Source organism: Cornus florida, unplaced genomic scaffold, assembly GCF_030987335.1.
Source record: "Cornus florida cultivar Cherokee Brave unplaced genomic scaffold, ASM3098733v1 CherokeeBrave_3.0.0_Hap2_Chr02, whole genome shotgun sequence".
Classification (NCBI taxonomy): domain Eukaryota; kingdom Viridiplantae; phylum Streptophyta; class Magnoliopsida; order Cornales; family Cornaceae; genus Cornus; species Cornus florida.
Genome location: NW_026775572.1, coordinates 54,287,029 through 54,359,117, shown reverse-complemented (window position 1 = coordinate 54,359,117; position 72,089 = coordinate 54,287,029). Strand labels below are relative to the sequence as shown.

The following is a 72,089-nucleotide window of genomic DNA, read 5'->3' as shown; positions in this document are numbered from 1 at the left end:
AGGTTTGATCGATCGAACTTCCTCCAGTGCGAAAAAGTTAAAATTCCAGCTCACAAAAAGTTGTCCTTTATCCAATCATTGGGGAATATTTTGTGCACAACCCCAGCTCATTTTTTGTGTCGTTTGACCTACCTATATAAGGATAAGGATTACTTTTTACATGAGAACACAATATACTTCATATCATATAATCTCATACCTTGTAAGAGCTCTTGGAGAGCAAGCTTAGAGGAGGAAGAGGCTAGAGACACCATTGGAGACTCTTCATTAACCAAGAAGCAAATCTCTACCATGGAGTTAGCCCTTGAGGGTTGGAGAAGCACTACCATGAGTGGCTAGACATCCTCTTGGGGCTAGAGTTAGCCCCAAGCATGCTTTCTACATCTTGATTTTCTGTATTATTGAGGGATTAGTGTTGTAATACATGTTTTGGCACTTATATATATATAGATCTTGTTTATTCAATGATTTATGTGGTTTAATGCTTCCAATTGATCATTTCATTCTATCCATATGTCTATGTATGCTAGAATAGATGTTTATGTGTTTGTCTCTATTTCTTGTGTTATTGATGCATGTCTATGTGTATTAATGCTATAGATCTAGAGATTGTCAAAACATTGTGCTTAAAGGAATGCTCTTGTAATTTTCTAGATGGTTCATGCTCATTTCCTGATGGATTGTGCCTCTCCCTTAGCTTAATTAGTTTAATTTCATGTCATTAGCTTAATTGTAGTGTAGTGGTAGCATAGTTGCTAGATGGGAGGACAATCCATGCTTGTTGTTTGATGTTCCACACTTTTGAATACAAGTAGCATATGTCTCTAACCTTGTGGTGTATTTAGCTTGTGAGCTTAATGAAAGGATTAGTGACTTGCTAGATATATTGTGCTTTTCACATGTTGATCAGACAATGTATGCTTAATTGGTCACCCTTACTAATTGAATCAACCAAACACACACACACACACACACACACATCAATATTGCAATACACATTTCCCTCATTAGTCACTAGTTAAGGGTGTAGAAAAGCATTGTTTGGTGGTGATCTCTAAACCCCAAGAACTCTCTCTCTCTTACTTGCTCTTTGTTACATTCAATTATTTAGTTTAATTTGCTCTCTAGTTTAATCAACCAACCAACCATTTGTTTGATCACTCGACCTACTAATCCTAATAGTGATTCCACAACCAAATTCGACTCCAATCCCTTGGGACGATCCCTACTCACCCTAACTATAATTTTAGTGAAGGTAGTAGTGGCTTCTATAAATGTAAAACTTGGCCCTCGCCTTAATGCACACTCTTAAGCTTGATGGTGTAGGACAGTGACAAATGCATCCATCATCCATCAATCCAAAACCTCTAATTAATTAACAACTCGGAAATCCATCTAGTGAACCCCTAATAAAAATCCCAACTGTAAAAAAAAAAATAATAACTATAATCAAAATCCAAGCTAATAAAGAAGCAGTCCTACGTAGTCAGTGGAATGGAAATCTGTATCTGCTCTACATGACCAAGCTCTAACCCTGGAACTGACGAGCACCTGAAAAATAAGAGAGTGGGTCAGGCCCACATGCAAGTCCTATTCTACTACGATCCAAACAGGAATCCGATACGCAATACATCCTAGATAGACTCAACAATATCTAGAGTAGTCCATATATGTATAAGTACACACTATAGGATGCTCACTAGCCCAATAAGTCTGTCTCAACCTGAGTAGAGATACTATACAAATCGCACATAATGTGGTCATGTGTACCTAGACCTGTCAGGGAACAGCAACTATTGTCCAACTATCCATCATAGGCGATATACGCATCCTAACCATGGTCCTGAGACTCAAACTCATACCATGGTACCATATCATAAATATATAAAGTCCGTGTCCTCCTATTACAAAATATCATCCATTTGTATAGTGGTCTGATATATATATAACAAATCTTCCAGAAACTACTAGGTCATTCAATTATTTTATTGACATGACTAAAATATGAGATGGACTTAACTTTTTTAGTTAATCCATACCTCAATCCAGTTTAGGTAGGACTTAGTATTTGAACTAGTCCATCCCTAGTATGCCACCATCCCATACCGGTGCATACAATCCTCCAAATAGCATAGTTAATAAAGCAACACTAAATATTCAACAACCAACCTCCAAAATATGCATTAATATAAATTAATACATATATATCAACATTAGGCATTCTTTGTAGAGCCTAAAAAAAATAATATAAACTGATAAAACAAATATAAGCCTTCATATCTTCCAAATTGTTCATAACTGATGCAGTTGAATAGCAAGGTGAGTATTAATTTGATCCAACACAAGCATGGTTAAATTCAAGTAATCCATGTTACTTAATATCCTATTTAAATATGATTAGTCAAAATTAAATCACATATAAACAATCCTCCAAGTTCCAAAGTGTACGCTGATTAACATTCAAAGTACAACATGTAGGATCTTTCCCTAACTGTACACTGTCCATTCCTTAATCCATTTATGAATTATTGTTTACCTATATTCTTACAGGTCTAAAACAATAATATACATCATTTAACATAATTTAAATAAAGTATAAAAACTCTGTACAGCCCAAACACAGTCCAAAAATTAAAAAAATAAAAAACGACATTCTAGGTGAGAGTAGGCTCTCTCAAGTTGAGAGCCTGCTCTTTTGAAGTGAGAGCCAGCTCCCTAACTTAGGGAGCCTGCTCTTTGCAGCATGGAGCCAGCTCCATGCTCCTTGGAGCCGGCTCCTTTGATGAGGGAGCTGGCTCCCTCCTTTTGGGAGCATGCTCTCTCCCTTTCTGAAGCTTTTTGCATTTTTCTACTTCATCTTCCTCGCCTCCGGCGATACCCAGGCCTCTGTAACTCTTTTAATACTTGTTCTAAGGTTCAATTAATGTTCCAGACAAATCCTAACGACATAAATTGAATACAACGTTTGAAAACAATGGCAACAGGTTTTCAGTTAAAAATTCTTAAGCAACACAACACAGATAATTCAATGAAATTAAATGTTGTTTAAGCATGCATAATTGATGTGTTATAACATTTGTTTAATCCATTTTAACATTTTTTCAATCCCTAGAGTCTACCTAGGCATGCATAGAACACTGATTTAAGGGAAATAGTAGAACAGAGACTTGCCTTGAGTTTCAGTTTTGAAACTTTAATCCACCATCTCTAAATGTTCCGTCAACTTCCTAGACTGCAGTTCTACACCTCCGGTGCTTTGGTTCAACCCAGAAGCAACCATGTTCCTTCCTCCTTGAACTGCTTTGTTAATCACCTAAGTTCACTCTCTGTTTCTCTCCGTATCTCTCTGTGTTTTTCACTACGGGAAAAGAGGTTCTGTATTCTAAAACCCTAAGTCGACATATCATATAGTATTTATAGGCTTCAAAACAATAACCCTAATCCCAGTTTAATTTAGAGATGGGAAAAACCATACATATTATATCTAAGTCGGCTAACTGTGACACACTAAACCCTAACTAAACCCTAAGATAATAATAATAATCAAAGACAATAAAACAATTAAATTAGATTACCAAGTAAACATATACGTAAGACAAAAAATAATTTAAAACAAATACTCAATTAAATAATTTAAATAAATACAACAATTAAAATAAATGCAACATTTAAATAAAACAACAATTAAATAAAACATTAACTGCAATTAATTAACAATAAATAAAACAAATAAGCAAATAGCCAAATAAACATATATAAATGCACAAATTACAATAAAACCATAAAATAGACTACCGAAGACTATCCTTTTAAAATTAAGGGTATTATATTCTTCCCCCCCCCCCCCCCCCCAACAAAACGAATTCCGTCCTCAGAATTCGCTCTTATCTTCTTCCAATATGTTAGGAAACTGCGAGCGAATGACATCTTCCCGTTCCCAAGTGGACTTAGCCTCATTGTGATGACTCCACTGAACACGTACCAAAGGGATAACCTTATTACGAAGGATTTGATCCCAACGGTCGACAATACGACACGGTGGCTCCAAATAAGTTGCATCCGGCTGCAACTCAATCTCCCCAACATCGATATACTGATATCGATCCTCATCTCGTAGAAATTTCTGCAACATGGAAACATGAAACACGTTGTGTACGTGATCCAAATTATCCGGAAGTGCCAACCAATAAGCGACAGCTCCAACTCGATCCGTAATCATGAATGGATCGACAAATCGTGGAGACAACTTCCCTTTCTTCCCAAAGCGCATTACTCCTTTCATAGGAGACACCTTGAGAAGAACCTGATCCCCAACCTGAAACTCCAATGCACGAGTATGACGATCTGCATAACTCTTTTGCCGACTCTGGGCAGTGCGCATGCGATCCCTAATAAGAATGACATTCTCAGAAGTATCCTTGATGAATTCAAGACCCAAGAATCTACTCTCGCCAACCTCCAACCAATAAACAGGTGATCAATAAGGTCGGCCATACAATGCCTCAAATGGTGCCATACCAATAGTCTTCTGGAAACTGTTGTTATATGTAAACTCCACAAGTGGCAAATAATCCTCCCAGTGGCCCTTGAAGTCAAGCACACACGGCCGAAGCATATCTTTCGTAATTTGATTAACTCGCTCAGTCTGTCCATCAGTCTGAGGATGATAAGCAGTACTAAGGTGTAATTCTATACCCAAAGCCTACTGAAAACTCTTCCAAAATCCTAACACAAAACTCGAATCCCTGTCCGATATAATAGACAATGGAATTCCATGCAACTTTACAATCTCGGAAATGTAAAGTCTCGCCAACTACTCTAAAGTGAAATCAGTGCGAATAGGCAAGAAATGAGCTGATTTTGTCAATCTGTCCACGATGACCCAAATAGAATTGTGATCCTTGAAGGAATTAGGCATTCCATCCATAAAATCTATAGAATTGCTCTCCCATTTCCACTCCGATATCTGCAGTGGCTGTAGAGCTCCTAGCGGCCTCTGATGATCAATCTTAACCATCTGATTGGTACTACACTATGAAACAAAAAGAGTAATGTCCCTCTTCATACCTACCCACCAAAACTGCCGCTTCATATCCTGATACATCTTGTCGCCTCCCGGATGAACAGAAAACTCAGAGTGGTGAGTCTCAGTCATCACATCTTTTCTCAAATCATCAGCAGAAGGTACCACCAACCGGCCCTTGTACCTCAAACCTCTATCAGCCCCAACATAGTAGAATGGAACCTCTCCAGAAGCTATCTCTGCAACTTTGTCAATGTACTGCTGATCTGTAAGTTGTGCCTTCAAAACCTTGCGAATGATAGAAGGCGTAACTACCATACAAGCTATGAAAGCATCAGACAACTCATCCACTATCCTAAAAACATCCCACTCAATAGTGAATACCACAGAAAGACTACCAACAGGTCCGCGACTGAGTGTATCTGCCACCACATTTGCTTTCCCTGGATGGTATTGTATAGAAAAGTGATAGTCTTTTACAAACTCCAACCATCTGCGCTATCTCATATTCAACTCCCGCTGGGTGAACAAATACTGCAGATTCTTATGATCGCTGAATAATCTGAAGGACTCACCCAACAGATAATGCCTCCAAATACGTAAGGCAAAAACCACAGCTGCCAACTCCAAATCATGTGTTGGATAATTAAGCTCGTGAGGCTTAAGCTTTCGAGATCCATATGAAATCGGTCGCTCCTCCTGCATTAACACGCATCCAAGACCCTACGACGAAGCATCTGTGTACACAAGATACTCTATCCAGCTCTGTGGGGTAGAAAAAATCTGTGCAGAGATCAACTTAGTCTTTAGCTCATCAAAAGCGTTTCAACAATGTTCATCCCACATAAACCGTATACCCTTCTTAGTCAAATGAGTGAGTGGTCCTGCTATCTTGAAGAACCCCTGGATGAACCTACGATAGTACCCCACCAACCCGAGAAAACTCCGAATCTCGGTAGGTGAAGTAGGCTGTCCCCACTCAACCATTGCTGAAACCTTGGCTGGATCCACCGCTATTCCTCTTTCTGACACCACGTGACCCAGAAATTTCACCTCCTGCTGCCAAAAGTCACATTTCTCGAATTTGGCATACAACTGGTGCTCACGAAGCGTCTGCAAGACTATCCAAAGGTGTCTAGCATGTCCGTCCTCTGACCTTGAGTAAATCAAGTTGTCATCTATGAAGACAATGACAAATTGATCCAAGTAAGCCCTGAAGACTCTATTTATTAAATCTATGAAAATTGCTGGTGCATTAGTCAACCCAAACGGCATCACTCGAAACTCATAAGATCCGTATCTTGTGAGAAACGTTGTCCTCGGAACATCCTGCTCCCGAACCCGAAATTAATGATATCCAGACCGCAGATCAATCTTAGAGAAATAGGTAGCTCCCCTCAACTGATCAAAAAGATCATCAATCTTAGGTAACGGATACTTGTTATGAATAGTAACCTTGTTCAACTCCTTGTAATCTATACATAGTCAAAGCAAACCATCCTTCTGCTTCAGAAACAAAACCGGTGCTCCCTAGGGTGAAGTACTCCTACGAATAAAACCCTGGTTGAGTAGCTGCTGAATCTGATCCCTCAGCTCTCACATCTCCACTGGTGCCATCCTATACGGTACCCTAGCAATAAGCATAGTGCCTAAAGCTAAGTCAATCACAAAGTCGATCTTGTAACTAGGCGGCAACCCTGGAATCTCCTGAAAAACATCCAATAACTCCTGTACAATTGGTATGTTATCCAACGATACAGTAGTCCCCTCCTCCGTTTCCTCCTCCATATGAAACAAATAAGTGCTACTGCCCCCATTAGAACGTGGCATAGCGACGACGTACATATCCTGGCCAGGTATGGTGAACACAATAGACCTATCAAAATAATTAACTTGGGTATGGTAGTGAGATAACCAATCCATCCCAAGTATCACATCATAACTATGCATGTCCAGGACTAATAGATTGGTTAAAAATCTTAGTCCACCAATATCTAATGTCATAGGCCTATCACTCTCATGTAAAATGGCTATATTGCCCAACGGTGTCGAAATACTCTGAGGTCTATCACAAACCCGAGTCGCCATCCCAGACAAAGCAACAAAAGATCTAGCTAGAAATGAGTGTGTAGCACCTGTATCAAATAAAACACGTCCATGTACACCATGAATAGGAAACTTACCCTCAAAAGCCTGAGCTGCCTGCATATCCTGTGGCATGGGGTTGTACACCTTGCCATAATATAGCTGCTACGATGCCTGTCCCTGAGGCTGCGGCGGTGCCGGTAAAGCCGAATATGTCTGTCCCTGAATCCGTGGAACCTGTGGAGCTGGTAAAGGCACTAGCGCCCTCTGCCCCTGCTACACATGTTATCTTTATCCCTGTCCCTGTCTTGCTTTAGGACACTACCTGGAAGTATGACCATACTCTCCACAAGTGTAGCAACTACCCTGAAAAGTACCAAATGGCCTCCTCTGTAGGTTATCCTGTGGCTGACCCTGTCCTGACTGCGGTCCCTCATTCTGCTGTCGCTGAATAGGTGCCACATCCATGTGAGCATTTGAACCACCCTTGTGCTTCTTCCAAGGCTGTTGTCCCTGGAATTTGCCCTTGTCATTCTGTCGGTGTCCATTCCCATTCCCTTTCTCAGGTGACTGGTTAGCAGAATTTCTATCACCCCGCTTTTCACCCTTAGCCTGTCTGAAGTCCACTGTCAACTGATACTGTTGTAGAGCAGTGTGTACCACCTAAGCATATGTAGTATAGGCTGGACTGCCTGTAATAGCTCTTTTGATAGACCACATCAGTCCCTTAATGAAACTGTTGCGCTTCTTGTCCTCGGTATCCACCTCCTCTGGTGCAAAAAGAGATAAGCGCATGAACTGCTGCTCATACTCCGCCACTGTCATGTTCTCCTGCTGCAGATTAAGAAACTTGGTCTTCATGGCTGCCCTGACTGTATAAGGGAAGTACTTCTCATTAAAACATGCACTGAATTGATCATAAGTCAATGTCATCCTCTCCTCTGTGGTGATAACTGACTCCCACCACTGTAATGCATCTCCGACCAGCTTGAAGGTAGCAAGCATTTGCTTTTGAACCTCCGTGCAATGAACCAAGTGAAGATGTCGCTCGATGTCCTGTTTCCACTGGTGAGCTGCTTTCGCATCGGTGGAGCCTGTGAACTCAGGTGGGCTCCCCTTTGTGAAAAAACGCTTGGCCTTCTCCCAAGTATCAGTCTGAACAACCGGTGCTGGTAACCGTGCCGGCTGTACCTGAGGCTGATTCCGAAGTGTATTTGTCAATGAGGTCGTTGATGTGAGGAGGATACTCTAGATCTCTAACCTGATCCTGTGCCTGCTCAACGTCCTCCTGCTCTCCATAGAACTAACCATCATCCTCCTAAAGCTGCCTGCAGGCCGCTTCCCTTCGTCCCTGATTGTTTCGTCTGGTTCTTACATTAACCATTATGTCAACACAGAAAGACAGACATCAGTACGATTAAACTGAACCGTAAAGGAATACAACGAATACTAAACTTAAGCTCTAATCAAGAGAAAACGCTACACAGAAGTCTTATACGACAGAATCCTAGAGTCACTTGAACCTGGAGTGCTCTGATACCAACTGTGATACCCCTCGGATCCGAGACATGGGTTGATCAGGCCCAGGCCCCAAACCCGAGAGAAATATCAAACAATTAATATTTAACAAACACATAATACAAATCGAAATATTAAGAACTAAATAATAAATGGCTGAAAAGAACTCTAATTGAAAATCCTCAAAAGATAATTGTTCAAATCCATCAATCCAAAACCTCCAATTAATTAACAACTCGGAAATCCATCTAGTGGACCCTTAATAAAAATCCCAACTGTAAAAAAAAAAAATTACTATAATCAAAATCCAAGGTAATAAGGAAGCAGTCCTACGTAGTCGGTGGAATGAAAATCTGTATCTGCTCTGCACGACCAAGCTCTAAACCTGGAACTGACGAGCACCTTAAAAATAAGAGAGTGGGTCAGGCCCACATGCAAGTCATATTCTACTACGATCTAAACAGGAATTCGATACGCAGATACATCCTAGATAGACTCAATAATATCTAGAATAGTCCATATATGTATAAGTACACACTATAGGACGCTTACTAGTCCAATAGGTCTGTCTCAGCCTGAGTAGAGATACCATGCAAATCGCACATAATGTGGTCATGTGTACCTAGACCTACCAGGGAATAGCAACTACTGTCCAGTTATCCATCCTAGGCGATATACGCACCCCAACCTTGGTCCTGAGACTCAAGCTCATACCATGGTACCATATCATAAATATATAAAGTCTGCGTCCTCCTATTATATAATATCATCCATCTGTATAATGGTCTGATATATGTATAACAAATCCTCCAGAAACTACTAGGTCATTCAATTATTTTATAGGCATGACTAAAATATGAGATGGACTTAACCTTTTTAGTTAATCCATACTTCAATCCAGTTTAGGTAGGACTTAGTATTTGAACTAGTCCATCCCTAGTATGCCACCGTCTCATGCCGGTGTATACAATCTTCTAAATAGCATAGTTAATAAAACAACACTAAATATTCAACAACCAACCTCCAAAATATGCATCAATATAAATTAATACATGTAGATCAACATTAGGCATTCTTTATAGAGCCTAAAAAAAATAATATAAACTGATAAAACAAATATAAGCCTTCACATCCTCCAAATTGTTCATAACTGATGCAGTTGAATAACAAGGTGAGTATTAATTTGATCCAACACAAGCATGGTTAAATTCAAGTAATCCGTGTTACTTATAATCCTATTTAAATATGATTAATAAAAATTAAATCACATATAAACAATCCTCCAAGTTCCAAAGTGTACGCTGATTAACATTCAAAGTGCAACATGTAGGATCTTTCCCTAACTGTACACTGTCCATTCCTTAATCCATTTATGAATTATTGTTTACTTATATTCTTACAGGTCTAAAACAATAATATACATCATTTAACACAATTTAAACAAAGTATAAAAACTCTGTACAACCCAAATACAGTCCAAAAATAAAAATAAATAAATAAATAAATAAAACGACATTTTAGGTGAGAGTAGGCTCTCTCAAGTTGAGAGCCTGCTCTTTTGAAGTGAGAGCCGGCTCCCTAACTTAGGGAGCCTGCCCTTTGCAACATGGAGCCGGCTCCATGCTCCTTATAGCCGGCTCCTTTGATAAGGGAGCTAGCTCCCTCCTTTTGGGAGCCTGCTCACTCCCTTTCTGAAGCTTTCTGCGTTTTTCTACTTCGTCTTCCTCGCCTCCGGCGATACCCAGGCCTCTGTAACTCTTTTAATACTTGTTCTAAGGTTCAATTAATGTTCCAGATAAATCCTAAATCATTGGTATACAACCACGACATAAATTGAACACAACGTTTAAAAACAACAGCAACAGGTTTTCTGTTAGAAATTCCTAAGCAACACAACACAAATAATTCAATGAAATTAAATGCTGTTTAAGCATGCATAATTGATGTGTTATAACATTCGTTTAATCCGTTTTAACATTTATTCAATCCCTGGAGTCTACCTAGGCATGCACAGAACACAGATTAAAGGGAAAGAGTAAAACAGAGACTTGCCTTTAGTTTCAGTTTTGAAACTCTAATCCACCGTCTCTAAATGTTCCGTCAACGTCCTAAACTGCAGTTCTACACCTCTGGTGCTTTGGTTCAACCCAAAAGTAACCAAGTTCCTTTTTCCTTGAACTGCTTTGTTAATCACCCAAGTTCACCCTCTATTTCTCTTCATATCTCTCTATGTTTTTCACTATCAGAAAAGAGGTTTTGTATTCTAAAACACTAAGTCGACATATCATATAGTATTTATAGGCTTCAAAACAATAACCCTAATCCTAGTTTAATTTAAAGACGAGAAAAACCATACATATTATATCTAAGTCGGTTAACCGTGACACACTAAACCCTAACTAAACCCTAAGATAATAATAATAATCAGAGATAATAAAACAATTAAATCAGACTACCATGTAAACATATACGTAAGACAGAAAATAATTTAAAACAAATACTCAATTAAATAATTCAAATAAATACCACAATTAAAATAAATGCAACATTTAAATAAAACAACAATTAAATAAAACATTAACCGCAATTAATTAACAACAAATAAAACAAATAAGTAAATAGCCAAATAAACATATATAAATGCACAAATTACAATAAAACCATAAAATAGACTACCGAGACTATCTTTTTAAAATTAGGGGTATTATAGAGGAGTACTCCAAACTTTTTCTTCAAGGAAGGTGAGCCTGTTCTTAGCTGCAGAAGAAGGGAAGGTTGCTAAAAAAACACCAAGAAATTCATAAGTATGACGAAAGAGTAAGACTCGACATGGGAAGCACCAAAGCACTTGGCATGAAGGGAGGGAAAACATTCTATACCTAACTTCCCGAATTTGCGAGAGATTATGAGTTTGCTCGAATGAGACATAGCCCAATTCCCTTTAACAATTATCATTCTCTATTTTCATTTCTTCTCGGAGGTAGGAAAGTCCATAGATATCCTTTGCTGGAGAGAGGAAGTAAAATAAAAACGTCCAGGTTCGGTCCCATGCCTGGAGATGGTGTAGGTAATCAATAGGTCAGTGAGAGTTAAGTCAAGACTCTTTAGCCTTCGGCGAACCAAAAGTGCCAAGACTATTCAAAGAAAGTTAGGGTTTACTTGAAGAGGGGCAAGACCTAACTTATTGAAGAACAGGTGATAGAAAGGGTAAAGAGGAAATCAAAGAGCATTAAGGTGCCCAACTGATAAGAGCAATTCATTCTCTCCAACGCCCTCGCCGGAACTGAAATCTGCCTTCTCGGGGTATTCAACAATTTTTACCCCTTCAGGGATTTCAAATTCCTCCATTACAGACTCAACATTAAATTTGAGACGCCGTATAAACAAAATCATCTTTCTCTCCCTCTGGTGAAAGCACTATCTGACCCGGAAGTAGAAACTTCGGCTTGAGGTAGAGAAACATCCATTTGATTAACCGAATCGTTCGCAGATTCAATGGGGGAAGAAACCCTAAGAGGAAAAACCCTAATAAGAATAGGGGAACACGAAAGTGTGGACTCGAAATCTACAATCTCTATATGGTCGTGAGTGGGTGAGGTGCTTATGATACAAGATCAAATAAATAGCTAAAGAACTAACCTGTTTACACGACGAAGTGAAGAACCTAATGGACGCAGTGAGAGCAAAAGTAAGTCTTGAAGAAGCTCTTGGGACAGAATGGCAATGGGCACTCCTTGAACCGCCTTTTGCAAAATTGGCAACTGTGTAACTTCAATTTCCTTTTAATTAGGAGCCATAGTCCAATTAAAGAGGGAATTGGGGACAAAGTGTGGAGGGAAAAATCCTCCTCCAATAAGAGTCGTCCACGTCATCACATTACAAATTTATATTTTTAGTTCTTTGATATATTACGAGAGCCTAATTCAGGTCGAGCCCAAATTGCAGAAGCCCAATCCGAATCGAGCCCAAATCAAGTCTCCCTTTAGACTAAGGTTGCTAGCACTAATCTTCTAGCCCATTACTCAAAGCTCAGCTGGCCCAAGATGTATTCGATCCAAACTATTTGAGAGTGAATGAGTCCTATTAATCAAAGAATTCATCATAGAAGGAAAACTCCGTGCAAGGAAAGTTTGACATGGAAAGAATTATGAAAAGGAAAGAGCTCTATTAATAAATAATGATGTTTATGGAATGAATTGGAAGACAAGCAAGGCGAGTCCTACTATAATTCCACCACCTTTTATATATAAATAGAGACCTCCAATAAAGATCATCGAGCAATATACGTTTTTCTCTGAATAATTATTGCTATCTGTTATTTTCTTTGAGTGAGTTGTATTTTTCTTTTAACTATTTGTAGTTGATTGAAATTTTGCACCTACACCTCCATATCTTATGTTTTGCATCTAAAAGAATAAAGCAATTATGTTCCTAATTAAGGATATGTTTGGCATGTGTTTTATTTTTGATATTTTTTGTTTTTGTGTATCAATGAACAGTGAATAAAATTTGTTTGGTAAAAAATATTTTGTTTTGTACAGTGTTAAGGTCAAAAATCGACCAATTTAATATTTTTACATGTTTTCTCATTGTAGCAATAGTATTGTAACAATAAATAGTAGCCAAAAGAAAACTTTTAAAAATTTCTAAAATGAACTTTTTAAACTAGTCATTATTTTTTTAAAACTTGCATGCAACATTTTTTTGCCAATTATATTTTTTATATTTTTTCTTCTAAAAATTTTGCAATAAATAGAAGTAACCAAACATATTTCTCATTAGTACTCAAAACATCATACAACGAAACAAAACACAATACGATAAAATATTTATTTTGTTTCTGGTTAAAATAAAAATGCAAAAAAAAAAAAAAAAAAAAAAAAAAAAAATCCATTAATTTTTGACTTTCTAATATAAAATATGAGTAAGCAAAACAAGGGCACCATCTTTAACGATATTATTCACTATATAAAGTGGATATTAAGTGTGTCTAGTATACCAGAATATTAAAATCGTCCATATTGCATAATTGGGACGTGCCTGGTGCACCTTATACTGACCAAATTGTATGCATTCTCCACCATTTGATAGTGGAATTTAATTTCTTGCGAAAGTAGGTGTAGATTGACAATGAAAGGTTGATATAATATTCGGCATTCATTTTAGTTGATGGGGGAGACAATATACATGGCAAATTTTGCCCTTTCTTTTGTACCACTAAAAACGTGGACCATTTTTTATTTCTATCACGTGCTTGGAGAAATCGAAAAATGGTATTTAACTTAATTAAAAAAACAAATTTCATCATTAAAAAAACTTCTATTTGATTACGGAATCTTTCATTTGATCTTGTAGAATCTTTGTAGTTGTCTTGACAATTTTTTTTTATCTTTCCTCATCTCTCTCCTTTGAAATTGGCACCTAACGTTAGCCTGAATCTTTTTTGAAACACAGTAAAGCGCGAGTGGAAGTTTAAATGGGGGGACAAAAATCAGAATCAATGGCACGCAAATCTAAAAGAAGAAAAGACAAAAACATCTCTATTCAAAACTGAGGATAAGGAAAAATATTGCAAGTTGCAAAATTGTGTAAATATTTGGAAGCCCGTAAATTTTGTCTTTTTATAAAAGAAATTAAACGAAGAGTAAAAATGAGAAGAAATATAAATTTTAAGAGATAATTTTATAAAATAAAAATTTTAAGAGGTATTGTATAATTTTTTTCATATATACATATAAAAATATATAAATTGAGTATATATATAATAGTAAGTAGGGCCAGGTCAGGGAGTACATCCACCCTGGGCATATACTGGCTCCGCCCATAGATGTGACAATATGTTTAATTTAGTTTTGAGTTTTAGGTTTGTTTGATAGAATTGAGAATTTAATAATTAATTTTTTTAAGAGATTAACTTTACACAATCTCCTATGATGTTCATGGTTTTTCTTAAAACGCGTTCAGATGCTTAAGGAGTGTCCATACATATAAATGACAGAAAAGTCTCCTTTTAGGAGGCGATGTGGGATGTCAAAATCACCACTTGGGATCCAATATCCTCGTTGGACTGACCCACATAGGCTTGTGCATGCTTCCTATTTTCGACTGGGTATTGGCTCTAATGCCATTTGTCACCACCTGCCCCATACCTTGTAGATATTACCCGCTTTGTACACTTACCTCTCGGTATTTACAGTTTTCCTCAAAATGTACATACATGATTAAGAAATGTCTACACAAATAAATACCAAGGAACTTCTCCCGCAGACGATATGGGACATCACACATATGCATAGGATGGCCCAGTATACAAGAAAGAGTGGAGATTCATATGGAGTGGGATGCACTCGACTATGAGGATCACAACCAATGGAGAGTGATTTCCACCCTCTCTATATGCGTTGATACATCTAAAGCACATGAGGGAATCCTAATTCAAAATTATTAGGATTGTGTCTCAAATTAATTCTAATTGTAATTAGGTTTCTATTTTAGAGTTATATTGTATTAGGTAATTTCTTGGTTGGCAAGTACGGGGGTTCTAAGGAATTGTAATTCTTGTCAAACAAGAAATAGAGTTTTGGACACTATAAATAGATATCTAGGTTATAATTGAAAGGTATGAGTTGAGATGTAGTTTTATGTCGGAGTTGATGTGTAAAGGGAGTTTAAGGGTTTGGTAGAGAGCACTAATGACGAGGGAAAGTCTCGTGGAGTAGTACCCATTGTAAAGCTCGAGTATCTGTCAATTTACCTTGAAGTAGGAGTTTGTGTGTATGGTCCGGTACTCATTATTCTCTTCTGTTGTAATATCTCTAGATGATTATAGTGGAATATCCGCATCCATGGATGTAGCCCAGATTTTGGGTGAATCATGTAAATCTTATATTTCTGTATGATTGCTTTATTTTATTCTATCTTTTGTTGGATCTCAATGTTTTGTTCACTTTTGTTATGCCCACAAGTGGTATCAGAACCGATGATTCGGCTTAGGATATATGCTCAGAAGGTTCATAAAACACAAAAATTCTCAACAGGTTTTGAAACGAGTTTCAATTGAAGATGGAGTCAATCAATCGGCGTTTTTGGTCATGATAATCAAAAAATCATGATAGGTTACATAACATGAAGCTCAAGTAGTCAATACGAAGCCTCGAAGGTTTAACGGATGGAATAGTGTATAGTGGAGACAATCAACGTTTTGCAAGAGGTTAGTCAAGACAGAAGCTGCAAAGAAATATTTGGATCAATGTCGTGGAGCAGTGATTAGCGTGATGAAATTTAAGCCAAGGTTGACTTGATCATCAACACATCAAAACCAATAGCTATGGTTTTGGATCATCGGGCCTTCGTCTTGGATAACCAAGTCTTGTTGCCTAGTCTCGGAAGAACAGTCTTCTGTAGCAAGAGGGGAAAGGTACTGGCTAGCGAGTGAGACCTGGCTTTGACTAGCCAAAGAAATCAAGGACTTGGATGGCTTAAAAGTTTGAGTAAAAAAAAAAAAAAAAAAATTAAAAGTTACTGAAATCTGATTTTTCGCACAATCAGGAAAGTGCAACCAGTGCTACTTAACGTGCAACCGATTGGACTTTGGCAGAATTGAAAAAGTGGATTACGGGCAAGTGCAACTGGTTTTACTTTAAGTGCAACCGGTTCCACTTTGGCATACTTGAAAAAAAATACTTAGAAAATCTGTTATGGCAAAGTGCAACTTGTTCAACTTTTCCAAACTTCAAATTTTTTAATAAAAATTTATTTTTCCAAAGTCTTACCGCACAAAACATTAAATATATAGTGCCCTCACTCGCACACATGTTCTAAATGATGTTCTCATTGAATCAAAATATGCTTACACTTGTTATTCCACTCCTGACATCAAGACTCAAAGTAAAGCAAAAATTGTAACTCAGACACATTTTGACACTAAAAGTTGCCTTGTATAAAATTTATATCACATATCTCGTTACCCATTAATACAATTTTATTGAATTTTTTAAAATCATTTAACTCATTCTTCACAATAAGATTCCATATGGGTGTGCGTGACAAACTTAACATCCAATAATCAAAGTATACTGACATTTAGACCTAAGAGTTAAGGAGAGTTCTTTGACCAAATATATTTGATTGGTCATTAATGCAACATATAAAAAAGTAAAGGATCTCAATTTTTTATATTTGACATACATTGATTAATTAAAAGTAACAGTTAAAAAATTCATCAAAGTGACAAAATTGTCATTATTTATTATTACTAGAATATATATTTATATGGAATTGGTGGGATGTGTAGATATTATAAAGTAATTTATTTTATTTTATTTATATTCTAAATAATATATATTTAAAATGGTGTACATGAGTTTGATATACTTTGGATATGTAAATTTCTATTTTGTTAACTGGAACTCGATTTTACGTATTTTATCATGTTTGAACATATACCCAAAAGTTCAATAATATCTTTTAACCACACTATTTTTTTTCCGAAAGAACAACAAACTTCATTCAAGAGCAGAAACATTACTGTCATAATTTAGAGAAGTCATGGGGATAGACATCCCAATCAACTTCCCCACTCTGATTTTGAAGTGCAAATCTACTTAGACAATGAACAATCTTATTACAGGACCTTGAACACCAACTCAAAACCCACTTTTGATGAAGATTAAGAAGGTGTTTAACCACACCATAGTTACCTATGATTGCGTAACCAAATTTAATTTTATCCGCACAAGTTGTAATATTATAATAACTAGGTTATTACTAGTTTGTCAACTTTGATTTTTCTTTCTTTTTTTCTATTTCATAGTACATTGTGATGGCGATTGGAAGTGAGGTTAGCGTTTGGAGAACAAAAGGGAAGTTAACAAGGATGGTAAGATGTTGAGAACGAGGAGATAGAACACCTATAAAATATTTCTGGGAGATGAGAGGTTATATTCTAGATTTTTTAATTTGTACAGTAAAATTAATAATTTGTTTACTATTTAGCCTTTTCTACATATTCTAGATTTTTAATTTGAAATTTTCATCCAATAATGTTTAGAAATGTCATTTTTGCAAATGCCTAGATATTTTTCTCAAATCTTCCCTCCTCTTTTGGAGTTCTCTAAATAAAAAAATAAAAAACCATTGAATCAAATTTTTATCAAAAGAGAGACACGTGGAGTATGTACATACTATAGTGGCAGTCCGGGTTTGATTTGGTGCAACAATTACTTGAGATCAGATTGGCTCATGACCTTGAGATAAGAGTTGATTCCAAAGAAATGCAAAAAGAGTAGAGCCGTAGAGGGGCTAAAACGTTACAGAAAATGGTACATTTTAACCTATAGGGACTAAAATGTTTGGGCAACATAATTGCCTACTGAATTACTTCAACTATTTGTGAAATGCCTTAGTAATTCAGCAATTGGGTTCCTCCATTGTCCTTGAGAGCCCCGATTGTGAGCCTTCACACCTCTAACTTCTAATCTAACATTCTTGCCTTGGAATATATATATATATATATATATATATATATATACTTGAACTATATTTGCCACAAATATGCAAATGGTGCTGCAAACTGGCAAGTGTACTCAGAAAGAAAATTACACCATTTTGAGGCTGCTTGAACAACTGCAGCAGCTATACAATGAATGAGAATGTTTAGGAAAACTATCAATGTGGGAATTGCATCTCAAATTGATTTCTATTGTAATACATAATGTTGATTATGAATCTGATTTCGTTTTTAATGGGACAAATATGAAACAATTCTCACCTCAATGCCATGGATCCAAAGCTGTTATCTCATACTACATTTTCTGCAACGGCCGAGCAATAATAGAGGAATTAGAAGCATGCTATGCTACCCTCATGAGACAATCTGAGAGGATGCAAGTTATGAATGTTATGATTAAACAGTGGTTCAAGCCTCAGCTTACAAATTCCAACACATTATATTACATACTGCACATCCGAGACATAGTATTCCAACTGATAGTATTATTAGACTAATTCAGTAACATGATACATAAACAACATATATTGACAATAGAAGACTTATGGGATGACACGAGAAACCATGACATTACGATATTATCAAGTAAAATGAGAGAGAGGACAGACCACCACATCTAATCCAGAATTATACCTTTTCCACTTGTTCATCTTCCTCGCTCTCACTCCAACAGCACTGTAGGGTGGACCTCAGGACCTGGGACACCCACAGCCACCATCGTAAAGCTAAGGTAATGAATGACCTCCCTCTGCCAAGCATTTTGTAGCTCCTTTCTCTGCAGCTGTATCCTTTCACATTCAAAGTGATCTAAGGACAAAGTTTCTTACCCACAACATTAGTGTGCAATGCCATAGAAAACTCACTTGGTTGGAAGAAAGTCAACACCCTGTTCATCAAGTTCGACAAATTTACAACTTTGAAATCATAATCAACTGCTTCAATGTAACCACAAGGATCAAACTCAAAATCACATGTATAAGAATCTGGAGGAATCATCCTAATACCAGAACCTGAGTCATTGCAGCTGTGGAGCTTGCATGAGTCTTGTAAAGCACAGATGCCTTCTAACTGTTCAAACCGGTTATGCACATCTCCAGGGTGTAAACCACATCAGAAGGATTTGCAAACTCAGCAGAAGCACAGCAAACATGCCATTTCTGTTGCTGGTCAACAGTACCCGCCACATAAGCGTTACTTCCAGAACCAAGCTCACCAAAATAGCTATCAAGAACAGCTACCTCCTCAGAGAAACGACGGTGTGGAAAAAAGGCTGAGCCCTAGAAAATATAAAGCATCCACAAGTGTACCAAACAGTTTTCACAGAGAGGGAAAGAGAAGCAGGTAGATTTAGGATGGGTGGGATTCACAGAAACAAATTTGTTCCACTTGTTTTGACTAGGTTTGAGAAGGGTACACAGGCTAGACTCTGAAAGGACATAAGAATCAACATGATCATTCAAGAACGAAGCAACAATAGTGCATTTCAGCAGACTGTAGGATTTCATCCAATTGGGAACTGTATAAAGATCGGAGGCCCCTGCCTTCAGGATCAACAAAGATGCCAGGCTCGAAAAATGATATCTAATACCCTTCAAATCCAATTGCAGATATGGGCAAGGCCATCATGCCTTAAAGGAAAGAAATGCTAACAAGAGGGTGAGAAAAGAAGAAAAATAAATAAATACTAGAGCAGAAAATTTGAATGTAAACCACCTTTGGTGGCTATGTTGCAACTTGGAGAATCTCAGGATGATTTCCGCAAACACAGAATACGGGATTAGACGTTAGCTTGGGTAGCCTTTTAAGGCTTCAAATTTCGTCGATCAAGTAACATGCTGAAATGAATCATATTAGAACTTTGGAGTAAGCTGATCTGAACTTCTTGATTCCACCATGGGGTTGACCATTTTCAATTCTATAACCTAGGGGAGCTTTGTAAAACAATGATTTACTACTACTAGACTTCTTCTTCTTCCCACCTTTAGACTCCTTGCGATCTTCAGTCCTTCCTTTTCCAACAATCAAAACCTAAAATCAGAACCTGTCTCAAAGAGTGACTAAACTAAGAACTGGTTCTATAAGCAAAACAGCAACCACCCAAACAACTATGCATTTCAACAATGAATAGTGCCCTCTGCATATCATAAACATTACGTGTTCCCTGCATGCAAATATGATTATGACATGCAAAGAAACATCTAGCAGAAAAAGAAGAGACTTAAAGATGGACAACAATGTAATCATCATTCGAGTCACAAAGGAGAAACAAGAATATCACAACAACATTTATGAAGCTCTATATGTTCTAATGCATTACAACATGTTTAAGAGCATTTTAGCATAATGTGAACAGCCTCAGTTCAATTCAGATTCATTTAAGGATACAAAAATCACATAAATGTCCTATGGAAAAAGTGGATTCAATTGCTAAACATGAGTTTATTTTGTTACTGTTACCATTTAAATATCACCTTATCCAAATCAATAGATTTTATTTTCAGAAGCAACGAAAGTTTTATGCTTGGCACAAAAAATTCTGAAATTAATGAAATTAATCACAAATCATAAGCAAAGTTTTAAACGAATTAAAAATAAATTTAGAGATATAATTCTCCAGTACTAATAATAATAAGATTTCCACAGGAAAAAATAGCCAGTCACATTAATGAAGCCATGGCTAGAAGGGGAACAAATAAAGGCTGAAGGAAACAGAGTAAGAACAAAAGCAAAATAGTAAAATGGTTCTGCTCAGATTCATGAGAGATAGGGAGAGAGAGAGAGAGAGAGAGAGAGAGAGAGAGAGAGAGAGAGAGAGAGAGAGATTGAGAGAAATGTGTATCTTGTCTCACTCACTATTCAGCCCTCTAAATAGGGCTTATATAAAGAACAAGGGTTAGACACCCTAATTACACAATTACACAATAACCCTAAATACTATGGGTAATTACATAATGACCCAACATTATAAAGGATATACATTCTAACACTCCCCCTCAAGCTGGAGAATATATATCAAATAATCCCAGCTTGGAATAAATAGTCCTTAACCGATTATGACCCAGTACTTTGGTAAACATATCAGCTAATTGATCTTCAGACTTCACAAATGGAGTAGAGATGCTACCACTTAATATTTTTTCCCGAGTAAAATGACAATCAACCTCAATATGTTTGGTTCTCTCATGAAACACAGGATTCGATGCAATGTGAACTACTGCTTGGTTATCACAGAACAATGGAGTAGGAGTTTCAACTATCAACCCAAGTTCTTTTAGGAGATTTTGTATCCATGTCACCTCACTAGTGGTATGTGCCATTGCCCTGTACTAGGAGTTTCAACTGTCAACCCAAGTTCTTTTAGGAGATTTTGTATCCATGTCACCTCACTAGTGATATGTGCCATTGCCCTGTACTCAGCTTCAGCACTAGACCGAGCTACCACCGTTTGCTTTTTACTTTTCCACGTAACAAGATTTCCTCCTACAAATGTGCAGTAGCCTGTAGTAGATCTCCTATCTGAAAGAGAACCAGCCCAGTCAGCATCTGTAAAACCTTCCACCCTGAGATGACCATTTGATTTGTATAGTAACCCAAAACTTGGAGCTCGCTTGAGATATCGGATAATCCGAAGAACAGCAATCCAATGTGGCATTCTAGGAGCTCCTATAAACTGACTTACAACGCTAACTGCATATGAAATATCAGGTCGAGTGATAGTGAGGTAAATTAATTTCCCAACAAGGCGGCGAAATCTGCCTGGGTCATTAAATAGATCACCCTCATCAGACACAAGTTTTGTATTTGAATCCATAGGAGCATCAACTGGACGACCACCTAACATACCCGTTTCTTCTAGCAAATCCAACACATATTTCCGTTGAGATAAGCTTATACCTTCCTTGGATCTAGCAACTTCAATACCCAAGAAGTACCTAAGTTTACCCAAGTCTTTAGTGTGGAATCGATTTTGCAGAAACAACTTCAACTTAGCAATGCCTGCAGAATCATCATCTGTGATCATAATATCATCTATATACACCACAAGAAAAATAAAGCCAGCTTTAGTGCACAGGTGAAATACCGAATGATCGATCTGGCATTTGTTAAGACCAAATTCTAATGCCGCCTCAGAGAATTTCCCAAACCAAGCCCGTGGAGATTGTTTCAATCCATATAGGGCCTTTTTAAGACGACAAACAGTGTGACGATACTCTCCCTGAGCAACAAACCTAGGTGGTTGCTCCATATAAACTTCTTCAACCAGGTCACCATGTAAGAAGGCATTTTTGACATCCAATTGGAACAACGGTCAGTTACAATTGACAGCAATGGAAATAAGAATCCGAATAGAAGAAATCTTAGCAATAGGAGAAAAAGTCTCATCATAGTCAACACCATAAGTCTGAGTGTATCCCTTTGCCACTAGGCAAGCCTTCAACCGCTCAATAGACCCATCTTGAAGGTATTTAACTGTGTAAACCCACTTACAACCAACCGGTTTGGAGCCGGGAGGTAAGGGAACAAGATCCCATGTCCCATTACGATGAAGGGCATCCATTTCATCTACCATGGCTTGTCGCCAACCCAAATCAGAGAGAGCAGCCTGCAAAGTCTTTGGAACAAAAGTAGCAGATACTTTGGATAAAAAACAAGATAAAGAGGATGAAATATGACGATAGGAGACAAAGTTAGAAATGGCATATGCAGTAACACACAACCGAATACCTTTACGAAGGGCAATAGGCAAATCATCAGGTAAAGTCGTCAGATCCGAAGACTCTGAAGGTGATGGAGGGAGCGAAGTAGGCGAGCGAGGTCGTCGAGTATAAACCTGCAATGGGATAGCAGAGCGAGGAGGTGCGGAAACAAGAAACTGAGAGGGAACCGATGGCAGAGGTGGCTCAGAAGTAATATCAAGAGGAGTAGTAAAATCAGAAAAATATGGGATAGACTCAAAAAATGTTACATCAGCACTAGTGAAATAGCGTTGGAAATGAGGACTGTAACAACGATAGCCCTTCTGAGTGCGTGAATACCCAAGAAAAACACATTTAGTTGCACGAGGGTCAAGTTTATCAAGACCAGGTCCAAGGTTATGGACATAACCCACACAACCAAAGACCCGTGGAGTCAGATTAAACGAGACGGAGTCAGGAAATAGAACAGAATGAGGAGATTTACCCTATAGCACTGACGAGGGCATCCTATTAATAAGATGACATGCCGTAAGAAGAACATCACTCCAAAAACGTTTGGGAACATGCATATAAAATAAAATGGCACAACAGACTTCCAGAAGATAACGATTTTTACGTTCAGCTACTCCGTTTTGCTGCAAAGTATAAGTACAAGAAGATTGATGAATGATGCCCTTAGTATGAAAATAAGTCTCAAACGGGTCTGAGAAATATTCTTTGGCATTGTCAGAATGTAAAACTTTAATGGAACACCCAAATTAAGTTTTGATTTCTTTGTGAAATATTTGAAAAATAGAAAACAACTCAGAATGATTTTTCATTAAAAACAACCAAGTCATCCAAGAATGATCATCCACAAAAGTCACAAAACTAACGAAATCCATTAATAGAAATATGTTTTATTGGTCCCCATACATCTGAATGAACTAATTGGAAAGGACTAGCCACACGATTATTAGCTCTTGGTTTAAAAGATACACGACAATGCTTACTAAGCTGACATGTTTCACAAGACATAGACTTGACATGACTAAAACCGGGAACTTGATGCTGCAGAACTGATAGTGAGGGATGGTTGAGACGACAGTGCCACTAGAAAGAAGACAAAGATGATTGAAAAGCTGTGGGAGATGGTACAAGATCGAAGTAATACAGGCCACCTACTTCATGTCCCGTACCAATCCTCTTCTTCGTCTTGAGATCCTGGAAAAGACAACATGTGGGATAAAATGTTACAGAACAGTTAAGAGATTTAGTAATTTTACTAATGGACAACAAATTAAAAGGGAATTGAGGAACATATAACACAGAGGAAAGGGACATAGAAGGGGTAAGATGAACAGTTCCCAAACCCAAGACTTTAGTTGATGATCCATTAGCAAGAGTAACACTTTGAGAGGAAGGAACAGACTGAAACTCAGATAAGAGATGAGAACTACCAGTCATGTGATCGGATGAGCCAGAGTCAAGAATCCAGGGACTCTGACTAGAGGACAAAAGACATGTAGGGGCACTACCTGATTGAGCCAAGGACCCCATGGAAGATGAGGTGGAAGTCCGTACTCATCTCGGGGAATCGTGACCATAGCAGGCTCAACAGCCACATGTGGAGCAGTGGATGTGGTAGAGAGAGAAGAATCCCCATCACTAGAAGTCACTTGATGTGCATAGGAAGAAGATGACGGTTTCCCGTGACGATCCCAACAGTAATTGATAGTGTGATTAGTAAGACCGCAGTAAGTGCAAACTTTTGAGTCTCTACCTTTGCCTCGACCATGGCCACGGCCACGGCTGAAACGACCACCACTACCACGTCCACGAGAAGACTGAAAGCCACCCTGGTTTACAACTAAGGCAAAACGTTCACTGCTAGAAAGGGCAGTGACACCACTGGAAGCATTTCCTGAAGCACCACTAGATAAAGTGGCAAGCTGGAGTCTGGATAACATATCAGGTAGAGAGGGAAGTGTAGGGCTACCCAAAATCTGTGCACGAACAGGTTCATACTCTTGTGACAATCCTGTGAGAACCCGAACAACATTAAAATCCTCACGTTGCTGCTGCATGCTTTTCACATCAGAGGTGATGGGCTGATACATATTCATTTCTTCACACAGTCCCATTGCCCGTGAGAGGTATTCTTCTAAACTGTGAGTCTCTTGATGAAGGTCAAAAAATTGTCTACACACCTCATAAATTCTGGTTATATTACCAGCACCAGAATATAACTATTGGAGTCGGGTCCATATCTCCTTGGCAATGTCCAGATATAACAAGTTGGAGCTAATATGAGGTTCAATACAAGTCAGCATTAAGGAGATGATATGAGCATCCCTTTGTTCCCATGAACTAAAATTAGCATCACTGCTTTTAGGTTTATCTTGAACCAAATGATTGCCAAAGCCTTTGGCTTTCAGGAAAATGGCCACTGACTTAGCCCATAAAATGTAATTTTTTCCATTAAGCTTGACTGAAGTCATGGGAGGATTAAAGGATGCAGGAGATAGGAGATCTGAACTGGAAGCCATGGAGAAGATAAAAAAACGAACCTGGGAAAAATACAGAATCGGAACCGGGTCGGATCTGGATAACTGGATTGGATCAAAAACAGGTCTCTGCTATCCCAGTTTTAGTAAACCAGGATTGGAATAGTGTAGCCGCGTAACCAAACAGGGGTGTTCTTATTCACAATCCCACCAACAGACTCCGGCAAGCACACAGCGGCGACACCACACAACTTCCGCAACTTCCGACAAAGAAAAAAAGGCAGAGATGAAGCTTCACCTCTGCAAATGACGACGGTGGGTGTCGGCGATCTTGCTGACGATCGACGCGGCAACAACACAAACGGCCAAGGGGCTTCAGATCTGACGGCGACGAAGGAGGCTGCAGATCTGACGACGACGACTACGGGCTTCAGATCTGACGGCAACTAAGGACGATGACAGCTTTGAGTGATGTTCTCAACCTACCGGCGACATGAACTTCCGGCAAAACCACCGACGACATACGATTCCAGTCGCTCTCATACAAGGGCAACACACTTGTCGTTTCCCACACCCATGAATTTATACCGCTTTGATACCATGTTCAGATTCATGAGAGATAGGGAGAGAGAGAGAGAGATTGAGAGAGATGTGTATCTTGTCTCACTCACTATTCAGCCCTCTAAATAGGGCTTATATAAAGAACAAGGGTTAGACACCCTAATTACACAATTACACAATAACCCTAACTACTATGGGTAATTACATAATGACCCAACATTATAAAGGATATACATTCTAATAGGTTCCAACCGTAGTACTGTTTGTATATGTTTCAATTAATGAAATGGAGGCATTGTATGAGCTGTACAAGAAGTTAAGCAGTTCGATATAGATGATGGCCTAATACACAATGTATAGTGATATAATGAATTCAATCAATTTCTTGTGTTGTGTTATTAATTTTGTTGCCAGATTTTCTTATTTTTGTTGTCTGATTTTCTGATGTCAAAAGAAAACATTTTGGTACATGCACGAGCTTAGGACCATGATCTAGACACACAAAAAGGCGCATCTTCATGCACATTGGCTTCTAAGTTTAATTATAAACAGCCATAAAATTATCATTTTGTTAAGGAGGGGCTCTACCTTATATGTTTTAAATTTTAACAACAAAAAAAAGCATCTACTTTTAAATTTTTTTATTTTTTTTAGAACTTGATGGTTCTTTTGATTCTGAATATTTAATGAAATAAAATGAGACATATTTCAAAATTTCATAGTTTCTATAAGCAGTGACACTAACAGATTCAAACCGGATTGTGGAAGTTTGCAACTGTTCTGAAACTGAGGATTCTAATATGCAAAGAAGTTTCAGACCTGTACATTAAGATTTTGTTTAACATTGTGAGTATAACCACTGTGAAGCAATGATCTCCAATGGAAAATTTTATGTTTTCAAGAGAGGATCAGGCTGGAGCGTAGGGATTGGCTGCCACCCCCAAACACCATCATATGAACGATGCTTTGAAGGATAGCAAAATAGTCAGTCTCTACAAAAGAAGGCAAACTTCCTGCTGCCAAAGTGAAATTCATTGAGGTTATGAGCTCCTAGTCCCTAAACATGAAAGAGACTAACTAGCGACAACATTTTAACAGGAACTTAGAGGTTAAGGTCAATAGGTAAAATGTAGAAGTGGCCCCGAGGATTATCTAAAAATCAGTCAGATTAAATTTGTTGACAAACAATACAAATAAGTTAAAAACTAAAATCAAATTGGATTCTGCAGTATGTAGCGCTTCTAAATTCAAACTGTGCATTTACACAAATAGTTGAAATCCTGGCTTCAGTCACTAAAAAATCACAAAACTTGAAGTTAAGACGGTTCTATAATCTACCAATAGTAAGGAGAATTACTGCCAATTAACAGTGAAGTCCACATGTCTGTCAATGATAGATGAGGATGCACTAACCCTTTTGAGTGTGAGACTAGTCACTCTTGTTTAAGAGAACCCGACATGGAACCAGGTGGTCATTGTGAACGATAGACCTTGATGTTTGGCCAACCAATTTGTTTGTTAACACCATTCACTTGTGGGTTCATATATTTGTGAAGTTGTGAACCAAATGTTCATGAACTCGAAAGATCCATCTTGATGCATAAAATATGATGAAAGGTATCTGCCGACACCCCCATAAAGTGATAAACTAGAGCCTGCAACTTTAAAGTTATCACCAATTTTCCTTTAAGACAGTAATTTCAACTGCTGGATATGCTTGAATGTATTTTTTGAAATTAGGCCTCTATCAACCACACGATCCCAAAAAATATCTAAGGCGGCATGGTCACCAGCATAAGAAGCACTGAAACTTTTGTAGATCTTGAGTGTTATCATCAACCTCCCTTTGTACATTTCATCCAACATATCTGAAGAAGCAACCATGTTACCTGCTTTCATGTAAGCATATGCCAAACTAGTGCATACAACACTATCTCCTAATATTCCCCTCCCTTGCATTAGATTGAATATTCTTTGAGCCCAGTCAACCTTCTCTCTCTTACAAAACCTTCGTATTAGTGCCCTGTACACTGAGACGTCAAGGCAGATACCTCTTTTAACAAACTCGTCCAGCAATTCTATTACCGCTTCTTCATTTTGTCGGTAGCAGTAACCATCCACAATCCATGAATACGTGCAATAACTTGGAGAAAATCCAGCACCAAGCATGTCAAATAACAAGTCCTTAGCACTGTCCATATTCTGTGCCTTGCAGAACCCATGAATCAATGCCTTGTAAGTAAACTGATCAGGTTTCATTCCGGCATCTAACATCTTCTTTCTAACTCTCAATGCAGACCCCATATCTCCTATTTTACAATAAGCATTAATTAATGTGTTACACGTGATATTATCCGGCTCAATCTTCTTCTCACTCATCTCATTCAAGAGTTTATTTGCGTCCTTTATCCTGCCTTGTTCACATAATTTGCGGAGAATTGAATTGTAGGTAACAACCCCAGGATACAACCCTTTGGCTTCCATTGCCTCCCTTAATTGTAAAGCTTCATCAAGGTCATTCACTCTGCAGTACCCATCAATCAGGGTAGTGTATGTCACATGGTTCGGAGTAGCACCTTTAATTTCCCTAAAAAGTCTTAAAGCCTCTCTCATTTTACCTTGTCTACAATACCCATAGATAAGGGAGTTATACGTTACAATGTCGGGCAAAATTCCTCCTCTTTCCATTCTATCTTGAACAGACAAAGCTTCATAGTGCATACCCCTCCTGCAATACAATGAAATCAGTGTATTGTAAGTAAAAATATCAGGGAAAATACCTTTAAGCTCCATTTCACTTAACAATTGCTCCGCCATTTCCACATCACCAAACTTGCAACAAGCGTGAATCAACACATTGAATATGTGAATATTCGGAACAACCCCAACTTTTAACATCTTCTTATAAATCTTCCATACCATGTCAGTCAACCCATCCTTGACCAATGAATTCAAAAGCACAGTACAAGCAGGCATATGAGGCTTAAACCCATTAACCCTCATGTGTTCAAACACTTGAATTGCATCTTGGGTCATCTTCAAATTCGCATATATTATCACCAGCCAGCTCAAAACTTGGGAATTTGAATCCGGGCAATCATGGGCTCTCACCAGAGCATTCAAAACCGTCGGCGACGATAAAAAATCTCTCAGAGCAATTTTTTCAAGCAGGTTCTGTGCAGTTTTGAAGTGCCTCTGGTTGGTCAGACTGTGAATCATGGTCCATGTGGACTGCAAAGAATGCTTGTAGTTGGGAATGGATTCACTGACCCAATTGAAGAATGACCAAGAAAGAGAAGACCGATGTGGTGAGAGATATAACAGCACATGGTTGATTGTTGTTGAGGTGATACTAGAACCAATCCTGGACTTCAAAAGATTATCCCAATATCCCTTTACTACAATTGCGCACACAGTTTTGACAAACTGGGTTTCGTTGCTGAGAGAAACTAAGCCAGCCATCAAGGAAAAAAATCAAACACCATTTAAAGTGGATACGATTTACAAGTTCTTGGAGGTTCCTTCATAGTATCATCTTTATCTGGTTTTAGTCTAAAAGTCAGAGAACCGAGACTAGCATAAACTAGTTTTTGTGAAAAACTCCTCCTTTTTTTTTTTTGTCGTTTTTTTTTTTTTTTATTTTCCTTTTTTCTTTTTGGGTAAATTTATTAGTCTGAAAGTCAAAGAAACCGAGACTAGCGTAAACTAGTTGTTGTGAAAAACTCCTCCTTTTTTTTTTTCTTTTCCCTTTTTTTTTTTTTTTTGGATAAATTTATAAATCTCCTTAATTATGAAATATTATGAATAAATTACATTGATCTACCTAATGTTTGGACAAATATCACTCGAGAAAAAAAAAAAATCAATAGAAGATATTCTAAAAACAAAAAATAATTGAATATATATATAATATACTAAAGAAATCCAACATAATATACTAAAAAATGTTTTTTTTTGTTACGTACATAAGGTTACTATTGCCTTTTTTTTACAATAGAAGGGCAAAAAAGACATTTTAAATTTTGGTTAACGGCTTTACAGGACAAAATAAATAAATAAAATTTAAGGAAGTGTCGTTGAACACAAACATCAAATGTTAGAGGAGGTCAAAGTAATAAAACTTTATTATCTATTTATGTGATATTTGTCCAAATATCATGAGAGGTGACTATAAGTTACCCAAAAATTATTAAAATCTTTATTCAATTTGATTTTTTTAGTCAACAAAATACCGGTTCACTTTGAAATAAAAAAAAAAAGTAAATTATACGGACCTCTCCTATGATTTGGGAAATTACTTAAATCTCCCCTAAAAATGAAATTAATCTATACAAACCTCCATTATGTTAAAGTCAACGTCACTCAATGACAAATTTTACTGATGTCGTGTACTTCATTAATTAAAATATCCATAATACCCTTATCCCTACCATTTTATAGCATAACCGTTGCTTCACAACGTGAGGTAATTTTAGTAAATTAGATAGGTTCGTTAATAAAATTGACTGATTGTCACACATAAGTAAAATTTGTGTAGATTAGTTTCATTTTTAGGGAAGGTTCGAATAATTTTTTAAATCATAAGAAAGGTCCATGTAATTCTGGCAAATCATGGAGAGGTCCGTGTAATTTACCCAATAAAAAATGGTTGAATCTTCCATCCTAATTTGTTAACTTTTCTTTCCAAAATTTGCAAACCCCAAGCCTGGGTTAGTTGACTTTTCGTTATTAAAAATTTTTAGAATTAAAAAAAAAAAACAAAAAAAAAAAAAAAACACTCCAAGATTGTCTAAAAACTCAATGGTTTAGAAAACATCGTAAAGACACGCGAATCAAAAACCCAAAGACATTTTCACTCGTAAAAAAGTAAAATTACTATTCACCGTTGGGGCATGACATCATAGACTAAAATTTTTTACTTGGTCATGAAAGTTAATGTGTCAGCTTTAGTTATTTTTTATTTTTTGCTTACAAGGCAATTATTTCTGGCAAAATGTTTCAATGGATTTGTCAAATCCATTTGTATATTCGAAGAATTTTTATCCTTATAATTTAGTGAATGGGACGCGCACTTGAATTTATTCACTTCATCAGAGAAAATATAAACTCATTTGGTTAGACTTCAGGGATAAAAATCATAAAACAAATCAGTCTAAATAACATTTCTTTAATTTCTCATAATACCATTTGCTTTTAACAATCAATGTGAAAATAGTGGGTAAAGTGCATAGATGAGAGTTATCTACAAAATAATAATGTAATAATAATAATAAAACAAAAAAAAAATTAATAATAATAATAGTTAAGAGAGTTTAGAAATTTAGAATCAGAAGACCCATCAAGATTTTATTAGATAAATCAAATGACATATATTTGAAACTTTAACAGTTTCAGTTGGTAGTCACATAATAATAATAATAATATTGTCACTCCACTGACTCATCCATTCCAAGTATACAAGTTATTTAATTTTGAGGAATTTCTTGAACCAAAAAGCTGAGTTTTTAGGATATCTTTTCAGCCCATCTTTAAAATCGACATAGTTGATGCCAAATCTAAATGTGTAACCAGAATTCCATTCGAAGTCGTCCAAGAATGACCATATAAAGTATCCCTTCACGTTGGCGCCCTCCCTGTCAAAATTACACCATTAACATTAGTTAGATCTTATATTAAGTTATTTTAAGTTTATACATATACATACACACATCCGAGTTTTCTAATAATATATTATTAGATGGGCCATGTCTATTGACAATTGGTGGCCTATTGACACTTGGTGGTGACACACATCTAACATTCTGAAGTCGAGAGTCTGAATTTAACATCCCACTTTCTCAAGTCTGATAGTCTAAATTTAATTAATCCACCAAGTATCAATAGATCCGGACCATCTAATAATTACTGTCACGGAGTGAAATAGTTAATTAAGAACTACAATTATATACTTACTAGAGATATTAAGTTTGCTTTTATTATGAAATTTTTCTCTAGATTTAAATTGGCACATGGTATTAGAACTTTCACGTGTCCTATCTAAGATGCAGTGACGCATCTCTAATCACAAAAAAAAAAAAAAAAAAAAAAAAAAAAAATCATGATAATTTAGTTGGTTTTTGTTGAAATATATAAATATTTCTATATAATTGTGAAGCAAAATTCTCCCACTAATAATGATGATCTCGCCAATTTCCTTCTAATTATAAATATTTCTATATAATGGTGAAGCAAAATTCTCCACCAATCATGGTGCCTCCTTTGACTATTGTACACTTTCCATATTTCTTATTTTTACCGTGCCTATATATAGGCTCTTTGTACTGAAATAAAAGAGATCTGAATAATAGAAATGTAACACTTTGTAGCTCTTTGTCCATGGATTTAGGCTTTAGTGTCGAACCATGTATATACCCGTATTCTCCATCTTTCTTTCTTCCCTTTTTCCTATTTGTATTTCTTATTTCCGCATCCAAAAGTCAACATGGTATCAGAGCCTAATTTATCTTCCTAAGTTCGAAATGTTGTTAAGGATTTCTCGGTGCTAATTGTGACTTATTTGGGGTGCTGGTTTGTTCAACAGTAATATTATTCGCCTTTGTCGTGTCTTTGACAGTTTTTATCGACTTGTTTGGGTTGCCGATGTGTTCGGTAGCATTATTCTCGCGTTTGTCGTGTCTCTAGTAGATTTTTGTTGACTTAATTGTTTGGCTGTCGGTGTGTTTGGTAGCGTTGTTCTTTGTCTTCTCTCCTCTCTCTCCATTATTCACACATGTTAGTTGTCAACTCAATGGCAAGTTGGAGCATGAATGCCCAACTTAAGGGGGAGTGTTAAAATATATAAATATTTCTATATAATTGTGGAGCAAAATCCTCCACCAATTATGGTGATTCGATCAATTTCCTTCCAATTATAAATATTTCTATATAACGGTGGAGCAAAATTCTCCACCAATCATAGTGCCTCCTTTGACTATTGTACGCTGTTGATGCGAAAATTCTCACGACTTGGAACGACGGCGTTTACCTGCAAAACAAAGGCAATCACCTCGAATGGCACCGGTAGGGTGCCAGCTGAGGACCCTCCGACGATCAAGTTAGTACTTGTTATCGTATCACATAATAATTATGTAATATTTTGTTTAAAGGTTTTTTCTCGTACCTTCTTTAATGACTTGGTGCCCTATTTATGCCTGTCGATTGGAATCAAATTAGTTCTGCCGATGTCGATGGTTGAGGTCTCCCTTATCATCCGCTTGTGCTAGATAAGAAGAGATCCGTTTGTTGCCAAATTTGTCGGGGATATGATTTACTCTTTTGACTTCCTCAAATTGTGCCAAAATTATCCTTACCCTGTTAAACCACGTCATATTTCATTATCCTTGATAATAAAATATTATCAGTCTTATCCAATGAAAATATTTTTCCTATCAGTTGCCCCCCATTCCCAAGTTTGCTCGTCTAGCTTTGGGAATGTGATTTTTTTTTTTTTGGCTTGCCCTGGGCACTGTTCCCTCGGGAATAGTGCCGCGGGGTTACTGTTCACTGGAAAAGTAACTTTTTTTTTTGCTTGCCCTTGGTACTATTCCCTCGGGAATAATTCCACGGGTTACTGTTCACTGGAACAGTAATTTTTTTTTTTTTGCCCTTGGCACTGTTCCCTCGGGAATAGTAGGTTTTTTTTTTTTTTTTTTTTTGCTACCCTTGGGTTACCGCGGGTAATCTTCCCTCGGGTAATTTTCCCATGGGTAATCTTCCTTGGGTAATATTCCCGTGGATATTCTTCCCTTGGGTAATATTACTTTGGGTAATCTTCCTTGGGTAATATTCCCGTGGGTATTCTTTTCTTGGGTAATCTTCCCTGAGATAATGTTACCGTGGGTAATCTTCCCTTGGGTAATATTCCCATAGATACTCTTCCCTTGAGTAATGTTACTGTGGGTAATCTTCCTTTAGGTAATCGTCCCTTTAGTACAGGACATTTTATTTACAATCCCTTATAGTACGGAGATATTGATTACGGGATTTATTTAACCCGGATCCTTTTAGTACAGGATATTTATTTACTATCCCTTATAGTACTGGGATATTGATTACGGGATTCATTCAACCCGAATCCTTTTAGTACAGGACATTTATTTACTATCCCTTATAATACGGGGATATTGATTACGGGATTCAGTCAGCCCGTCCCTTTAGTAAGGGAATTATGTTTTATGAGCTTTGTAATTCCCCTAATTTTAAAAGGATAGTCCTGGTATTTATTTAATTGTCAAATTGAATTTTTAATTTATTTAATTGATTATTGGTTTGTTTGGTTGTTTGAATTAGTTGTGAGTTTATTTAATTATTATTTAATTGGATTTTGTTTTGTTTTAATTGATTAATTGATTTATTTGTACTTGAGAATTAATTGTATTCAGTGTAATTAATTATTTTATTGAATTTATTTAATTGAGTTTAGTTAATTATTTAATTGAATTTGACGTTTCCTTCTTAACGTGTTTGTGTATAGGGTTGCACACGTATAGTTATAAATTAGGTTTACAATTCTTATATGTAGCCATCAATTATATATCATAGGTTAGTTTATGGGCCGGGTAAGTCAGTTAGGGTTTAATGGAATCTAAGATTAGTGGCCTATAACTATACGGGTAAAATTCTGTCTAGGGTTTTAGAACCCTCATGGTGGTGGAGGCAGAGAGACAAACCAGATGAGCAAGCAGATAGTCACCAGAAAATTTGGAACGACGTCGATGTAAGGCAAGTTCTAATCCTAACTCTATTCCTTAGACTCGTGTTCTTTGCATCTCTAATACAATTCTAGGAATCTATAAAGATTAAAAGTAAATTGGTTTGCATGTCTCTATCGTTTTGTTTAAATTGAACGTAGCATGTGTTGTACTGCTTGATTTTAAATCTTTTGTTTGTAACTCGTTAATTAATTCACAAAACTAGATGTTTAATGCATGTAAATTGGTATGTCAAGAGTTAAATTAGTTTTTAACACTCAGAGAAGCATGAATATTACACTGTTTCACGTGGTTGAGTTATTAAGAACAATGTGTGTGTTCTTGAAGGGAAAACTGCTCGTTCTAACTTTTTGTTGCATAAATTTTGTGCCGATTGTTATCGAGGAGTGACTAAGCCCTTAAACTATTTCTGGATCACACTGGGATATACTTTTAACCAGTAGTGGCCTTAGAATTTAAAACAAATGCACTGCACATTGTCGGAGAGGACACAATTGGAGAAGATGAGCAGTTTAGGAGCAAAGGGCCAAAGAGACGGCTCCCTCCACACCATGTGGAGCCGCCTCCACCATTGATGGAGGCGGCTCCCCCTTGTGGGGAGGCGGCTCCCCCTTGTGGGGAGACGTCTCCTTCTTCCTCTGTTGGGTTTTTGACCCTCTAGGTTGATTCCGGACTGATTTCTGATGTTATGGGTGTGTTTAGGAGCTGTAATTAGGAGTTTTGGTTGGGATCTAGGATCAAATTAAGTATTCAGAGGGCTTAATAATGCATGATAAATCAAGTAAGGTTGCTGTTAGAACAGTATATAATTTTAAGTAAAAATTAGCAGATTGTTGTTAGACTAAGGATTTAAATTGCACAACCTTATGGGAAGCAGTTCATCTGTGAGGGAATTATAGTTTGTTTATGTGTCTGTAGTAAATTATAAGCAGTGTTAGATTACAGGATAACTGTATGCTTATAATGGATAAATGGTGAAAACATACTTTAAGTGTGTCATCAATTCCTGAACAATTGTGCAGTATTATAAGGTGAGCATGTAAATCTGTATATTCTGTTATGCTATCTTGGAGTTAAAATTGATGTTTATATGTATGACATGTATTATCAAATATTGGATCTTGTGAAAATACTATGTATAAGCCTATAAAATAATACAATTTTACCATGCTTAATCTGGAACTATTGATGTTTGTATCTAATGTTTTACTATAAATTGTTAGATATGTGAGATAGTTGCTAACTACAATTATTACTTGTTTTATCAACTGCTGGATGATGGATTACATGCACCGGTATGGGACGGTGACATGTTTAGGTTTATATTAGTTTCAAAATACTACATCCTACCTACACAGAATAAGGGAATGGATTTCAAAACAAATCCTACTTATGCTTAAGTCAAAGAAGCTGCACAAGCTGAATGACTAACTGGATTACTTGTTATTTAAGTTAAGTCAAAGAAGCTGCACAAGCTGAACGGCTAATTGAATTACTAATATATAAGTTAAGTCAAAGAAACTGCACAAGTTAAATGACTAACTGGATTCTTGATGGATAATTAGGATCGGACTTTAAATGTATTTTTATGGTACCGCGATATGAGCTTAAGTCTCAGAGTCGTCGATTAGGGAGTTTATATGCAGTAGGATGCGTAGCTGGGTATGAGAGGTTGAGGTGTACCCTGTTAGGTCTAGGTACTCATGCCCACCTATGGGTGCAATTTCGCATGTTGCCTTCTATTCAGGTTGAGACCCTCTCCATAATCCAGTGAGAGTCCTATAGTGTGAATATACATATATACGGACTATTAGCTATTGTTGAATTGGTTAGAATGTATATGCGTATCGAGTCTCTGCTTGGATAGTAGTGTGATAGAACTTGTTTATGGGCTTGACCCACTTCTATTTTTCAGGTGTTCGACCATTCCAGTCGTAGGGTTGATCGTGCTGAGCAGAGACCATTACTCACTCTTCCGACGATGTAGGACTTCTCCCCATGGTTTACTATGGATGTTCGTTTAGTAGTTTTCTTTTCAGTTTGAATTATTATTAGGGGTCCACTAGAGATGGATTCCCGAGTTGGATTCATGGAGGTTTCGGAAGTTGGACTTATTTAATTTTTATCAGTTGAGGATTTTATATTAGTATTCATTTCAGCTTTATTATTTTACCTTTTAAAATCTATTTTGTAATTTGTGTTCGTTTTAAAATATTAATTATTTGATATTCCCTCGGGTTTGGGCCTGGGCCTGATTAACCCGTGTCTCGGATCCGAGGGGTATCACAATTGGTATTAGAGCACTCCAGGTTCAAGTGTCTCTATGGTGTTTCGTATTCAGTCTTCCGCGTAGCATTTTCTCTTGATTAGAGCTTCAGTTTAGGATTCATTGTATTCAGTTACGGTCCATTTAAAATCGTACTGATGTCTGTCTTCTGTGTTAATAAAATGGTTAACACTAGAACCAGACAGAACCGTAGGCAGTGAAGGGAAGCGGCACGTAGGAAGCAAGATTTCCTACAGCGTCAACAAATGGGGGAAGAACAGCTACTGCCTAGGTTTCAGGAGGAGGAGCAAGAGGAAGGTGGTCAATTGCATATCGAGCAGGTGGACGAACAACTAACTCAAGAGTCCCAAGACCAGGGCTACAATCAAGGCAGGAAACCAGAGTTTACTCCTCAGTTAGTTTACACCATTGTTCAAGTTGTAGTAGCGGGGGTAGCAACTACACTTCATAATCAGCTACACGTTCAGCAGACACTAGAAGTAGTGCCAGTGGTGCAGAATGTGTTTAAAGGACATTGTTATGCCTGCAGCAATTATGGGCATACAACTAGACAATGTCCTAGGTTCGCTCGAAGACAGCATAATGAGGGACCACAGGCAGGATAGGTTCAGTCAGAGGCTAACCAGCAGGGGAGACCGTTTGGTACTTTTTGGGGTACTTGCTTTACATGTGGGGAGATAGGTCACACTTTCAAGCAGTGTCCCAAACGAGAAGATACCGGGCAGTTCAGGCAGGAGGGTACCAACTCACAAGGAGGATGGTTCTTTTAGGAGTAATTTCAGTTATTTTTAATGGTGGAGGTATTAATAAGAGTGTGGTACAGATTTAATCACACACACTAGTAATATGTTTAAGAATATTTTATTATTATGCTTTTGACAGCTGATGGTTTAAAGTATGTTGAGGTTTCCTCTATAAATGGTTTATGGAACTATTTTGTTTTTGTTTATTATTCTTGTTGCAATAATAAGGATTATCACAGTGGAGTGATTGGTTTTGGACAAACAAATAAATATTTGTTTATATGTATGTTGTGTTGAGGCAGGACGATTATCAAGGAGTTATAAATGAACTTGTTTAAATCGATATGGTAGTTTTGTTACCGAATGATGAAGTCCCAGGATAGCACGATAATTTAAAAGGGTGTAGCTTCGGAGTATTTTAGTTACCTTACGTATTTTGCTCTACGGAGTATTCAACATTCTGGTTTGGATAGTTTAGTTGGTGACACTAGATGTTGCAGGCTCAGATTTTTAGCCAATCTAGTGGTTCTGGATATGCACACTTATGCTGTGCTACTTGGGATGGGCTGGTCATCCTATTACTATGGCCAAGTTAATTATTATGATAGGTCAGTTGTTTTCACCATACCTGGTTAGGACATGTACGTCGTTGCTATGCCACATTCTAGCGGGGTCACTAGCACCTATTTGTTTCATATGGAGGAGAAAACGGAAGAGGGGACTACCGTATCATTGGATAACATACCAATTATACAGGATTTCCCGGATGTATTTCAGGAGATTCCAGGGTTGCCGCCTAGTCGAGAGATTGACTTTGTGATAGACTTAGCTCCAGGCACTACGCCTATTGCTAGGGTACCGTATAGGATGGCACCAGTGGAGATACAAGAGCTGAGGGATCAGATTCAACAGCTACTTAGCCAGGGTTTTATACGCAAGAGTACATCACCCTTGGGAGCACTGGTTTTATTTGTGAAGAAGAAGGATGGTTCATTTTGGCTGTGTATAGATTACAGGGAGTTGAACAAGATTACTATTCGTAACAAGTATCCGTTACCTAGGATTGATGATCTTTTTGATCAGTTGAAGAAAGCTACATACTTCTCTAAAATTGATCTGCAGTCTGGATATCATCAACTTCAGGTTCAGGAGTAGGATGTTCTGAGGACGGCATTCCTCATAAGATACGGATCTTATGAGTTTCGAGTAATGCCATTTGGGTTGACTAAGGCACCAGCAGTTTTCATAGATTTAATGAACAGAGTCTTCAAGGCTTACTTGGATCAATTTGTCATTGTCTTCATAGATGACATTTTGATTTACTCGAGGTCAGAGGACGACCATGCTAGACATCTACAGATAATTTTACAGACGCTTCGGGAACACCAGTTGTATGCCAAGTTCGAGAAGTGTGAATTTTGGCAGCGGGAGATGAAGTTTTTGGGTCACGTGGTGTCAGAAAGGGGAATAGCGGTGGATCCGACCAAGGTTTCAGCGGTGGTTGAGTGGGGACAGCCTACTTCACCTACTGAGATTCGGAGTTTTCTCGATCTGGCAGGATATTACAGGAGGTTTATCCATGGATTCTCCAAGATAGCGGGGCCACTCACTCATCTGACTAAGAAGGGTGTACGGTTCGTGTGGGATGAACATTGTCAGAAAGTTTTTGACGAGCTGAAGACTAAGTTGACTTCTGCACTGATTTTTTCTACCCCACATAGTGGGATAGAGTATCTTGTGTACACAGATGCTTCGTTGCAGGGTCTTGAATGTGCTTTGATGTAGGAAGAGCGACCAATTTCGTATGGATCTCAAAGGCTTAAGGCTCATGAGTTTAATTATCCAATACATGATTTGGAGTTGGCAGCTGTGGTTTTTGCCTTACGTTTTTAGAGGCATTATCTGTTGGGTGAATCCTTCAGGTTATTTAGCGACCACAAGAGTTTACAGTATTTGTTCACTCAGCGGGAGCTGAATATGAGACAGCGCAGATGGTTGGAGTTTGTAAAAGACTATCACTTTTCTATACAGTACCATCTAGGGAAAACGAATGTGGTAGCGGATACACTCAGTCGCCGACCTGTTGGTAGTCTTTTTGCTCTATTCGCTACTGAGTGGAATGCTTTAAAGACAGTGGATGAGTTGTCGGATGCTTCCATGGTTTGTATAGTAGTTACACCTTTTATCATTCATAAGGTGTTAAAGGCACAACTCACGGATCAGCAGTGCATGGACAAAGTTGTAGAGATAGCTTTCGGAGAGGTTCCATTCTACCATGTTGGGGCTGATGGAGGTTTGAGGTACAAGGGATGGTTAGTGGTACCTTTTTGCTGATGATTTGAGGAAGGATGTGATGACTGAGACTCATCACTCTGAGTTCTCTGTTCATCCAAGAGGGGACAAGATGTATCAGGATATGAAGTGGCAGTTTTGGTGGGCAGGTATGAAGAGGGACATTGCTCTTTTGTTTCCCAATGTAGGACTTGTCAGATGGTCAAGATTGATCATCAGATACTGCCAATACTGGAGTGGAAATGGGAGAGCATTTCTATGGATTTTGTGGAGGGATTGCCTAATTCCTTTAAGGGTCACAACTCCATTTGGGTTATTGTCGACAGATAGACAAAATCTATTCCGTTGTCTATTATATCGGATAGGGATTCGAGCTTTGGGTCAAGATTCTGGAAGAGTTTTCAGCAGGCTTTGGGTACAAAGTTGTATCTTAGCACTGCTTATCATCCTCAAACTGATGGACAGACTGAGAGGGTTAATTAGATCATGCAGGATATGCTTCGATCGTGTGTTCTTGATTTCAAGGGCCATTGGGAAGATTACTTACCGTTTGTAGAGTTTGCTTATAACAATAGTTTCTAAAAGACTATTGGGATGGCACTATTTGAGGCGTTATACGCCCGACCGTGTCGATTGTCTGTTTGTTGGATAGAGGTTGGTGAGAGCAGATTCTTGGGTCCTGAGTTCATTCAAGATACTTCCGAGAAGATAGCTTTTATTAGGGATCGCATGGGCACTGTCCAGAGTCGGCAGAAGAGCTATACTGATCGTCGCACACGTGCTTTGGTGTTTCGGGTTGGGGATCAAGTTCTCTTTAAAGTTTCGGTTTGGATCGGGTACACAACGTATTTTATGTTTCCATGTTGCAGATATTTCTGTGAGATGAGGATCGGTATCAGTATATCGATGTTGGGGAGATTGAGTTGCAGCCGGATGTAACTTCTTTGGACCCACCGTGTCGGATTGTCGACCGTCGGGATCAAATCCTTCGTAACAAGGTTATTCCTTTATTTCGTAGTCAGTGGGGTCAACACAATGAGGCTGAGTTCACTTGTGAACGGGAGGATATCATTCACTCGCAATTTCCTGAATTATGGGAAGAAGGTAAGAGCGAATTCCGAAGACGGAATTCCTTTTGTGAGGGGGGAAGAATGTAATACCCTTAATTTTAAAAGGATAGTCCTGGTATTTATTTAATTGTCAAATTGAATTTTTAATTTATTTAATTGATTATTGGTTTGTTTGGTTGTTTGAATTAGTTGTGAGTTTATTTAATTGTTATTTAATTAGATTTTGGTTTGCTTTAATTGATTAATTGATTTACTTGTACTTGAGAATTAATTGTGTTCAGTGTAGTTAATTATTTTATTGAATTTATTTAATTGAGTTTAGTTAATTATTTAATTGAATTTGACGTTTCCTTCTTAACGTGGTTGTGTATAGGGTTGCACACGTATGGTTATAAATTAGGTTTACAATTCTTATATGTAGCCGTCAATTATATATCATAGGTTAGTTTATGGGCCGGGTAAGTCAGTTAGGGTTTAATGGAACCTAAGATTAGTGGCCTATAAATATACGGGTAAAATTATGTCTAGGGTTTTAGAACCCTGTTCATGGTGGTGGAGGCAGAGAGACAAACCACAGGAGCAAGCAGATAGTCACTGGAGAATTTGGAACGACGTCGATGTAATGCAAGTTCTAATCCTAACTCTATTCCTTAGGCTCGTGTTCTTTCCATCTCTAATACAATTCCAGGAATCTATAAAGATTAAAAGTAAATTGGTTTTCATGTCTCTGTCGTTTTGTTTAAATTGAACGTAGCATGTGTTGCACTGCTTGATTTTAAATCTTTTGTTTGTAACTCGTTAATTAATTCACATAACTAGATGTTTAATGCATATAAACTGGTATGTCAAGAGTTAAATTAGTTTTTAACACTCAGAGTAGCATGAATATTACACTGTTTCACGTGGTTGAGTTATTCAGAACAGTGTGTGTGTTCTTGAAGGGAAAACTGCTCGTTCTAACTTTTTGTTGCATAAATCTTGTGCCGATTGTTGTCGGGGAGTGACTAAGGCCTTAAACTATTTTTGGATCACACTGGGATATACTTTTAACCAATAGTGGCCTTAGAATTTAAGATGGATGCACTGCACGTTACCGGAGAGGACACAATTGGAGAAGATGAGCAGTTTAGGAGCAAAGGGCCAAAGAGATGGCTCCCCACAAGGGGGAGCCACCTCCATCAATGGTGGAGGTAGCTCCACATGGTGTAGAGCCGGCTCCACTCAAAGGGGAGGCGGCTCCCCTTGTAGGGAGACGTCTCATTCTTCCTCTGTTGGGTTTTTGACCATCTGGGTTGATTCCGGACTGATTTCTGATGCTACGGGTGTGTTTAGGAGCTGTAATTGGGAGTTTTGGTTGGGATCTAGGATCAAATTAAGTATTCAGAGAGCTTGATAATGCATGATAAATCAAGTAAGGTGCTGTTAGAACAGTATATAATTTTTAAGTAAAAATTAGCAGACTGTTGTTAGACTAAGGATTTAAATTGCACAACCTTATGGGAATCAGTTCATCTGTGAGGGAGTTATGGTTTGTTTATGTGTCTATAGTAAATTATAAGCAGTGTTAGATTACAGGATGACTGTATGCTTATAATGGATAAATGGTGAAAACATACTTTAAGTGTGTCATCAGTTCCTGAACAATTGTGTAGTATTATATGGTGAGCATGTAAATCTGTATATTCTATTATGCTATCTTGGAGTTAAAGTTAATGTTTATATGTATGACATGTATTATCAAATATTGGATCTTGGGAAAATACTATGTATAAGCCTGTTAAATAATACAATTTTACCATGCTTAATCTGGATCTATTAATGTTCGTATCTAATGTTTTACTATAAATTGTTAGATATGTGAGATAGTTGATAACTACAGTTATTACTTGTTTTATCAATTGCTGGATGATGGATTACATGCACCGGTATGGGACGATGACATGTTTAGGTTTGGATTAGTTTCAAAACACTAGATCCTACCTACACGGAATAAGGGAATGGATTTCAAAACAAATCCTACTTATGCTTAAGTCAAAGAAGCTGCACAAGCTGAATGACTAACTGGATTACTTGTTATTTAAGTTAAGTCAAAGAAGTTGCACAAGCTGAATGGTTAACTGGATTACTGTTATATAAGTTAAGTCAAAGAAGCTGCACAAGCTGAATGACTAACTAGATTCTTGATGGATAATTAGGATCGGACTTTAAATATAATTTTATTGTACCGCGATATGAGCTTAAGTCTCAGAGTCGTCGGTTAGGGAGCGTATATGCAGTAGGATGCGCAGCTGGGTATGAGAGGTTGAGGTGTACCCTGTTAGGTCTAGGTACTCATACCCACCTATGGGTGCGATTTCGCATGTTGCCTTCTATTCAGGTTGAGACCCTCTCCGTAGTCCAGTGAGAGTCCTGTAGTGTGAATATACATATATACGGACTATTAGCTATTGTTGAGTTGGTTAGAATGTATATGTTTATCGAGTCTCTGCTTGGATAGTAGTATGATAGAACTTGTTTGTGGGCCTGACCCACTTCTATTTTTCAGGTGTTCGACCATTCCAGTCGTAGGGTTGATCATGCTGAGCAGAGACCATCACTCACTCTTCCGACGACGTAGGACTTCTCTCTATGGTTTACTATGGATGTTCGTTTAGTAGTTTTATTTTCAGTTTGAATTATTATTTGGGGTTCACTAAAGATGGATTCTCGAGTTGTATTCATGGAGGTTTCGGAAGTTGGACTTATTTAATTTTTATCAGTTGATGATTTTATATTAGTATTCATTTCAGCTTTATTATTTTACCTTCTTAAATCTATTTTGTAATCTGTGTTTGTTTGAAAATATTAATTGTTTGATATTCCCTCGGGTTTGGGCCTAGGCCTGATCAACCCGTGTCTCGGATTCGAGGGGTATCACAAGCTTCATTTAGCTCGTCCCTTTAATAAAGGAATAAATTACCACATAGGTATAACACGTGAGGGGGATGATCGTTTTTTGACCTGACCTATGTAGGTTAAGTCCTGATCTCTAATGATCATACTTTGGTCAGTTAGGCCTGGTCTTGGTCTCTGATGACCAGACTTGGGGTAACCGGCCACTGATCTTGGATGACAGAGCCTTTGTAGACTTTGGGCAATCAATTCTTAATCTTAGTTGACTAGGCCTTGGTTTCGGATAACCAAGCCTTGATTTATGATAACCAAGGGTTTTACCCTTCCCGGTATGTAGAGACTTGGTAGGTTATAGTTTCGGAGGATCTGGCACCGGTCTTGGATGACTAATGCCCCCGAAGGGTCGCTAAAGGAGAGAGACTAGAAACTTGACTAGCTCGATGTACCAAGGTTGGTACGTCAATCTTCTAAACCTTGTCATCATATATAGATCGATGATTGATATCGTGTGATCCACTATTCTGCTCCCGATGGTGGGATCTTGGGTGATGACCCATTCTATAGACGTTTATACAGCGGACGGAGTGCCTGGTGCTACAACAATTTACAGTTGTCTAAAAACATTAGATTGTGTTAGAAATAATTACTGAAAATTAACCTGCAATGGATTATCAATCCAAAATTCTGCATAATCTGAAGTCGATAGGCAATTCCTGCAAGGGAAAAGATGTGATGACTGTCGTCTGGTAGGTGAAGGCTTAGTGTCCAACAACTGACTTAATGCCTAGTGGATAGGGGCGTGATACCCAACGGCTGACAGATGACGGTCTGGTGGCCAGTACCTCGTTGGGTCCAATGATCGCCCTTAACTTAGGAACCTCCTTGGGAATACAGACCTCATTGGACATGGGATCTTAAGGGACATTGGACCTCCTTAGATCTAAAGGCTTCGATACATTCTTAGGTGTAGAAGGCCACCCTGATTGCACGAACGGACGGAGTAATGAGACTCCGTTGCTAGAGACATCCTCAGTGGTAGAGGCTTTACTAATAGGTAAAGACCCCCTTATTGGTAGTGATCTTCTTGATGGGTGGAGACCTAATCATTTATGTAGGCGCAGAAGGACCAGGCCTTAGTCTTTAACGATCAAACCTTGGTAGTTGGCTTCTGCCAGATATGAGATAAAGTTTGGTCTTAGACGACCAAACCTCAGTAGTGAGGGGACCAAGCATCGCTAGTTGGAAAACACCATATTGGACTGCCTGGGTCGACGTGCCAAATTTTGATTATTGTTATCATACACTAGGTGGTATCACGCAACCCACTGTTTTGCCCCCAATATGATGGACGGGTAATCGTTCCCACAGACGGTGCCAGCTGTTGATGTAAAAATCCTCGCGACTTGGAACGACGGCATTTACATACAAAACAAAAGGACGTCACCTCGAATGGCACCGGTGGGGTGCCAACCAAGGACCCTCCGACGATCAAGTTAATACTTGTAATCATATCACATAATAATTATGTAAATTCTGTTTAGGGGTTTTTTCTCGTATCTTCTTTAATGGCTTGGTGCCCTATTTATGACTGTCGATTGGAATCAAATTGGTTCTGCTGATGTCGATGGTTGAGGTCCCCTTATCATCTGCTTGTGCGAGATAAGAAGAGATCCGTTTGTTGCTAGATTTGTCGAGGATATGATTTACTCTTTTGACTTCCTCAAATTGTGCCAAGGTTATCCTTACCCTGTTGAACTACGTTATATTTCATTATCCTTGATAATGAAATATTATCAGTCTTATCCAATGGAAATATTTTCCCTATCATACACCTTTCATATTTTCTTACCTTTACCGTACCTATATATAGACTATTTATACTCAAACAAAAGAGATTTGAATAATAGAAATGTAGCCCTTAGCAGCTCTTTGTCCATGGATGTAGGCTTTAGTGCCGAACCATGTATATGCCCGTGTTCTCCATCTTTCTCTCTTCCCTTTTCCTATTTATATTTCTTATTTCCGCATCCAAAATTCAACATGGTATCAAAGCCGAATTTTTCTTCCTAGGTTCGGACTCTTTTTTGGGGTATTCCCTTAGCATTTGAAATGTTGTTAAGGATTTCTTGGTGCTATTTGTGACTTGTTTGGGCTGCCGGTTTGTTCGACAATAATGTTCTTCGCCTTTGCCGTGTCTCCGACAATTTTTATCGACTTGTTTGGGCTGCCGGTGTGTTCGATAGCATTGTCCTCTCCTTTGCCGTATCTCTAGTAGTTTTTTGTTGACTTGTTTGGCTGTCGGTGTGTTCGGTAGCATTATTCTTTGTCTTCTTTTCTCTCTCTCCATCATTCACACTTGTTAGTCGTCAACTCAATGGCAAGTTGGGCATGGAGGGGAGTGTTAAAATATATAAATATTTCTATATAATTGTGGAGAAAAATTCTCCATTAATCATGGTGATTCGGTCAATTTCCTTCCAATTATAAATATTTCTATATAACAGTGGGTCAAAATTCTCTACCAATCGTGGTGCCTCCTTTGACTATTGTACACCTTCCATATTTTCTTATTTTTACTGTATCTATATATAGGCTATTTGTACTCAAACAAAAGAGAATAATAGAAATGTAGCCCTTACTGATTCTTTGTCCATCGATGTAGGCCTTAATGCCGAACCATGTATATGCTCTTGTTCTCCATCTTTCTCTCTTCCCTTTTCTTATTTGTATTTCTTATTTCCGCATCCAAAATTCAACAGTTTTAAATAGACTATATTAGCCGGTCTTTAATTTTTTTTTTTTTCTAAAAAAAATTATAAAAAAACTTCTTGCAGTTAATAACGGGGGATGGTTAGTATTTTTATTACCATTTTATGTTAATATCATTAATTCAGAAATTAAATTATGAATCATCCTACACAATCTGAAGAATTCAAACTGAATGGATAATTTAAACTTAGGCATATAAGTTATAAAAAACTATAAAATGCCCCTTGAAATTATTTGTTTTTAAAAATTTCTCAATTTCTTTTGTTCTTTTCATTCTTACTTTACTTCTTCAAATTTTTTTTTCTTTTTTTATTCTCTTCTAAATATTTGCATTCCCTCTATCCAATCAAACTCTTATTCATTAATTCCCTTCAAAATTTTCTCATATTATTTTTCTTTTTATTTTCTTCTTCTTTGTGATTGTCTTTGGGTAAATTCTTTGGGTTTTTCTTTTCTTCACTTGTTTTTACTATTGTAACTAAAAATTTGTAATGATGATTTTATTTTTAAAAACCCCAATATAACGTAAATACATTTTTTAAAAATAATTCAAACAAATTTATGTTTGTTTTTTATGAAATATTGCATAACAAATTTTTAGTTACCATACATGTTCTTGCCTTTTTATCTTGTTGCATCATTAGCTAATACATTTTTTAAAAGTAATTATTTTCCTAGATGCTATATGTCATTTACCATTCAAATTTACAATATGAAAATACTTACTTGATAGCTTTTGAAAGATAGGATAAATGACTGTAATGGTACGATATCCTCACTTTATCCTTCAAGGCTTCTTTAACGGGCAACGAATTATTATTTGCTTCTGCAATACCTACCAAAAATAACATATACCTTTTTAATATAATAAAATTTGATTAGGTAGGTTACCCATAGCTCAAAATTGAAAAAAAAAAAAAAAAAAATATATATATATATATATATATATATATATATATTGATTTACCATTCTCAGTAATGTAAATTGGCGGATTGCCATATTTGTCTTTGATGTAGAGCATAAGTGATCGAATTCCTTTGGGATATATGTAAAGCCAGTTCAAGTCCGTCTACAAAACCAATTACACCATAATATGCTTAGTAAATGACATAAAATTTCTATATTTTCAAAACACAAAATCATAAAATATCAAAACATAAAATATATATATTAGTTGTGCATTGATCTCAGTAAAATGCATGACACTACTTTCAAATTAAAAAATAGAAAAATAAATAATCACACCTTTTTGTTTTTTGGGTAGGTTGTTACTCTTCAAAAACACAATTACCTCCACAATTATTCAAAATCCTCCTACACTCCGCATTTGTGGAGTAACTTTGCCATTTTATATATTTAAATTTCAAGAGTGTGGATGTTATCTTCTAATGTGTTTTTATACTAGTAAAGAAATAACAATGACAAAGAAGGGTACCGGTTGACCGATGGGAATTCCATTTTTGTCCGCTGCAATAAGGTCAAAGAACATTATTTATGAACAAAACAGTGAATTTATAAAATAAAAAAAATTAATAATTAACTCATCAAAGTGGCTATGTTTTGAGCATACCTGTAAGATTTGCTTGGTTATCGGTTGACATGCTAAGGTTAACACTATTAGAAGACGTAGCATCAGATGCATAGTATGATGTGTAATAATTTGCACCAACGACATCATAAGATTTCTGCAGCATTTTGAACTGCGACCGAGTGAATTTGGGTAATCTGTTTCCCACCAAAGACCGCATGATTTGGGGATAATCACCGTACGTCATTGGTTGTAAAAACCTGTAAAGTTTATGAAAAATTAGTACAATTCAACGAGTTTTTGTTCGCCGAGGTGAATCTCATGAACGTCACACTTTGAAAACCTTGAGCCCACCATTGGATTCATTTTAAACCTATCTCGTGGATTGGATAGTTGTAAATGTATTATTATAATTTCTTAAGTTAGCATTGTTAGCATTTAAAATTAATTAGTGTTACAGATCGAGAAATTCTACAATACCCCGGGGATACTGTACCCCAAGAGCCTCTCAACCGTTGGATCATCCGTCAAATGGATCTTACCATCGCATCCAATGACTGAGAACCTTGGGGTATAATACCCTCGGAGTATTGTAAGCTTTCAGAGGCAGACCATTATGACTATCTAACCCCAAATGAGGCGGTTAAAATGAGGTTGTGACTATCCAACAATATTTTTTCTTATTTGACATTGAATGTTGGAAAATTAACATCATAGTACCAACCATCCAATCAAGAAATCGAGGGCCCTTTCAGCTGCCTTCTGGCTTGTGGCCGACTGTGAAATTGGCACAAACCAAGTGGTCACCAGTGTAACCCCAATTTCACCCTCTTGATAGGGCTGCACATATTCAAATGAAATTAAGTCCCAATTAAAACACAAAATCATTGGCTAATAAAATAAAAATTAATAATTTATTGACATGAAGGGATCAGAGAATAATATTCATAGGATGAGAATGATATGATTGGACCACATTAATAAATTTGATATTAATGGGACCCCCACTCATACTAGCCCTATAACACCGAGTGAAATTTAAGTCTCGAATCAATTTAATTCTTTTCCTTTTTATATACTTTGATATCAATAACATGCACATCAACCACAAGAAGGAGATTCATCCTCACGTATCAGGAGACAAGTATTGTTCGAAAGAAGCTGCTCCATTTCCAAAATAGTTTCTTCTTGATTTTGAATAGTTTTTTTTTTTTTTAAAAAAAAAAAAGAAAAAGAAAAAAACTTTAATATTCTAAATTATAATCCATCAGAAATTAACACAAGCCTTATACTTCTCTCTGTACAATTTTACAGCAACTGCATGAGAAAGGATCAAATGGTGGGCGACTATATAGGGTTCAGTCGCAGAGTTTCCCGACGAGCAATTCCCAATGTAGTTAGAACACCTACCAGGTGGAAAAGATCCGGTTGTATATCCAGCAAGAGCATATGCATATGGCTCGTTCAAAGTGAACCAATGCTTAACTCGGTCTCCAAATGTTTTAAAGCAGAAATCTACATAATTACGATAATCATCCCTGTTCATCATATTGAAATGGTCAATTGTTATTCGAATATTATATTTGGCCGGTACCCCTTATATTAAATCTCATGTTCATGCAATATATATATATATATATATATATATATATATATATATATATATATATAACTTACACAATCTTGGGACTTAAGAATCCTCCATACTCATCTTCAAGGGTTTGTGGAAGATCCCAGTGGAATAGGGTCACTTAAGGTTGTAAACCTGTTGACATTAGTCATATTGTAAGGATATGATATGTAAATGACACACTAGAGCAAATAATAATAATAATAATAATAATAATAACAAGAAGAATAATCATAAAGAAGAATAAGAGTACGTATGGGAAATTAAGAATTAGACTGAATTGTCACCATTTGCTAGGAGTTCATCAATGAGATTGTTGTAGAATTTTACGCCCAACAGATTCACTCCCCTACTAATCTTGCCCTCTGAAAATAAATAAATAAATAAATAAATAAATATATTGAAAAAAAATTCAATATCATAGATACAATTGGATTGAAAAAAATCAACTTATTTTCATGGACTTATATATATGAACAATTGACAATAATTCATGGGATAGTCTTACTAGGTAATATTCTGGACCATGAGATGGAGAATCTGAAGGCATCCAATCCAACTTTTTTCACCAAAACTATGTCTTCCTGAAGAATATGCCGAATATGCCAGTAGTTTTGTGTTATATATATATATATATACACACACACACACACACATGCAGAAGGGAATAATTTAATTATGATTAAACATACCTTAAAGCGATGATACATGTCATCTGCAACATCTCCATTACTACCATCTATTATCATTTCTGCCATTATTACATCATAAGAATATTCAAATGTTAATTCTTAATAGAAGTTCTTTTTTTTAAGAAAAAATTCCCGGAATTTAAAGAAAACTCACACCGACAACATACACCTTGCAAGACTTGGAACTCTCGTTGTACCAACCATTCAACCAATATAGAGCTAGTTGTTTTATAAATATAAGAAAAAATGTCACTAGTGACAAAACCTACCAAGATATATATTCTGCAACATTACCTTATATATATCAAAATTTATTGCATTCCCTCAAAAAATAGTTAAGATTTTAACTAATTTTTAATATGCTCTATCTGTATAATCGAATTGAAATGCTTCCATAAAGTTCAGAAAGTTGCCTCTTCATTTTTTTTTATCTCTTTCTTTTGTTTTTCAGCAACCATACAGCACTGATAAATTTAATACTATATATACATGTCTGTTAATTTTTCAATATTTACAACAGGATTTACGCTTTTTATATATGTGCAACAAGCATTGACTCTGGTACATCTGTATTCCGGTGCACGAGAGCTGAATAGTGCTACACAGAATACAGGTTACTGGAAAGGATTTTAACTCATATAATCGTATTATATGTGTTAGAGAGAGACCTGGATGTTGGCGGGTGAATGTATCCCATATACTAGGTCCCTTGCCATCTAGAAATGCTGCTCCTTCGCTCTGTGGTGAGAAACATCACAAAACATACATATATAAAATGAAGAAAATGTATATATGCAACTATGCAAGCATCTATGTATATGCGTGTGTATATATATATATATATATATATATATATATATATATATATATATATATCAAAATAATGTAAAATATTGACCAAGTTTACAAAATGCTACTATAATTATGCTCCTAGCGAACCTGGTAAGCAGATGAGCCTGCCCCAAATACGAAACCAGCCGGAAAACTGCTCCGATTGAGCGAAGAAAAATGATGAGTTGCAGCTTCAGTTCTAGCCAAAATTCTGGCCTGAACAGATAGGAGGAGGAAGAAGAATAGAAGCTGGCCTCTAATTGCCATTTCTTGATTCTAATATGTTCAATGGAAACATTAATTTCAATCAAATGTATAGAGTAACAAGTGGGACAATACAACAAATTTAATTAAATTTAAATCATGCTTAAAATAACAATAATCCGGCATTTTTTTTATAAAAAAAAAATTTCAGTCAAAAAAATCCGGCATTGTTGTGTAGTGATACTTTATTCGATCAAAATACTTTACACGACAGATGACAATGACCAGCTGTCGCAAAGTTTTATTTTAATTGCTGATGCCTATTTTTTTAAAAAAAATTGTTGGGCTATCACTTTTATTGTTTTATTTTATAGTACATCCTATTGTTAAATTTTGGATGCAGAAATGAGAAATGCAAATAGAAAAAGAGAAAAAAAAAGGAAACACAGACATATATATATATGGTTTGGTATTAACGCTTATATTTATGGACAAAGAGCCAGTAAAGGCTACATTTTTATTATTCAGATCTGTATATTGCTTAAGTACAAGAGCCTATATATAAGCGTGATAAAGATAACAATATATGGAAGGTGTATAATAGTCAAAGAAGTCACCATGATTGTTAGATGATTTTTCTCCACCGTTATATAGAAATATTTATAATTGGAAGGAAATTGACCAGATTACCATGATTGGTGGAGGATTTTGCTCCACAATTATATAAAAATATTTATATATTTCAACACTCCCCCTTTAAGTTGCAGCACGAATATCATGAATGACCAATTTGTTAAAGAAACGCCTTAAAAAAGATGATGAGAAAGTGTCCGGAACAAAGTCCGGAACTGGAAAAAATGACCAGATCTTGCCAGGAAAATAAACTGGAATTTGCCGAGGAAAATGGCCAGAACTAAGTCGGGAAAAAACAGGAAGTACGCCGGGAAAGGAATGTGAAGACATAGAGAATATGCTCCATGATAATAATTACAAAATCCCCCTCAAATTCTAGATGGGATTACAAAAACAACTTGGGTCTGATTTAATTCAAAAATATATGTTTCATCCGATTCATCATAGAAGGTTCTAGACACCACCTCCAATATCTCCTTAGTCGTGGGAAGACAAATAAATCGATGCATCAATGATGGGATCATCGAGTTAATGAGCCAACTCTTGACTCAATGATTTTCGGTTATCCATGCTTTTAATTTCGGATCTCTAGGTGTGGGTTTTTTCGCTTCTTCAGTGAGATACCCAACCTTGTTACGAGCGCCAATCCGCATCTCCATGAGTTGGGACCATAATGAGTAATTAGTCTCATCCAATATAATTCCAGTTGGAAATGCAGGAGTGTCTTGGTGGACTATGATATGCAGTACCGGAGTCAGGGTTGGTACGGTAGTTGCGCTTGAAGTAATCGCCATTTAGACTAACAACAGGAATAAAATTTGAAATACGATATTCAGAATGCGGAATATGAAGAAAAAGAAAAAAAATTCTTAAACTTGTTATGATACCATGTTAAATTTTGGATGCAAAAATAAGAAATGCAAATAGAAAAGAAAAAAAAAAAAAAAAAAAAAAAGAAAAAGAAAAAGAAAAAACACAGGTATATACATGGTTCTGACACTAAAACTTACATCTATGAACAAAGTGCCACTAAGGGTTACATTTTTTTTATTCAGATATGTATATTGCTTAAGTACAAGAGCCTATATATAGCCATGATAAAGTTAATAATATATGAAAGGTATACAATAGTCAAATAATTTTGCTCCACAATTACATAAAAATATTTATATATTTCAACACCTATTATATAAGTCTACACTATTATCTAATTTTCGGTCACAATTTTGGATATAGTAAAATACCCAGTAATTGAATAAGCAATGTGCACAACACTAGGTCATGATTCAATGGAAAAAAAATCAAGAGATTCAGTAAAACCAACAATGCCCGTCAACCCAATACGTTTAATTAGACAGGAAGCGTGGAGCCGGGTGCAATGTTCACGAGCTTTACTGCTGAATTTTTCTAAGGTTATTTTGGTATTTTTACACTTAATATTGTAGCTCTGATTGTGTAGGAGTGTATAGCGGTTTTTATCATTCTGAATTTGGTAATTCATTTAGCTCTTTATTATAGTAAAAACTTGATGACACACGATATTGTGAACATAACTCTAATTTTAAACGAACCATGTAATATACCGCTATGATCGTGGCATAGCTTTTACTTGGTTAATTTGTCCTTTGAACATGACTTTATTTCTTGACGTGCTCACAGGGGCAATCCAAAACGTCGGCAGGGCCATGGTCCTCCAAATCTTTGAGAAATCTTTTTCTTTGCCCTTTTAATAAGAATTAATAGTGTCTCTGATTAAAATACTTACTTTAAAAATAATAATAATAATGAAAAATAAAAATAAAAACAAAACACCTTGTTTATAGGTCTCTGAAATAGTTATTAATGTTGTGTCATCTGTCTCAAATTCGTGACAATTTTTTTATTCTTACTTTAGACAATCCAAATTTAGTGAAAGAATATGTAATTCCATCAGTAGTCATTTATTTATTTATTTTACTTAAAAGGTAAGCTTGTATATATTGAAAGAGGGGAAACTAGGGACGGATCAAGAAATTTATATGAGAGGGGACAAATTTATATATTGAGTTTTTTTTTTTTTATAATTTTAGTAGGGGCAATTTAAATTTTTATAGGTATAAATACAAAAAAAATACAAATTTAAAAGTGTAAAATGTAATAATAAAAAATTTTAGTAGGGGCCGATGTCCCCACTAAGCGCACTATAGATTCATGCCTAGGGAAAACAATGTACATGGAGGTCCCAAGAGGACACCGAAATAAAACAACTACATGCAAAAGTCTACAAAAAGCTTAACATCAGAATCTGAGCAAGCAAAACCAGCAAAGAAAACAACCTAAATCACAACAAAAAGGCAGCTTCACTTAAGGATCTTGAAGCACAACAAAAAAGGCAGCTTCAATTAAGGGATGAGCCAAGCTTGACAATGTGCTTTGGAGCAGCCCTTTGATTAAAGGTTTTGATAAAATTTGACTAAGGTCTGAACCACATCTTAGGGTGACAAAAGCAAGCCTTGATCTAATGCTTGATTTAATCAGAGAAATTATGTGTTGTGGAGAACAAGACTTGTTCTTGAAGGCTCTAGAATTTAATTTTCATCCAAAGAAAGTATACAGCATAAAGCAATAACTTATGAACAAGGAAAGTGGATGAAAGCCAGTGAGTAGAGCACCAACTGGCACTCAAATCAGGCCATGAATTTGTCTGGAATGTAAACCCTGCAACCTCCAGAATAAACCTCCAAATGTGAAATTAGAGAAATTAAGAAAAATATTTTTAATAATCCAAAAATTATGATATTTTTCAGAATATTATATTCTATCATATATGACCTGGTTGTATTGGAATATTTAGGTTGAGATTATTTTCAGGTAGTTTTACAACACTAAAATTCTAAAAAATATTTTTTTTTACCAATGGGCTAGTGTAATTCCCCGATATTTTAAAGGATTTATTAATTAGGATTTATTACTTTTATTTTATTTTTAAATAATTTATTTTATTTAATTAAGTGCGTAGATTAATTGTCTTGTTTCAATTAAAATATATTTTATAATTATATTTGTTGAATTGATATGGTGTTTGATTTGTGGAATGTTATGAGTGAATTGTTTATTTGATTTGTATGTATTTAAGCTTGTGTGATTTTATTGTGAATTATTTGTATTTAATAAGTTTAATTTAATTATTTTATTTATTTAAGTTAATTGGTTTGGGCTTAAGGGGAGTAGATCAATGGATGTAGTCTTGGGCTTGAATGAAGCCTTGTTGGGCTAATTAATAAAGACCCATGGTTATGAAGATAATTAAATAATTATCTCTGCATAATTTTATATATATATATATATATATATATATATAAGACAGAGGCATTTATTCCTCTGGTGGTGACCAACTCTCCAATCTCACCTGTGTTTTTTTAAAGATACCCAGATCCATTTGCCTAAACAGGCTGTCTTCAATTCAAGTCAAAAGTCACTATTTGCTACAGTAAAAGTCAAAATCACTATTTGTTACAGTATCTGTCGACAGAATTACTATTTCTACAGTCACCCGACAAAAGTACTATTCATCTACAGTAATCGTCGGCACAAACGACAAGAACAGTAAATCACTATTCATTTACAGTCAAAAGCAGCTTGATTGTTGTTAATTGTGGGTTAATAGGATTAAGCTTGGCTTCAAAATCAGTTGGAGTAGGAGAACTTGGAGATGAATCTGAATGTCTGTTATCCTGTGTATAACAGGGATGATTAACTTGATTGTCTATTTTTAAGCCATTAAGTTTGATATCTTTTAACTTAGAATTTTTTCTATTTAAAGGAGGAATTTCAGCTTCTTTTCCTAGTAAACTGTTGTCAGATCTATGAAAAGAAGTAGAGGGTCGGGATCTAGTTAGAAAACGCTGTTGATCAAAGTTTATTTTGACCATTCCATCAAGGACTACAGACTCTAAGGGAGGATGTCTTCAATTCAGTCTTTCAGTTTCATTTGTAATTTTTATTCTCCCTCTCTGATTGTAATACACCAGCAATATGTTGTATGCACTAGAATACTACCAGTAATTTATAAGTTAATTATAATTTTCATTCAGTAATATTTCTCATTTATTATTATACTTTGGCAAGTTATACACCGCCTACTATACAAAGTTAATTGTAATTTTCATTCAGTAATATTTCTTTATACTTATCAATTATCTATTTTAAGTTATTATGCGTTTCCCTTTTGGTATCAGAGCCATTTGTTGTAGATTGATCTGTTAATTTTGTTTATGATTCTTGCCTTACTAGTCTTTGTCAAGTCTTCTCTAAATCATTCTGTTTATTGATTCTGATCTACTAGTTCTAATTCCTTCATGTGAGTTCAGATCCAAACAATAGGTCCTAGGAACTAAACAGTAAGTCCCGGTGAATAGCCTGAGTGGTGTGGCATGAGCGGATGAGCGCCTGGATAGGAGATAGAAACCAGCTTACCTAAGTCATGAAAATAATCTGTTTTAACCAAACGACCAAACAAGATTAGTCAATGTTAAGTAATCATGAATAGGTTGTTTAGATACACCTCTTCAGTGAGTTCTCGATCCAACCCAACCCCTATTCCTCCAATTCCCAACATAGTTAATGAAGAAGAGTATCAAATAGAAGATAGTAACCTAGACTTTAGAGATTGGAATATCCCAAAAGTCCTAACTAAGGAAATTTATGAAACCAGTTTCCTCAAGTCAACCTTTATTAGTGATTACACAGTTAAAACAGTAGAACAAATATATTCCCTATCTAAAGAATGCTAAAGCAATTCAAAAACACAGAGAATGAGGATACAATTTCATTCATATAGGACTCGTTCAAGTTGCGGTCAACCCATTCACCACCGGAGGAATAAATGCCTCTGTCTTATTAGCCCTTCGAGATGCTCGGTTCATTGACTATGATCTCAACCTCTTAGGAGTAATGGAAACAATTCTTTGTAATGGACCAGTTCATTTTAATTGTTACCCTGATTTCCCCTTCAGTCTTAGTAACCCTCATCTACTAAAAGCCCTTACTCTAAATATTAAGACATCAGGTTATCCTATGCTTCCTGGATCTCAACCTTTAGGTTTGATTTACAGAATTTATTACAAAACAATGAAAACAAATCTCAATATCAAAGCAATTCACAAAGATATGAAAGGTCACACTTTGTTAATCCAAAGTAGTACTCCTGATGTTAACATACAAATAAAGAAAACAATTGCCTAGAAAGACATTTCGTTACCCAACGAATGGATTCTCCAAAATGAGAATCATCCAGTCAAAATTGATAATGACATAAAAAGGTAAATGTATTAACCAAGGTTAAAGGGAATAAACCTGATAACACACCAACAATGAAAATTTCATTGCTTACACCAGCATATTGTTGGTGTACTATTTGCTACAGATAATTAATAAGTATAAAGAAATATTACTGAATGAAAATTACAATTAACTTTGTATAGTAGGCGGTGCATAACTTGCCAAAGTATAATAATAAATGAGAAATATTACTGAATGAAAATTATAATTAACTTACAACTTACTGGTAGTATTCTGGTGCATACAACATATTACTGGTAGTATTCTGGTGCATACAACATATTACTGGTGTATTACAATCAGAGAAGGAGAATAAAAATTACAAATGAATCTGAAAGACTGAATGAAGTCTAGAACAAAGTCTGCTAAACAAATGAATTGTCATCTGTATTTGTAATGACCTGGTCATTTTCCTTCTTTTCCTTTTCTGTGATTTTCACGGATTTTTTTTTTTCGTTGGTCTTTTCTTTTCTGAGTTTAGTTTCTCGTCACTTAGTGTCATCTCGAGTGCTCTGGAATGATTTCTGAAACTCTTTTCTTTAGATTGACAACTTCCTTTGAGGACCGCGTCATTTCCACATTTTTATTTTTTCGACACTATTCATTTTTCGTCATTTTTCCTATTTTGTCTTTTCCCCGTTTGTCACTTTGTTGACATAACCTCACTTTTTGTGTTCGGAGTTGATTTTTGACTTCACATATCTTCATTCTAAGTGGTTTTCACGAAATATGTATCTTTACTTTTACAAAAAAGTACTCTGGTTGCTCCCGGTGTCCATAGAGGGATGGATGCATAGTTCTTCAGAAATTTTTTCTTTTCTTGGGGTGTTTTTCATTAATATCTTTTGGAGAAATTTTATTTCAAGGGTTTCTAAGAAAATATTTTTGGAAGATATTTTCATTCTGAGCCAGTTGTGCATTTTTCACTTTTTGGAAGGGTCATTGTGCAATTAATGAAAATTATTGCTAAATGCCTTGTTTTGAGTCTGGATCCTCGTACTGAATTCATTTTCACTTTTCGTCGAATCGTGTACTCTTAGAATTTTCTTTTGATTGTTTTTCTCCAGTTTCAGGGTTTTTGGCCCTAGTTGCCGCCGAACTTGTTCGAGGCATATCTCTCTGCTCGGGACTCAGTTTTTGACATCATTTTTTTCGTTATTCATCTTTTCTCATTTTGGTTCTTTTTCGTTCATGGAGTTTTGCCGTTTGAGGGCGTTTGCGTGAATTCCACTTTTCCAAATCTGGCGAGGCCCGTTCGGGCACTTTTTGAGTTTTTCTATAAATAAGGGTTCTTTAAGTGAAAAATCATATTTCACTCTCTCTCTCCCCTCTCTTGGCCAGATTCCATGGCAACCAAGGGTTGCCACCTTCTCTCTCCTTTTTTGAACCTCTTCCCCTTAGTGAAACGCCATAGTGCCTTAGTGTTTTATATTCGCCTTGATGAGGCCTTCGATTCGACCGATTGGAATCTCGTTTTGGCCATTTCTTGAGTTCAGGTTTGAAGTCAAGTTGTGATTTTGATGGGGTTCTTGTTCATCGTGTTGTCCCCGATAAAACTTAGAAGTTTCGTCGAATTCGGAGCAGTTTCATTTTAGTGACTTTTGGGATTTTCATCTCAAATTGAGGTAAGGGGTGTTTTAAGATTTTGTATGTGTTGTATTAAGTGTTTTTCATAATTATATAACTTGTTTGCATGACTTGTATCAAATCTAGAAAATTAGTAATATCTATTTCTTTGTATAAGATTTAATTTACAAAGATGTATATAGCTTAGAATTGAATTGTGGTATGATGATAAATTATGTTTTGATATGTTTGTTAACATATATTAAATTGGAATTATTTGAATAAGAATTGCATTTTTTATTTAATAATTATCTTTTGTGAAAGTTTAATTCTCATGGATGTACCTTATATGAAATTAACTTGGAACATACTTTTAAATTAAGTCTTGGTATGTTCTTTAACATACTTTAATTTGAGAGTAGTTGGATAAGTTTGAAAATCTAGATATTTTAATTAAAAGGATTAATTAAAATCTATTTAAAGGTTCCATTGACTTAATTAAGTTTTTAACTTGATATTTGTGATGACTAGGACTTTTATACTATCATATGTTAATTTGGAATCATTTGATGTTATTTTAAAATTTAGGGATTTGATTATCATGATTTAATTAAATTCCATTTTTATTGTTCAAATGACCTAATCAAGTTTTTGACTTGATATATGTAATGATCAAACTATGTTGTATAATATGTATTAATTAGGAACCATTTGGCTGAGATTTGAAACTTAGAGAAATTGATTGTTTCATTTAATTAATTTCTGTTTATATTGTATTACTGATTAAATCATGTGGTTGACATTGGTATTATGTTTGAAGCATGATTTTAGACTTGTAATGGATTTATGAGTTTATGTTTTCAATATTGGATTATATTGTTTTAGCATGTAACGAATCGCACACTGAAGATTCAACATGTGATATTATTATAGCGTGTAACGAATCGCACTCTGAAGATTTGACATTGTCATCCTATAATAGTTGCGGATTTAGAGCATGTATTGTGTGGTTTCAACCTACTTGTGCATAAAAGTAGTTTCGTGTACTATTTAATACATATATAAGTTGTTAACTTATTTATTTTGGAGTCACTTGGGACATTGGTACTGTGATATGGCTAGAGTTTGGCTCTAATACGGGAGGTATGAGTTCTCCCCGTTTGAGATAATGCGTACTAGGGTGGTCTTCTGTAATACCCCTAATTTTAAAAGGATAGTCTCAGTATTTATTTATTTATTTTAATTGTATTTTTTAATTATTTAATTAATTATTTGACTAATTGCTTATGTGTTTAATTGAATTAAGTATTACTTGATTATTTAATTATGTGTCTATGTATTATTTGTATTTGTCTATGTGTTAATTGTTTAATTAGATTATGTGCTTAAATGGTATTTTGATTAATTGTAAATTAAATGTTTTCTTTTCTTTTATTATTTTATTTTATTTTTCTTTTATGGTTATGGTTAATAGTAATGGGCCAACCAATTGGGTCCCATGGACTACTTAGATAGGAAGTTGGATGTGTATGGATTATTACCCATGAATAATGTATGTATATATATAGATATATATTATATACATGTATAAAAAGGAAAGTAATTTATTAATTATTTTTATGGTAACTTGGGTAGTAATATTTAATCTGATATATATGTTTTATATTTAAATAATAAAAATATACATAGATTTGATACGTGTTATATTTTAAGTTACTTTATAATATTATGGTAACTTAAGTATTATTGGATAATCCATTAATAAAAAATGGAATGTGTATAATTTATTTATTTAATAAACATATACATAAATTATATACGTAACATATTTTACTTACCTTTTTAATATATATATAAAAGATAAAGTAACTTATTAATTACTTTTATGGTAATTTGGGTAGTAATATTTAATATGATGTATATGTTTATTTAAATAATAAAAATATACATAGATTTGATACGTGTTATATTTTAAGTTACTTTATAATATTATGGTAACTTAAATATTATTGGATAATCCATTAATAAATATTGGAATGTGTATAATTTATTTATTCAATAAACATATACATAAATTATATACGTAACATATTTTGCTTACCTTTTTAATATTTTTATTTTCATTTTTTTTTAGTTGACTTAGATTAGGAAAAAGGTTTGGGCTATTTTATTTAGCCTATAAATATATAGCTATAGGTTGTAAAAGGGGGTTAGAAATATTCACGTGATATATACTGGAGAGATAGTGTTAGAGAGGGAAGGAGTAAAATCAAGGAATGAGGAGAAAAAAACCCTATAGAGAGAAGATCAAGGAAGAAGAAGTTTAACTTTCGATCCGAAAGTGTAAGGCAAGTTCTTCTTCTATCTCTTTCCCTTTGATTCGTGTTTTTGTACATGCCTAGGAAATTCCAAAATTTATTAAACACATAAAATTAAATAATTATGCATGTTTAATTGGGTTAGAACATAGGTTTTATGAAATTGGTTCATATCTGTTCTTGTGTTATGAATTGATAAAATGCATGATTTTGATTTGATTTCTTATGTAAATTTTTACATGTTTAAATTATGTATTTTTCATATCTATGGAATGATGGAACGTAGAAACATGCCTAGGATTCTTGAACATTAAATATGGACTAGGTTTGGGTTTTAATAAATTTAAATAGACTCAATCATAATGATGCTTGCTATTTGAATATTTTAAACAAACGAATGGATTTAATCTTTTAAAATATTTTAACAATTGAGATTAAATGTGTAGGATGAATTGGATATAGAGAATCTTTATTTAACGGTATAATAAAATATCATCATGTATAAGATTCAGTTTGTGTAGGACATATGATATAGGAAGTTTAAAGAAATAATAAGTCATTCCTATTATGTGATAACTTAATATCATATTTATCATAGTTATTTATGGAATGTTTGATGTATTTCCTTAATTGTTACATCAATTGTTGGATTGTGTGATTTAATGCACCGGTATGGGACGGTGGCATTCTAAGGATAGATTAACTTATCAGTTAAGTCCTACCTATTTTATATAAGGGAATGGATTAACTAAAATGTTAAGTCCTACTTATATTTAAGTCAGGTCAGCTGAACAAGTTGAATGACTTAATTTATTATATAAGGGAATGGATTAACTAAAATGTTAAGTCCTACTTATATTCAAGTCAGGTCAGTTGAACAAGTTGAATGACTTATGGAGGATTAATTTATACTAGATAGGATGGTTACTAGATTATATATATATAAGTATGGTGCCATGATATGAGTTTGAGTCTCAGGATCAATGGTTAGGGCGCGTATATCGCCAGGGATGTGTAGCTAGATATAGTGTAGTTGTGTACCCTGGTAGGTCTAGGTACTCATGCCCACTATATGTGCGTTTTGCATGTTGCCTACTATTCAGGTTGAGACAACCCTATAGTCTAGTGAGGTTCCTTTAGTGTGTATATATATATATATACGGACTACTAGTTACTGTTGGATTGACTAGGATGTATACGTGTATCGGATCTCTGCTTGGACTGTAGTAGAGTAGAACTTATTTGTGGGCCTGACCCACCATTATTTTTCAGGTGTTCGTCATGAGTAGAGGTTGTTCGTGCTGAGCGGGGATCAGTTTACTTCATTCTTCCGATGCTACATATGAGTTCCTTTATGATTCAGTTTCCTGTTTCAGATTACTGTCATTTGTTTAGTTTGGATTTTTTAGGGGTCCACACAGTATGGATTCCTGAGTTTTATTTTGGAGGATCAGTTGTATCAGAAGAATTTATTAATTAATGGAAATATATTATGAGGTTTATTATTAGATTATCATTTTAGTTTCTTGTCAGTATTTTATTTATTCTTCTTTATTTTTTTGTACTCTGTGTTTGTTTATTATCAATTTGTTTTGATATCCTCGGGTATTCGGGCGTGGGCCTGGCCAACCCGCATTCGAAAATTTGGGGGTATCACATCTTCCCAGCGGGTTAGTGCCCGGAATAACCATTTAGGTCTTGGTACTCTAAGATTTGATATCTAAGTCTTCCACTATTTGTTTTCGCATTCAATTCCAAGTTGACAACCAATGTTTAATTGTGACTTATGGTTTTGGTTATTGGCGATTTAATATTGTTAAGTACATTTATGCATTATGATTTTGAATAAATCATAGCATGCCTTTAATGTTGGTAAGTATATTCATGTTTTATGATTTCTAATAAATCATTGCAGGTTTTGATGTTGTTAAGTACATCTATGCTATATTGTTCAAATGTGACTTAAGAATGATCCTATAGATTCATTTGGGACATAGACGTTAGGTGGCATGACCCACTTTGGTTGTTTTCGTATTTTAGATTTCAAATTAATGACTTTGAGAATCTATATCTTGTTGCTTTGTATAACATGCTTCTATGTGGTTTGAATTGCATGGATAATGTGATTTATGCTAGAAATGATCTAGGGTAGCTTAGGATGCTCTCGGAGTCTCACCATTGACATAGACGTTAGGTGGCATGAACTCTTTAACATATTTCACCTTAAGGTGATAAAATTGTAAAATGCTAGGTCGATGCATGCTCATTTACTACGAGTAGCTTTATGTTACTCACCCACGTAGTGAGGACATTTTTCAGGTACATGAATCAAGGTTAGAGATTCTCATTATGCTTGGATGATTTGTGGACTTGAAGGTCCCATTTTTGTAAAGGTTGACTTAAAATGCCATTTATAGCCTTATTTGTCAAATATGTATATTTGATTCTAAACTTGTAATGTGTGTCTAAGCACACTTTTTTTATTCTCATTTTATGTATATGATATGAGGCCAAGGGCCAAACTTCTTTTGGAATTACATTTATGTCATGGACGTTAAATCTTGCCTTTAATGGGAATATATGAAAAATCATGCATTTTAGTATGCTATTTTGTACCGGAGCATGCATTGTGTATGAAATTCATCCATTAGCATTTATTAACTATGTATGAAGTGTAGCCAAAGGCCAAACGGTATTTTGAAACCACTTTATAATTTTGAGTTCCAAGTTTTCATTCTAAGCTTCATTTTTGTCATTTTGGCCGTTGGGGGGTCGTGTTTTGTATCGACGATATTTTCAAGCCATGGACCATTATAGCGCGTCCTAATAGGTAAGTTACGTTTACGTGCGTGATCGTTTTCAAGAAAAACCTCATCCTTAGTGATTTGAGCTTCCTATGGACTCATTTTGCATTTTTATTGCATAATCCGGTTTAAGGGCATTTTGGGTATTTTACTTGAAAAATAAAAACTTCTCTTGACATGGTCATGTAGAAAACGTGATTTTAGGGGGGGGTTCCTCTTTGTGTTTTTTCAAAAAAAGTCGTCTCGGACACGAAAACCCAATTTCAAATTCAATTTTCTGGTAGAAAAGTATTTTGCTTGCTGTCAGCCTCATCTAATCGATTAGATGAGCCATCTAATCGATTAGATGGTCTTCCGTGGGATTTCCAACATTCTGTTTTGGCATCTAATCGATTAGATGGTCCTGAGTTGCATCTTTTGACCCTTTTTTTTTTTTCATTTGATCATAACTTTGTCATCCGCACTCCGAATCAAGTGATTCTTGAACTTAAATTCATCATTTTTTTGTTGTCTTTCCAATGGTGTGCACGGTAGCACCCATTTCTGGATAAAATGACCATTTTACCCTTGGTCCATTTCTTGTAGGGTTTTGAAACCCTTATTCCCTTCCTACTTCCTTTAAGTCTCGGGACTCCTCGGGGAGCCACTTTTGTGTCTTAGGGATGACATACATCTCTCTAGACTTTCATTTTGTGTGAAAAGACCATTTTACCCTTGGAGGCATACTTGGTCTATTTTTGATCTTTTTCTTCTGCGTTAGTTCTCGTTGAGTTCTGTGGCCTCATGGAATGTCACTTTGGCGTCTTAGAGACGCATTGTATATCTAGAGACTTGGTTTATATTTTTACTTCCGCATTCGGGATCCATTAATGGATCAATTTTTGGGTCATCACTGACGCATCGGGTCATAAAGACTTGGGCCGTCACAATATTTATTGCTGAGTTGCTGCGCTATTGGGAGAACCTTTTTCATAATTGAAGGCACAATTTTCAGCTTTTGAAAAGCTGTTTTTGATTGTAGATGAATAGTGATTTACTGTTCGTTTCATTTTGTGTGACGGTACTGTAAATGAATAGTACTTTGTCAGATAACTGTAGAAATAGTAATTCTGCCAACAGATACTGTAGCAAATAGTGATTTTGACTTTACTGTAGCAAATAATGACTTTTAACTTGAATTGAAGACAGCCTGTTTAGGCAAATGGATCCTGGCTATCTTGAAACAAAAGATCAGAATATGGATCATTTGGGTGATTGGATTCAGCAGCAGAAGATGCATCATCAGCTTCATCTTCCTTTTGGGAGAGATCTTGGATGCGATCAATGATAGATACTTCTAATTCTTTGAATTCTGTGATTTCTGACTTAGGAGGCCTTCTGGATCGAGATGTGTTCACAGAAAATGATTATGCTTGTGGACTTTGTTTGGTGATTGGAGTATCTACTGTATTAACTGGATTAACTTGTAAGGGAATATATCTTGGGAATTCATCTTCGACATAACCCATGATTCTGTTAATTTTGAATGTGTCCCAGCACTTGACATAATGGCATCAAATGGCGACATTGCCTTGGATATCATATTGCCATTTGAATATCCATGGGACCTTATATTTACAAGTAAAGAAAAGAAGAATTGGAAACTGGGAATTATGTTTGTTGACTTTGTAAACTGTATGAAAATATTTTACTTGATCTGCAAGAGTAAGTAAGAGGATTTCTGGAATGGCACCATGTTGTGACCACCATTTGAGAAACCAAGTGGGGATTTGACTTTTAAATTTGTTGTCAAAATTAATAAACCAAGACTGAGTGAATGACTCATTTTAGTGCAACAAAATTGTTGACCATGCTGCCATATAATCATAATAACTGAAATGAATTTCATGATTAGGCAGAGGCTGGAGTAAGGAGGGATGAACACCCCATTATTCCATGGAAATAATCCGCTGGATGTGTAGGGAATGGTAAATGACTTTGGTTGAATCATTACGATCTGGGATTGACTTGATTATTATGGAGTTAGTATGGTAGAGAATGTCTCTGTAGAAAACAAGTGACTTGTGGGGATGACTTGGGCAAAAGTGGAGGTTACTTGGGAAATAGGATCACATTAAGGTGATGGGATCCTTTATGTGACTGAGCTGTGGTTCAATATAGAACAGAGAAACATAGGGTTTTTCAAAATAATCACTAGAGGACTTTTTTAGAATAGGATGGGAAGGTTGCTTAACTTGTGTTTAGACTTGAAAAGGGTCTAGGGCAGGGTTAACTAGGGCTGACTTGAAATTGGATGCCGTGGCAAGTGGTTAAAATCTGTTAACTACTATAAGGGCAGTAGGTGGTTGTTCTTGTTTAATAGGGGGCCACGAGGGGTGCCAGGGCATATATCAAATGGTTTAATTGGCCTCTAGGGAGGCTGTCTGTTTGCCATGAGTGGCCTGTAAGAATTTGTGAGTAAGAAAATCTAGAATAGAGTTGTCACTTCCTTTGATATATTCTATATCAAAATCAAATATACTTAAAATAGCTTGCCAACAGGCAATAATTTCTTTAGAAGCAATATTTTCAACATCTTTTTCTAAAACATATTTTGCACTTTGACAATCAACACGAATTAAAAACTTTTCACTTAAAATATCATTTTGGAATTTACTAATACATAAAACAATAGATAAAATTTCTTTTTTAATAGTATTGTAATTACTTTGTGCTTTTGTCCAGACACTAGAATGGAAACGAACTAATTGATCGGGAGTATCTGAACTAACACAAGTATAGTTCTATTTAAGACATCGTCCTTTCTAGAAAAGAAATCCTCCTTTGAAAACAACTTGCAAAATTGTTTCACAAAATCTCCATTTTAATAGTTTCGTAGGTAATCATCCAACCTCGAAACATATCCTTAAACATAGCTTAAAAGCAACATTCGTTTGCCTAAGCAAAACCAAAGGCTTAACCCTCATCATCCTTATATGCTGAATGCAAACCATCTAACGTGGCTTTACAAAACTACTTAAAACGTCATAACATAATACCACTGCTCTCCTATATGTGATATAAAATCATGAATCTCGTTCTGATAAGAATTCCTTCTGATCCCCAAACTCCAGAAAAGTATCTTTTTATATATCTGTTTTAGAGATAATATGAAAACTTAACTATATATAGATTGATCAATCCCAATTCTACTAATAACATTCACTATACTATTTGAAAATAAGATTACCCTCGTGCGATCATTCATTTTCAAGATTTAGTACCCTTTTTTTCTTGGATATGCTGAAATCTCCTTCATTAGGATCCTCTTCGGACTTCTACTCCTCGCGTGTCTCCTTTTTGAGAACAACTGAAGTCATGTTGGCCCCGATATACGGTGACCTAACACATACAACTAAATCCTTTCTTGGCTTATACTTTTACAATAGCACCAACCGGAGCTGAACCTTTGATTCCTAGTTCTGTCTTCTAGCCAGGAAATCAATAACATACTCCTTTACTCCTTTGGGGCTTTATCGCTTTCATCTTGGACCCCATCATCTTCCTAGTGTCAACCATTCTGTAATTACAGAATATACTTGACAACAGCTCATCCTAACGAACCGTAGATAGAGTACAACGAATCATAATATGGCTCTAAATTTTAAGAGACGCAACGCGGAAGTCATATAACGAAAGACACTCCTAAGGACACTTAAACCTGGAGTGCTCTGATACCAACTGTGATACCCCCGGATTTCCGAATGCGGATTGGCTAGGCCCACGCTCGAATACTCGAGGATATCAAAACAAATGACAATAATCGAACACAGAATAATACAAATATGAAAAACAGGAATAATTAAAATGGCTGGAAGAAAACTAAAACGATAATCCAATAACGAAATCCTCAAAATAAATTCTTATAAATAAATCCTTTTGATATAAATAATTCTCCAACTTTTACAACTCGGAAAACAAGACATTGTAGACCCTTGGAAAAAACAAACTAAACAAAATGATCAATAATCTACAACTAGATACAGAAATCACAAAGGAACTCCTGCGTAGACAATCCGGAAGAATGATGTAGACGATCCCTGCTCAGCACGAACAATCCCTACTCTTGACGAATACATAAAAAATAAAGGTGGGTCAGGCCCACATGCAAGTTCTACTCTACTACAGTCCAAGCAGAGACCCGATACGGAGATACATCCTAGATAACTTAACAATATCTATATAGTCCGTAAATATATATATATATATATATATATATATATATATATATCCACACTACAGGACTCTCACTAGATTATAGGCAATCACAACCTGACTAGTAGGTAATATGCAAAACGCACCCGAAGTGGGCATGAGTACCTAGACCTAACAGGGTACACCTCAAACCATCATAGCCAGCTATGCATCCTACTGCATATACGCTCCCTAACCATCGACTCTGAGACCAAGCTCATACCGAGGTACCATAATTATATATATAAATTCCATCCAAAACCAATGTAGTGCCGCTCAACTGTTCGTTGCCAAGACACGACATTTAATTAGGATTTAAATGTTATAATTAAATCCATTTCCATAATCCAGAATAGGTAGGAGTTAGCGTTTTGATCTAATTCGTACCTATTATGCCACCGTCCCATACCGGTGCATATAATCCACAAAATCCATATAATTGATAGAACATGTAAAGTAATTCAACAATTAAAATCCATATAGGTAGGAGTTAGCGTTTTGATCTAAATTCATACCTAATATGTCACCGTCCCATACCGGTGTATATTATCCACAAAATCCATATAATTAATAGAAATATAATTTAAACAGTTCATCAATCATAGTCCAGAGCAAGCATAATAAATATCTGATATGTATATGATCATATTATGCACCTATTACAAGATTTAAAAATCATGTCACAGTCTTTTAAATTGTTAAACTAAAATTAAGCAATTTAAATCCTTTATATCCATTAACAATATGCTAATTTGTTTAAAATTTCATATTACTCTAACCAATAGCTAATTATTCATCCAATTAAAATCAGATCATAATCACCATCACTAGATTGCTAAATTTAATATTTAAGCAATTAAATTCTCCTCATCCGATAACAATATGAAAATTTGTTTAAAATTTCATATTGTTCTAACTATTAGCATACAGGTATAAATTACACATTGTGGGACTTTAAGATACCTTGAAAAATTATTTAGTATTCCTAAAATTAACCCAACCCATTCTGGAACTCTAAAACACCCAAACACTGCCCAAAAACATCACCTATAATCACCAAATCAAGAGAGCTTGCTCTCAAGAATTGAGAGCAAGCTCAACCATTCATGGAGCCAGCTCCATACACCTTGGAGCCGGCTCTAGATAGGTGGGAGCCAGCTCCCTAACCCCTGGAGCCGGCTCTTCACTTGAGGGAGCCGGCTTTCACTTCCATGGAGCCGGCTCTTTCCCTCTCTGAGAGCCCTGAACATACCTCTACTTGTTTTACTCCCTCGCCCCCGTCTCCGGTAGGTTTAAACACATCTGTAACTCCATGTTAAGTTTCCTAAGAGTTCAATCTATGTCCCAGTTTTATTCCAAAAATCATAAAACATAGTATGCATCATTAACAACCATTATAAACACAACAGACGAAAAATAATATATGAGATGAATCAGTTTCAATCAACACATAAAAACAGTTATTAATTCTCGATTAATAAGCATACAAATACATTGTTTTTAAAGTCTGATTAACAACCTGGAGTGTATCTAGGCATGCATAGAACACAGGTCAAAGGGAAAGAGCAAGAGATAGAACTTGCCTCTAGGTTTCGGATTGAAACCTTAACCTCTACTTCCTAACTTTTCCGGCGATCCTTGGCCACTGTCGAAACCTCATACTGCTCTGGTTCTAACCTCCGAACAACCCTCAATCTACCTCCTTGGTCTGACCTTAAATCCTAGACCGAAACCCTAGTTTCTTCTCTCTCAGTTTCTCTTTAAAAACTCACTATAACATGAACTCTCTGTAAACCTGAATAAAGTTTATGTTTGTTTTAAACCCTAGGCAAACTTAATACGATATATTTATAGCTGTATAAGAAAACCTAATTCTAATTAACTGAGGAGACGCAACCGCAAAAGAAAGGAAAACAACACATAAACTAACTATATGTATAAGTCAGCAATTTAATAAAAATATAAAACCCTAAAACCACATTATACCTATAATGTAAAATGATATTAATTTAATCATTAATAATAATTAATAATTAAACTGACCCTTATACACATATGTAGCCAAATATATATGTAGAACCATCCATGGGTATTAACTGTACCCATTTAATCCCATACCCAAGTAAACCATATGACTCAAAACCGTTGGTCCATTACTACTATCCAAGCCCAACTCCTTGACATAAAAAAAATATATTTAATTTCAATTAAACAATTAAATCAATTTAAACATATAATTTCAATTTAAAACAAATAAATCAATCCAAACAATTACTCAAACACATCATAAATAATTTCATATAATCATTAATTTAAATAAACCACGTAAGCACACAGCCACATATTCCATTAAAATGCATAAGAAATAAAAACTAAATTTCAATTATATCCTTTTTAAAATTAGGTGTATTACATTTTTAATGTGCATAAATATACGTATAAGACTTTAGGGTTTAAAGGTTTTCACGTTAGAAAAATAAGAGAGACAGAGAAAGAAGAAGAAGAAGGGCTGACAAAGAGGAGCTGGATCAGAGAAATAAGACGTCGAATTTGGAAGAGACAAGCGAGTTCTTCTCTACTTCTCCTCTTAGGACTCATAAACTTATCACCTTGATTATCAAAATTATAGTTTTATTTTTATATAGTTGATTAACATAATTTATTAATCGAATTATATGACCATATTTATTCTTTGCAAAATTATAGATTTAAACATGTGATATATGTATGGATGATTATGATAATTTAATGTTTGTATGTGAGGTTATGTTAATTAGGTTTTAATTTCTGTAATTTTTATAGTTTGTTTTGAGTTGGTTTAGCATGGTTAATTAAATTAAATAGATCTTAGTAAAATTATATATGTTCATTTTTACCCAAACAATAAATAAAGCTTTTGGGATTTTTATGGAATTTTCTGGGATTTTCTGGAAATTTTGTGGAATTATTTTATATTTTTTAAAATATTATTTTAGAATTTATTGTATATATTCTATGTGTGTGTGTGTGTGTATATATATATATTATTTATATATATATATATATATATATATATATATATATATACATAGGCTGTGTTTAATCGGCACATCAACTAAGGGGCGATAATTCGATGCAGCGACGTACAAAACGCAATGGTGCTCCCCAAATCAGGACCATTAAATGGTCCTAATGAACAAAGAACAATCTAGTGTGGGCGTATACATGAGAGGTGCCACACACACTGATCTAGACCATTGGGTGAAGTGGATGGATGATGGATTAATCTAGTGCATCTCGGTGCATAGAGACATGGTGAGCGCATGCCTCTGGACCGTAGATAGGGTTTAGTTAACATAGGAATAATCCGGTGCGGCGCAGCTCAACAGAACATGGAGTACCAACCAACCAAAGAACGCCACGTCATCCAGAGGAGTAATCAGGCGCGTGGCAGCGTGTGGAGGTGCGTGGCTTCTTGTGGAGGTGCGTGGAGGCGCGTACAGTGGGTCTAAGCTCTTGTAGCTGAGCGTGGGGGTGCGTGCAGAAGTGTTTGAGGTCCCTAAAAGCTGCTGTGGGGTCCAGTGAATTCCCATAATTGATTTTTTAAGCTATTAGGGTTAAAAACAACCATTAGGGGATGCGTTTGTGGTGTTTTGAGAGTCATAGAGTA

At 35.8% G+C, this 72,089-nt stretch overlaps 2 protein-coding genes and 1 pseudogene across 5 annotated transcripts; all 3 read right to left on the bottom strand.

The window, feature by feature from the left end:
* Positions 1-18,479: 18,479 nt before the first annotated feature.
* LOC132295006 (pentatricopeptide repeat-containing protein At5g38730-like) lies at positions 18,480-29,717 on the bottom strand. 4 transcript variants are annotated; one of them, XM_059793075.1, is made up of 3 exons: positions 27,292-29,717; positions 19,145-20,143; positions 18,480-19,020 (listed from the first exon to the last, which is right to left on the bottom strand). In XM_059793075.1, exon 1 carries the CDS (start codon positions 29,338-29,340, stop codon positions 27,565-27,567), a length of 1,776 nt encoding a protein of 591 aa, XP_059649058.1. In that variant the 5' UTR covers positions 29,341-29,717; the 3' UTR covers positions 18,480-19,020; positions 19,145-20,143; positions 27,292-27,564. The 4 variants fall into 4 exon arrangements, with proteins under 4 accessions (XP_059649058.1, XP_059649057.1, XP_059649059.1 ...); XM_059793074.1 differs by having other exon boundaries at positions 18,480-20,143; XM_059793076.1 differs by having other exon boundaries at positions 18,480-20,139.
* Positions 20,306-22,380, bottom strand: LOC132295007 (uncharacterized mitochondrial protein AtMg00810-like). Its single transcript, XM_059793078.1, has one exon. It carries the CDS (start codon positions 22,378-22,380, stop codon positions 21,427-21,429), a length of 954 nt encoding a protein of 317 aa, XP_059649061.1. The 3' UTR covers positions 20,306-21,426.
* Positions 29,718-31,222: 1,505 nt separating the features above from the next.
* Positions 31,223-52,994, bottom strand: LOC132296249 (vicianin hydrolase-like; annotated as a pseudogene).
* Between the last annotated feature and the right edge of the window lie 19,095 nt (positions 52,995-72,089).

What these genes read in the sequence shown, in the direction of transcription:
- LOC132295006 (XM_059793074.1), bottom strand. Translation starts at nt 29,340, where the DNA reads ATGGCTGGCTTAGTTTCTCTCAGCAACGAAACCCAGTTTGTCAAAACT.
- LOC132295007 (XM_059793078.1), bottom strand. Translation starts at nt 22,380, where the DNA reads ATGGAGCAACCACCTAGGTTTGTTGCTCAGGGAGAGTATCGTCACACT.